Below are 72,089 nucleotides of genomic sequence, written 5' to 3' on the forward strand. Positions count from 1 at the left end.
CACACACACACACACACACACACACACACACACACACACACACACACACACACACACACACACACACACACACACACACACACACACACACATGCACACTCACACACACAAGGGCGCAGGCACATGCGAACTCAGGCGCACACACACTCGTGAACACATGCGCGCAAGCACACGAGCGCAAAAACAAGAACACACACACACACACACACACACACACACACACACACACACACACACACACACGGACGCGCACCAGCGCACACACAGGAACACGCACACATACACACGATCCCAAACACACACACACACACACACACACACACACACACACACACACACACACACACACACACACACACACACACACGGACGCGCACCAGCGCACACACAGGAACACACACACACACACACACACACACACACACACACACACACACACACACACACACACACACACACACACACACACACACACACACACACAGTTATTCAGTTCACCATCTATGTGCCTCGAGGTTTTCACTCTCCACTTGGAAATTGTTCGTGTCCCCGTAGGGTGTCGCGCTCCACAGGTGGAACCTCACTGCAGGTAGAAAAGAGAGAGAGAGAGAGAGAGAGAGAGAGAGAGAGAGAGAGAGAGAGAGAGAGAGATTTATACGAAAACGACCGAGGAGCCACGATGAACAAAAGTATGGCATTTTTTCTGTTGACAATCTTGCAACTCTAAGGCTGGTATGCTGACATTTTACTGAATAAAACTGTCTTGGCATTATATGGAGTACCGCATAGCAACTGTACGAAATATTGCAGGGTTAAATATTGGCCTCCTCCTGCATATGTTCAGTGCTTGCGATGGCCAGTGACTTCCTGGCTTTGGCTTTGTGTTGTAATTCATACCTTTGACACAGACCAAGAACAAGATGGAGGGGCAAGGTGGGGGAGTGTATGAGGGCGGTGGCGTGTTACTGATGTGAGGAGGAGTAGTTAATTAATAGGGATAGAAAGAAAAAGAGATGGTTATGGTTCGGTCTCTTTTTAGATAATATAATTGAAAGAAACAGTTATTTTTAGCAAAGGTCATCACTAGCAGGATACAAACAAGAGAGAGAGAGAGAGAGAGAGAGAGAGAGAGAGAGAGAGAGAGAGGTTACAAAGGTAACTGGTAATTACAACAACACGAAAATAAATCAGTAACAAATATATCCCATGTGGGATTATTGAAATGACAAAAAAATACTAAAATTAAAATAAACAAATGTTACGCCATTAATCGAATTCTGGTTGATAGTCATGGATCAGGACCCTGTTCCTGTCTGTCTGTGAGGTTTGTTTTTGGTTTGTTTATGTTTAATGTGTTTGTGCTAAATTGTTGTCAGGTATATGAAGATATGATACAGTGTGGTGAAGAGGGTGCAGTGAACTGTCAGTGAGTAATATGTCAAAATGCCTGGATTAATAGGACTGTACCCTTGGATTTGAGAAAGGGTGTAATATTACCTTCGTACAAGGAGTGGCAGAAGGGAGTGCTGAAGTTATTATGGAATAAGCCTGTCCAGTGTTGTAGGAAAGGTATATGGAAGAGCAGTGATAAAGATATGACAGATATTAGACTGTTTGGTGATGGATGAACCAGGTAATTTGAAAAAGTTGTTGTTGTTACAGATTTATCCACATGAATGTCAAGAGTGGAAACGGGCAAGTGAAGCCCGTCAGAGTAGTAGCGTATAGATTTGGAAAAGTGGTAACGGATGTCTATAATGCATTTCTGCAGCAGTATAGGTAATGGAGAAAGCATATACGTGTACTTCTGAATAAAGTGTGAGAAAAGAAATAGGCATGAATTATGGAAGGTGAAGTAAATATTCGATGCGAATGAACAACCTCGTGATGATGTATCTAGTAATAGTGTTTATGTGTGTAGAGTAAACTATCATCGTTCAATCAATCAATCAATCATTTCCTGTGGCACCCTCGGGGATGCATAGGGCCTCGATGAACTCACACCACCACATCCTATCTTGTGCTAACTCCTCAAGATCTCCCCAACACTCATCTCCAGCTTCCCGTCTCATTGTCCTCACCCACGTCTCTTTTGGCCTTCCTCTACCTCTCCTACCAGGTGCCACCCACCCTGGTGTACCTCGAACTATTCCCTGTCTCCTATACACATGTCCTAGCCACTTCCATCGTGAGAATCTAACATATTCATCGATCGGCTGCACTCCCGTTATTTCTCTAATTCTACTATTTGGTATCCTTTCCCACCACTTAACTCCTAATATTCTTCTAAGTGCTTTATTTTCAAACACCAAGAATTTATTTTCCATAGTCACTGTGCTGTACCAAGACTCGTGTCCATAAATTAAGATACTCCTAACCATTACCTTATAAAGTTTGATTTTTGTATGCACAGAGAAATTGTTAATATTCCAAATTTTTTAAGCATTCCCATTGCCTGATTAGCCTTCTTTAACCTTTCCTCGAATTCAAAGTTCAAAGAACCATCCTTGGCTAAATAAGTACCTAAATATTTAAACCTATCAACTTGCTTTACAACCATACCTCCAATTACACATTCCTGCGCATTTTCCATATTCATATTGATTATTTCAGTTTTTCCACAATTAATAACCAAACCCACCTTGCGACCTTCACTCACCAAACAGTCCAACACTCTCTGCATCTCTTCTGGCCCATCACAAATCAAAACTATATCATCTGCATAATCTAAATCCAAAAGTTTCCTGTTCTCTCCCCAAAGTATACCTGCACCGGTTTCTGTTCCAACACGTTTCATAATGTAATCAATGACCAATATAAATAGTAAAGGCGATAGAACACCACCTTGAATTACTCGGACTTGACTTCAAACGAATCACTCAGACAACCATCAACCATCACTTTACAAAATGTGTCCTCATGCACGTTCATAATGACCCTCACAAACTCCTCTGGTATTCCATAATGTCTCATGATCTTCCCCATAGTCTCTCTCGAAACACTATCAAAAGCCTTTTTCAAAATCAACAAAACAAAGACTTAACGGTACTCTCATTTCATTAACTTGCTGCATCAAATGCCTAACTATAAAGATCTGATCATTGCAACCACGTCCCTTTCTAAAACCAGCCTGTTCATCCCTCAGAATACCCTCAACCACCGGCTCCAACCTATTTAACAACACTCTACTAAAAACTTTCAAAGCTATCGGTGACAAAGAGATTCCCCTCCAATTACCACATTCACTCAGGTCTCCTTCTTCGGAACTTTAACAATTACACCATTCTTCCAAACTGATGGTAGTAACCCCGTCACCCATATCTTATTGAATAGCTTGGTCAAGATCATTATTAATCTATCCCCCTCCACTTTAAACATTTCCGGAAATAAACCATCCTCCCCTGGTGCCTTATTATTCTTTAACTGTTTTACTGCTTTCTCCACTTCTGCAAGCCTCAACTCTCCTGTTTCTATATTTAAATCTTCCTGAGCAGACGGTATATCCTCTTCTGGTGGTATTGGTCTATTAAGAACTGTCTCAAAATGCTCTTTCCATCTATTTTTAATATCTCCATCTTTGGTCAATAAATTTCCTTCCGTGTCTCTAATTGGTATTTCCTTGCGTTTACCTGCATTACCACTCAGTTCTCTAATCGATTCATATGCTATTCTTTGACTCTGTCCATCATTTTTGTTTATTAGGATTTCAGTCTCTGCAACCTTTTCATCCACACATCTTCTTTTATCTCTGCTAACCTTCTTACTTCTGAATTCAAACTCCAGTACGCAGCTCTTGCTAATTCAATCTCTCGTTCATCAACGCATTGCATCTCACTCCTCAATTTAGCCTCACCTCTCTTTTTTATCATATCTCACGTTTCCTCTGATATCCATTTCTTTCTCCTGAATCTATGTCTCCTTCCAATCGTACATTCAGCAGTCTCATGCAAAACTTTGTTCACATCCTCCCACATCTCATCTACACTTCTCTCCCCCTCTTCCAACGTTTCCAACACCAAAAACCTATTTCTGCATTCTAATCTAAATTCCTCCTTTTCTTCTCCTTCCCTTCTAAGTTTAACAATATCGTATCTACCAACACCAGATTTTTCCTTCTTCTGATTTTTAAGTTTAAACCTTATTTTTGCAATGCTGAGTTGATGGTCACAAACAATATCCGCTCCCCGTTTTAACATGAACATCTAGCAGAGAACTTTCTATGCCTCCTACTGATAGCGATGTGATCAATCTGATTTTTATATTTTCCACACGGCGACACCCAAGTTGTCTTGTGTATATTGCAATGCTGAAAGAGTGTGCCCCCGATGACTAAGTCATTTGCTAGACAGAAGCTTCCAAACCTCACTCCGTTTTCACTCATCCTACTACCAACTCCCATCTTACCCATACATGCCTCAAATCCCTCATTTGAACAGCCCATTACTGCATTAAAGTCTCCAACGCAGATCAAAACATCATGTCTAGGAACCCTTCCTACTCCTTGCAACTTTTCATAAAATGTGTCTTTCCTTTCATCGAGTGCATCATTAGTAGGTGCATAACACACAAACAGACTGATGTTGCCATGATTTGATTTAAACCGTGCGTATAGCAATCGCTCATCTATAGGATCCCACTCACATAAAGCCTTATTTGCTTTACAACCCAGCAACAATCCTACTCCCTGATAATGCATTCCGTCCTGTCGACCAGATATCAATAAACGTATACCATCCTCCAAATCCAACTTATCGACTCCAGTTAATCTAGTTTCTGTTAGAGCACAAATATCAAGTCCGTAATTTTGAAAAACCTTCACTAACTCATCGATTTTACCGTCATGATTTAGCGTTCTCACATTCCAGTTACCAATTTTAATTGTATTTTTTGCATTGACAAAGGAATTAGATTGTAATTGAGGCAACCATGAGATTCTTAGCACCCCCTGCCCATTTAAGGGCTGCACGGGACTGGGGGCCATTATTGTTCTTTCAGAGTCCATCAAGGTTTCTTTGGCTAACTTCCTGAACACCTCGCCATTGTGTTGCAGTCGCAGTAGGCAGCTAACTTGCCTGATTGCCCACACCCGAAAGACCCAGCTATGCTGTAGCCAGTCACGTGCCGGCATGCTTCCCAGCCATTTCACTCTCAAGGAGTTCCTCTGCCTGAGAAAGCAACCACCCCCCTGCTCCCGAGGGCTTTTGATCTGTGTAGGTAGAGGGCGATCACTCCCTCACTAGCCATATACAGTGTATATACAGTGTATAGGTTACACTCACCACAAAAAAAAACTATCATCGTTAGAAAAAAAAAATATATTAACAATCCCCATCATCAGTATTATATCAAAACTTGGCTCTCAATCACAGATCTGGTTCTTTCCTTAGAGAATTTATGTCCGGTATGGAAGGAGAATTAATGAATAATATGTGGCCCGTTTATCATGAGAAGCAATGATGTAAACTGATATGTGGTTATTTAAAGGGAAAATCTCTTCTACGAGTGGCTTTAAATCTGGTTCTCAGTCACAGATCTGGTTGCTTTCCCTGTTGGTTGTGAGGGTTCCTGTTAAAGGATTGTATTGAACATAATTAATTTTATTCCGCATACAGAGGGAAAGAGGAAACAGAAGTGTTTCCCAATCATAAGAGTATTAATGTCCTCAGTGAATTAGACAAAGTAATATTATGATAGAATACATATAGATAGAGTTTGGGTAATAATGTAGCAAGGAAAGTGTTCATATTGCTGGAGATAATAATGCTGAAGAGAAGTACTAAAGAGAGAGAGAGAGAGAGAGAGAGAGAGAGAGAGACCTTCAACACTCTTCTCACACACTCTTTCCTTTCCTCGTTTTCTCTCTTTTCCTCTCATTATCCTCACACACTTTTAGTCACTTCGTATGAAAAAGCGATTAACAAACAAACAAACAAAAAATCAAGTACCGAACATGGGATGGTAAGGAAAAAGAAGCCTGTACTTTACTCTGATTTCGATCCTGAGTCCTCACTAACCAAACCCAGTTATCCACCAGTGTTGGCTGTAGTGGCCTCTGTCAGTCATGTAGGGAAACTCTCTCTCTCTCTCTCTCTCTCTCTCTCTGTATCTTTCTTTAACTGGCCTGTTATCTTTTCAGTTTATCCATCTATGTATATATCAGTCTATTTCTATATCTACCTATCTATATGTTACTGTATCTATCCATTTATCTGCAAGTATCTATTGTCTATCTATCTGTCAATCTATCCATCTATTTATCTGTTTTTATCTGCCTGCCTATCAGTCGATTTGTGTGTCTGTTCATGTGCATGGGTCTAAGAGCCGTTTTCACAGTCGTCCCTAACCTTTTGAGCCCGAACGTGTGTCGGGCCCGAACCAAAAGCACCTTTGGATTTCACAGTCGCTCCGAATGGCTTTCGGGAGCTTACTAACGTGGGGACGTCTGCCCGTGTTGATGCGGTAGGGTTGGTAGTTCTGGGTGGCGAAAACACTTTCCATATGTAGAGAATATTTAGAAATTGGAATGTAATGAATGTGATGAATAACATGGCTGGAACATCCACTTCACACAGTTCTTACTAATATATTCAGGAGTGATGATATTCGTAAGAATGCAGCAAAAATAACGAATAGGAAACGTCATCGGAATGAAGAGCTAACTAACGTCAACCTCACCACGCTCCTACTTGAAATCGGAAGTAGGCTGAATCCATAAGTATTGTAAAAAAGGCTTAAGTAAAAATAACCATGAAGCAACATGTATAAAGTCTAATGAGTGATGGTGTGGTTTATTAACGGATATACTATTAATACATGAACATTTTCTTTTCTAAACGGGGTGTTAGCTACATCAATTTTTACATCGGGCATCAGATATTAGAATTTTCATGAAAATATGCATTGGACAACGATTCTCGTATTTCTTTCGGGTCCGTTTGTTGAGGAGCCTCCACCTGTCTGCGAAAGGGTAGTATTCGGATACGTAGTAGAAAGTCTCATAAAAATACACAAACATTTTTTTTTTTCAATATCGGGTGTGTGTTTTACACCAGAAATATTATATTGGGTATATAATATTGAAATGATATTGAAAATATGAAACATGTAATTACTCTTTTACTTTTTTACTTTCGGGACCGTCTGTTGGGGAGGCTGCAGGCCCCCCAAGAATGTTCCAGTAATTTGTTCGGGCTGTCCCGAATGCCGTCCCCAACAGAGGCCTCGGAAGGCTGGTTGGGGGGGACTGTGAAAACGAAAACGTGCGTTCAGAGGCGAGTAGGCTGTTGGGGACTGCATTGGGAACGACTGTGAAAACGGCCCTTAATGTCTGTTTATCTATCAATCAATCTATCAATCAATCACATCTTGCATCCATTTATTTATCTACTTATTCGTGAGTCTACCTATCTACATATTTCCAACTCTGTACCTCTATCTATCGACCTGTCTACTATCTGTCCATACATCTATCCATGGCAACCGCATGATCACTACTTCATCCATAAATAAAGCCTATGATAAACTGACAAGTAAAAATTAACTCTTTCATAGTTACGATACCTCTAATATATAGCTTCAGGTAAGGCAAGACGATTTTATTTAGTTGAGGTCGAGCCACAAGACCCTAAGAGTATTGATCCTGTCACCATTAAATCTCACATGGTCGGGACAACTCTAATACTTTATTACAATTTACACCAAACAAATTGACGTAGGTTACAATAACTCATAATAGCCTGAGAATGTTAGTAAAAAATCAAGTAGCTGAGCCAATAACTCGGTAATGAAAAATACTGTGAACTCAAGATCCGTCAACTCTCTGTCAGTTGAATACAATCGTCTGGCATTATCTGGAGTCAAATACTGCACTTGTTCCTACCATGTCAGGCTAAGTTTACTATACTCTTTTTACTTTAACCTACCTAAAATTGCCATCTCTCCATCGTGAATGTTTAGTAGCAACAAGAGATCAGCATTAGACTATGATGCTTGTCACGAAAAAGTGCTATGGAAAGGATGTAGAACAGTAGCATTGTGTTATTGTGGCACTGAGCTACGTGAAATAAGCTGTAAAAGGACAAAAATCTGTGCCAAGTTAAGGTAAAAAGGGTATAGTACTGATACTCAGGCTTCTGTGACATAAATTGCTCACCTGAGGTTTAAAATACTCGATCCAGGTAGTAGTACCTCCTTACCTGACTGGGTTTTCTAACAGGCTGGCACCAAAGAAAACGAGTTCTATGGGAGGGTAACTATTTCACACCACTCATAAAAGGTATTTATTTATTTACTTGGTACGAATTTATATGTAGTATGAGAGTATATTGGTTTTCAAGCAGTAATATAGGCATTATAAGCATTGTTTCACTCACTAACTCATCACCAAACCTGACCTTTTTTTGCCACATTACCTGATCATCATTTCTGACTGTTTCTTTCTCTAATGCTATGTAAAGTTTGTCCTCCACATTGTCATTGATTGGGGAATCACTCTGGCCCTGAATTTCGTACCATGGCATGACATGGCTTTACTGGCCAGGTCACTGATAACAGGTGAATTGCTGAGACAACGGCATGCAGGGGGGGGGAGGTCATGCTTGGTAAGGCATTGTCCCTGCCTGGCATCTTGTAGAGGAAGGTGTCCCGTGCATACGTACCAAAAATCACTCGCGAAAATTGAAAATTGTGCAAATTAGGGACCTTGCAATTAATTCGCGTTTATGTACGTTGACGGGATTGGCAGTGACAAAACGTGTGGACGTTAAAGAACGTCAATGGGACGCCGCGGGTTAATGGTAGTACAGTACGTTCAGGCTGTCATGCTCACTCTTACCTGAACAAGATCACTTGGCCATGCTTGATACTAGAACTGTGCCCACCATGACAGTGTTATAAATAAATCCAATATTTTCCAGGAATGGGATCGTTATCTGGTTCTCAGTCACAGTTCCAGTTCCTGTGCCCTTCAGTTGAATAAAGTTATCTGGGAGCAGCAAGAATAAAACCTGTAAAGTACAATTCAGTGTGTGATGAACGAACGAGCTCTGTGTTATCACAGTTTCCTCCCGATATAAAATTATAAGCGGAATGTGCAACATTTAATTGCTAGAAATGATGTAAAAAAAGTGTTACGATGGATTTTTTTTTTTTTTTTTTTTTTTTTGTAATTAAGGCGTTCACCAATTAGAGTCGAACACTCCCTTGGAAAAGTCGAGATACCAATGGGTTCCTGCGCTTGTATGGGTGACTTTTTAGATGATAAAATTTATTGAATGGGTGTATCCTATGCAGAAAGAATTTCAACTCTTCTTCAATAGGAGTAAAATTATTAACTTTTGCTTAGCGCAACGGTTGGGTCAGGCCAGGCCGGGTCGGGCCAGGCAGCTCATTTCCAAACTTAATTAAAAGTAGGCATCGGTTGCTCGTAGTGATATAGAAAGTAAGCGAAGTGAAGGGGTTATTACTGCCAGAGAGAGAGAGAGAGAGAGAGAGAGAGAGGATCATATTAGGCACGTGGCCAGCAAAAGTGAATTTGACCAATCGCAGTTTGATATGTGAAAAAGAAACCTGACAAAGTCTTCGATCCCGGGTCTTCACAAACCATACCCAGTTATCAACCAGTGTTGGCTGCTGTCTGTCGTATGTAAGGGAAAACTATCTACCTGTCTTTTAGTATATCAGTTCATGCCGTTCATCTGTTTACTGTCCAAGTTAATAATATTGCATCTTATTAATAAAACTGTTATTCCCTCTGTTTTACTGTCAGTCCGCCTACCCACCCATCCATCTGTCTGTTTGTCTGTGTCCATCTTGTTTTTTAGTCTGTCTTTCCATCCACCTTTCTTTTTCTTTCTTGTATTTATTTGATCTTTCATTATTCTGTCAGTCCGGTTATCTGCCCATGCATCTACTGTACAGTATGCATATATCAGTTTACAAATCTCTTTCTGTCTGTCTGTTTTTCTAAACAACTAACTATTTGTCCATCTGCTGCATTGTCTGTCTTGCATTCGGTTTCCATCAATTTACAGTACATGTTGGCCTCAACACCTACATTCCATCCATTGATAAAGCCTTGATAAATCAGTAAGAATACTCACTCTTTCTTGATCGTAACTACTATTATATTCCAGTTAACGCCAGACGATTTTATTCATCAGAGCTAGATATAACAGCCTGAAAAAAGGTAACAGAACCAACTCCCTTTTCACGATCGGAATAACTCTAGCTTTGTATTCCATCTAACACCAGACAATTTAATTAATTTAAGAACATGTATAAAGGGCCTCATACAGGCTCAGGTCAGCCTGTCCAGTCGCCTGCACAAACCGTCCTGTTCAGGCAAAACTGGCCGTGTGTGAGTTGTTGAGGCCACGGCTCTCATCCTTGGTTGAGGATGCCTGTACTTGCGATTTTCTTATGTTACTGGACCCTCCTGGTACTGAAGGGGTTAATGAAGGCTGTATCTAACCCAGCCAGTTCCAAAACTCTCTCCATACCTGAGCAAAGTCGTCTGGAGTTAGCAAAAATAAAACAAATACGTCATCAGACTGAAGGGATTAGATTAAAAGGAATCCATTGTATCTCATCAGAAACTGTGATCAAAACCATCAGTCCAGATCCCGTTGCTGTTTGTCGGTGAGGCCTTGTGTTTAGTTCAAGAACTGGTAAGTGGAGAAAGGATTCAAGAGGATGGAATGGTGACTGAATGAACGTGTGGACCATTGTATTAGGACCTTTTTCTCCCCATATCATTATTTATTGGTTCTATAGACAAATCCTCACCCGAACAAGTGCGAAATATTATCTACATGATGATGATGAAGATGATGATGATTACACAGGAACGGTCTTGCAATATGCACCAATCCATCCCTAATTAAGAGGTTTAAATGTTCCCTATGAAAATAATAATAATTGAAAATATCGTTATAATTTTTACCCACATTTTTCATTGAATGAGAGAGAGAGAGAGAGAGAGAGAGAGAGAGAGAGAGAGAGAGAGAGAGAGAGAGAGAGAGAGAGAGAGAGAGAGAGAGAGAGAGAGAGAGAGAGAATGGAAAATCATAAGAATGGAAACGGAAAAGAGATGGGAAAGAAAAGAATTAGGACGGGATGATGGAAGGATGGAGAAAAGAGGAGGAAGAAGAAGGTAATGAAAAGAGTGAAGGCGAGAAGGGTGAAGGGATAGAAAACAGAAGGGAGAGACTGAATAAGGGTAAGAAAGAAGAAACAGATAAACAGTATGGAAAGGAAGGAAAAGTTCAGCAAATAGTGAAAGTAAAAGGGAGGAGATGATGGAAAAAAAAAAAAAACTATTGGAAAGAGTACTGAGTAAAGAAAGTGTCATTAAACGGAAGGGACCCGATGGGAACGGAGGTGGATGGATGAAAGAGAGTGAGTGGGACGGAAACAGTGTTGGTCAAATGGGTTGAAAACTTGTCTACCGTTTGCAAGGCCGCAAATTATTTCCCATGCTAGGTAGGAAATATTTTGATTATTTGAATTCGTTGAAACAAACCGTATTAACCTTGTACAAGACGCAGAGACATGTTAGAAAAAACACACCCTCTAATGCCATCGCATCAGCTCTGACTGTGACAGCCCTACCACGTACTCAGTATGGACGGTGGGTATTAAGGCCAACGTGGTTACATGTGAAGAAATGTGAAATGCATGAGGACTGCTGACCCCTATGGGACGGACTAGGTTAAGTCTATAACTAGAGTTTGACACTGAAATAGTGAGGAAGTAGAAAGTATTCCGAGAGGGCACACCTCAGCCAACGCCAATATTATTTGATTTATAAAGGAACATTCATCTAACCTCGCTTGCGGATGTAGTTAAGACTATGTTCTTAGTCAGCTCTCGTTACACAATTTCCAAGAAGGCATACCTCTGCCGTTTTCAGTACAGTTTTATTATTTATTCTTGCACCCGGTTTCTGATCAGCCTTGAAATATAATCAACTCTTTCTTGGCACAGTTCCCACCAATCCACCAGAATTCACCGAAATTTGATAACACGTCTTGATATATCTTGCTCACAAACTGGCGGACAGACAGACAAAAGGGTGAATGCATAACCTCCTCCAACTTCGCTGAGGGATGTAAAAAATAAAAAAAAATGAAATCGGATTAACCGGCAAGAGGAATGCTGAACCTCAGGGAACGAGTAGGTTATGAGGTTTATACAGAGTGTTCGACACAGAAATAATGTGGAAAGAGAAGCACGTAGGCTAACTGTTACGATATCAGGAGAGAGGAAGGTGGACAGAAAAGAAAAGTGGAACGAGAAATAGAGAATTTTGCTGGAAAACTACTGTTTTTCCTCAAAGGAGAGTCCAGTTATGAGGGCTCTTGGGAGTAATTAATTCCTTTCTCTTCTAACGGAATATATTGACGCTCTACTGTTGAAATTTCAAGGAGCTGGAGGGGTAAGGACGGGTGGCAAAGAGGGAGTGAAGGAGGGACACGAAGATAGGAGGGAAAAAATGATGGACGAATGTAAGTGGAACGGAAGAGATCGTGAAAAAGGCAAGGAATGTAGAAGAGTTGAGGTACACGAAATTTTAGCTGCAAAATTACATAAACCTCGGCTTACTTATGGTGGATCAACAATAGTCGCTAGAATTAGTGAATCGGGATAGTAACACTTTGCAGAGAACAGCATGATAAACAGAGATGTATTGGTTAACACATATACTGCACCTTCCTTGCCAATGTCTGTGTATTGCGGATGCTGCTCAGTCAACGTTACCAGTATCTGCCTGAGGGGAATAAATGATAATCCATGGTATATTTATAGACGGTTGGTAAAGGTAACCTGTCACTGGCAGCGTCATCTCAACAAACACAGATAACACACTCCAACGCCCACACTAGTAGACTGAGCCGTTGCCGTAGCACTCTTGTCAGGTGTTTACAATATATTAATAATTTTCTGAACTAGGAATAATGAAAGGCGTGTATCATCGTCATCATCACATAATAAGAGCCGTAGAAAGGTAAAAGATATTTAACATGGGGAATTAGTAAGGAGTTGAAGATACGAAGGATGGAAGAAGACGAAATAAGAATAAAAAAAGAAATTTAGCAGTAGTAGAATTGTAGAAAAACTGAAGCAGCTGCTGGACGAAACGAATGTAAGTTGGTAAAGAAATAAAGATCGAATCTGGATTGGAAAAAGTAGAGGGAAAAAAGGAAAACAAAGGCAGATAAAGAGAAGGATAAGAAGAGGAGGAAATTCAGCTGTACATAAGTTTGAAATGGAGGAAAACTGAACAGAAGAGACTGAATCAGAAAATTAAGAGAGACGCAGAATGATACAAAAAGTATATAAGACCGGATGGATGTTAGAGAACTGGAATAACAGCAATAAAAATGGAAGTGGAACAGAGAAGAGGGAGAGATAGGGGCTTAAGAAAGGTAATAAGTTTAAAGGAGACAAATTGCAAGGCGGGTAAACAAGACGGAGAGGGCAGAGGGGGAAGAAGGGGAAGGGAAAGGAGGGGTGATGAGAAGGAAATGGGAAGATGTGGGATACAGAGGAAGGAAAGAACAACAGAGCTATTACTGCTTCCGAGGCTGTTTGTCTTATGTTACAAAAAAGATATTGATTTCTGTTGTGTGAGTCAAAAACAAGAGAAAAGAAGCAAGAAGGCATGTAGCGCATGGAAAGAAAGAGGGAGTGGAGGATGTCACGGGGTTTTTCAAGTATATACAATATTAAAGGATATTTATTCAATAATACTGAGAGCAGGGACAATTAACTGTCTTGTGAAAATCAAGCAATGATTACTTTATGCCAGCTTGCTTCGCCGATTCTCTAAGGACGAGAATTTATAAACTTTCTCAACAGTACACAGCAGAGACTAATTACTCACAAATGCTGTTTATTAATACTGTTGGCCTCTGGAGAAAGTGTCTCCACCCCTGACAATCAATAACTAATGCTATTAATGATAACAGATTCTTGCTGATGCATTAACTCCTGGTTGCACAATGGATTTTAAGCTTAATACAAAAGGACTGGCCTAAGTACCAGTTATGAATAGCAAAGTGTTTATGCAAACTAGGAGCTATAAGTGAAATAAGCTTAATATGGAAAATAAAACACGAGTTTACATTACATGAAGCTCGAGAAAAAGAACTGTTAAATTTATTGATTACAAAGAAATAAATTTATGTTACATTTCAAAATGAATTCAAAGTAAGGAGATCGCACTCACTCACTCACTCAAAAGCTAACTCTTAAACCTAGGAAAAAACGAAAAGAAATACTGGTCTAAGAGAGGACTGGGCGTCGTTACTGGAAGGACACTGCACACGCTAAGTCTCTCACCAATCACATTAGGTGGAAATTCAGGAACTGGACAACGGCAGCACTGCTACGCACTGGGCCCAACCTGCTTTCACGGCGCTCAAATCTTGACTGACTTCAAATCATGAGAAAGAGGCGAGTGTTGTGGCCGTATTGCTAATGGCTAGAATGAGCGAAACATGCCCATAATAAATCACTCAGCAGAAGTGCACAAAGACGATCATTTATGACACAGTGAAAAATTGTTCTGAAAACACTAACGACTGGCTGAATACGTAGCGGTTAAACTGAGCGATAAATACTGGGATTCCTCTAGAGTTCGCGGTTTCCCACCAAAGTTAATGTCACGAGCCGACTCGTGACATTACGCCCCATGAAAATCAAGAAATGTTTTTCTTCAGAATTTTTTTTTTTCAATATACATACATATAAATCCTAAGTCAGTCACACAAGATTCACACTGTGGTGTGTGCGTGTGTGCTATCCTGCTACAGGAGAAGGTCACAGTCGCCAGTTAACTAAAAAAAACTAGTATTTACGTTAATAGAAGCAAGCTTGAGGGAAAAACTCCATGACGACGGTGAAAAATCCTGTACTCAGGTCAAACTGAGCGAAAGATTTTGCTACATTTACATTAACAACTAATTGTTATGTAGCGTGATGTATGTAACACATGGTGTAGGTGTGACAGTTGTGGTGTAACTGTGCCTACATGTAAAATTCATGTAATACAAATTTATAGTAAATAATGATGATGAGGCAGAAGAGAAGGGGCGGCAGCATGCGACAGGGATGACCAGCTGATCTGCACGGCAATGCTGCACCTGCCAGCTGCACCTGTGAAAGGAATCAAGGTGGAGCATTAAAAGTGTCATTTCTCTCTCACTGCCTAGCAATCAGTACTTATGTCATTATTAACCAGGAAACGTAGTCTTAGGATTCACAAATTGCTCAGGACCCTTATAGTTTACTGGTTAACACTTATTAACTAGGAAATGTGCCAGTTCTTGAATTGCTCAAATTTCTTAGAACGGGCAGTTTACTAGTTAACCTAACATTATTAACCAGGAAATGTGCCAGTTCTTGAATTGCTCAGATCTCTTAGAACGAGCAGTTTACTGGTTAACCTAACACTACACATATGACTAATAACAGGAAGCTGAGAATCCCTCTTCAATCTCGGGCAGGTCACATTTTAACACCCACGTGTGAACACTCATGTGGATATTGTGCATTCTCCGGGAATCCTCAGAGAGGCCTCGAGACGTTCCACAAGGTAATTCATACACAACCTCGGACTGTCTCTGCGGAGTTCTCAAACTTCCCCCTTAACTTACGGTATACATGTATGTACAGGCCCTGGACATACTGTGTCCTGTGGGGCCAACGGGCGAGACGTCAGCAATTACTGGTACACTTTTAACAGGGAACCAGCCTGGTCCTTGGATTACTCAAATCTCTGAGAACGCCCGTCTTATGGAACCCAGTGTACAACAGTTGCCCGTGTTAGTCATGAGTTTGCAGGTGAGACAACGGGTCTGCATCCAAATCACCACTGCCCTGTCTCTTAAATGCTTCAGAGATTATGGGTGTGGGTTCAAACGGCACAGGTAGGACATGTCACTGATTCGTGGTACGTGGACACACATTGCAGGAATGCACAAAACTATCTATTTCTCGTCCCATCCCTGGCCAGAAAAAGTCAGCTCGGATACGGCCCTGGGTCTTCCTTTTGCCCATGTGACCTCCTGAGGCTGAACAATGACCCCATTCTAACACTGCTTGGTGGTACTTGGTGGGAACGACAAACTGCAATCGAACCTCGCCCTCGGGTGTTCGTGAATCACGGTACAGCCGTCCTTATTTGCAAAGGAACTTGGCTTGACCTCCCTGTGAATACTTTATCACTCTACCCTTTTGTTTCTTCTGCACGGCAGCAAGTGTCGGGTCAGAATGTTGTTCTTGAACAACAACTTGGCTGCACATCAGATCTTGTGGCGATTCAATGGTCACAGGGGTGACACAGTTTGGAGCCTCAACCATGGCTTGAGTTACTGCAGCTGAAGTCTGAGTAGCGTCATCTTCAGTGCAACTATCCTTGGCACCGGGAATATTGCCTATGATAAGGTTAAATAAACGTTCTGGCATGACAACTGCGAGTGTCGTACCAGTGTAAAATGGAGATGCCACCTGGATACATGCCCCAGGGAACAATCTCACTGATCCATCAATAAGGTTAGCACAGATCTGTCGACCTGTATACTGCTCAGGCCGAACTAGACACTGCCTGACAGAGCAACCTGAGGAACCATTGTCTCTCAGGACCTTCACAGGGATGTCTCCCACAAACCCTGGCTGAACATGGAAGGCATTGTCACCTGTGGGAGGGCCTGTGGAGGAAGTAGCCAGCCACTGATTAGGGTGCTGAATAAATGATGCAGCAAACATGGTGCCCTGAGAATTTGATACTTGAAGGGTTGTACTCACTGCCTGGGGAGATGGAACATTGGCCATCTGTGGAGGGGGGTTAACTGTCGCAGTGAGACTAATGAACTGTGGGGAAGTACCCGTACTGCTAGGGACGACACCACCGTGCTGCTGCTGAGGAATGAAGGCTGCGTTCGCCTTCTGCCTCCAATACACTGGGGCTGGTGCTGAAAAGGACAGTCCCGAAGGTTGGTTGCGTGGCTGATACTGCTGCTGGTTAGGGTACCTGTTGTACCTCTTCCACTCAGGCTTCTGAGTGTTTTGCCCCTGGTCCTTCCTCTGTGGTTTTGGACCTCGGCCATTATTCTGAGAACGGCCCTGTTGCTGGGATTCAGTCTGAGACGGTTTCCCAGATTTATCAGGTTTCCTGTTCCAGGTATGCTGCTTGCAAGTTTGATACCCGTATGCAGTGAAGAATGCGTCAGCCTTCTTCACCATTTGGCTGGCATCTCTTACCTGGCAGATCTTAAGCTGAGCCATAAGTTCAGTAGGCCACGACTTTTCTAGCTGCGTGCACAGTTTAAGGTCAATTATCCCCTCACACGTGGAAGGAGTTTCATCCTTCTCCATCCACTCATCTAAGTAAGCAGTAAGCCGGTCAAGAAACTGAATGGCAGTCTCTTTATCCTGTAAATGCACCCTCATGAACTGACTCTTGGGGTCGTCAACTGTGAGACCATACGCTTTGACGAGTGTGGCCTTCATCATCTCATACGTGAGATTGTCTGCACGAATTCTGTGAAGAATATCGAGGGCAGGGCCCGCAAACAGGCTAAGAAACTGAAGCCGCTTAGCTGCATCATCCAGCTGGTAAAGTTGAGCCATGTCTTCAAAACGAGCTATGTATGGCTCGATTCACTCACCTTCCTTGTATGGGGGAAGCTAGATGTGTGGGGTCGCCAGAACATGTGCAGGGAGAGCGCTTGTGGAGCTTGGGCCAGCTGCACCAGATGTGTCTGAAGCCAAGGAATCTCGCTGAGCTTCAGCACTTCAAGTTCATGTTTTTCGAATGCTTCTCACTCGGCACGTTCATGTTCTCGTTGTTCTCGCTCGTATTCACGTTCTCTCTCTTGTTGTTCTAACTCGAGTTGACGTTCTCTCTCACCTTGTTCTTGCTTGTATTCGTGTTGTTCTCGCTCTTGTTCTTACTCGAGTTGACGTTCTCTCTCACGTTGTTCTCGCTTGTATTCGTGTTGTTCTCGCTCTTGTTCTAACTCGAGTTCGTGTTGTTTTCGCTCATGTTCACGTTCTCTCTCACGTTCCTCGCATTGTTTTCGCTCGTCTTCACGTTCTCTTTCGCGTTCTTCACGAGCATCTTTCTCACGTTGTTGCTCGTAATTAAACCGTGAGGGGACGTAGCTTTGGATTTTTTCTGGGTCAGTAAGGCCCATATCTTTAGTTTCCTGTACATAGACGTTGGCAGCCATGATACTAACTCACTCTAAATAAACTAGCGACTCAGTACTGACTGCGATTTTTGCAAAGAAAGATGTCAATAATCAAGAATAAAGAATATAGGCACAGGTTAGTGGTGACCAGTTTTTATCTAATTAAACTGGTAAAGAAAATTAAACAAACAACTGACTGTGAAAACTATTATGTAAATTAATTAAAATGAATTAATAATCACCAGTAAGATAGTGCCTATAGACTTTAATGATAAATACCTAAGTATGAGTAAGTGAGTATTATCTCGTGAATAGCTTTAGAGCTAGGAGTTAATATCCTGGAATGAGGTCGCCAATTGTCACGGGGTTTTTCAAGTATATACAATATTAAAGGATATTTATTCAATAATACTGAGAGCAGGGACAATAAATTGTCTTGTGAAAATCAAGCAATGATTACTTTATGCCGGCTTGCTTCGCCGATTCTCTAAGGATGAGAATTTATAAACTTTCTCAACAGTACACAGCAGAGACTAATTACTCACAAATGCTGTTTATTAATAATGTTGGCCTCTGGAGAAAGTGTCTCCACCCCTGACAATCAATAACTAATGCTATTAATGATAACAGATTCTTGCTGATACATTAACTCCTGGTTGCACAACGGATTTTAAGCTTAATACAAAAGGACTGGCCTAAGTACCAGTTATGAATAGCAATGCGTTTATGCAAACTAGGAGCTATAAGTGAAATAAGCTTAATGTGGAAAATAAAACACGAGTTTACATTACATTAAGCTCGAGAAAAAGAACTGTTAAATTTATTGATTACAAAGAAATAAATTTATGTTACATTTCAAAATGAATTCAAAATAAGGAGATCGCACTCACTCGCTCACTCAAAAGCTAACTCTTAAACCTAGGAAAAAACGAAAAGAAATACTGATCAAAGAGTGGACTAAGCGGATGACTGGGCATCGTTACTGGAAGGACACTGCACACACTAAGTCTCTCTCCAATCACACTAGGTGGAAATTCAGGAACTGGACAACGGCAGCACTGCTACGCACTGGGCCCAACCTGCTTTCACGGTGCTCAAATCTTGACTGACTTCAAATCATGAGAAAGAGGCGAGTGTCGCGGCCGCATTGCTAACAGCTAGAATGAGCGAAACAAGCCCATAATAAATCGCTCAGCGGAAGTCCTAATGTCTCGCACAAAGACGATCATTTATGACACAGTGAAAAATTGTTCTGAAAACACTCCCGACTGGGTGAATATGTAGCGGTTAAACTGAGCGATAAATAGTGGGATTCCACTAGAGTTCGCAGTTTCCCACCAAAGTTAATGTCAGGAGCCGACTTGTGACAGAGGAAATGAGGGTGGATGGGGAAGAGATATTGTACAATGAATGGAAAGGAGAGGGACTGAAAGGGGAGAGGAGAACTGGGCGAGCAAGGTGGAAGAGGAGTTAAATATAGGAAGAAGAATAAGACGAAAAGAGGAGAGGTGGCTTAAATAGGAAATGGAATGAAAAGGAAGGAGAGGGGAAGAGGAAAGGGAAAGGAAAAGTGGCTAAAAGGAAGGAGGGAGAGGGATGGGAGAAATGAGGAAGGAAGAAAGGAGAGGTGTTGGTCTTATGAGAGAGTCGAGGAGTCCCATTGCACTTAACCCTAATTACTGTTCCTGCCTCCATAAACTTCTTTCCTTCTAGCTTTTGCTTAGTTTCATCAGCTTTTGCTCGCGCGCGCGTGCGCGCCTGTGTGTGTGTGTGTGTGTGTGTGTGTGTGTGTGTGTGTGTGTGTGTGTGTGTGTGTGTGTGTGTGTGTGTGTGTGTGTTCTTACCTAATTGTTCTTACCTAATCGTATCTTTACAGGAATGAGTCAAGCTCGTAATGTCCCATGACTTAAACAATATTTATCTTACATATCCTTAAATTTGTGAATTGTTTTGGCACACACTATTTCATTCGGTAGTGCATTCCACTGATCAATTGCTCTATTTGGGAAACTAGATTTCCTTACGTCTTTTCTTTCTTTTTATGCAGTTTTTTGGAGTGTCCTCTTGCTGATGCTTCCCCATACGTTAAGTAATCATTTATGTCTATTTTCTCCTTCCCTGATATGTATTTATATAGCATAATCATGTCACCTCTTTTCCTTCTCTCTTGTAGTGTTGGTAGATTCAGTTTATTTAGTCTTTCTTCATAGCTTAGATCTCTTAAGCTTGGTACCCATCTTGTAGCGGTCCTTTAAACTTTTTCAATATTGTCTATGTGTTTTTTGAGATGAGGACTCCAGACTACTGATGCAGTACTCCAGGGTTGGTCTGAAGAATGATGTTATTATCTTTCTTAGCATGTTTTCATTTATGTATGTAAATGCTATTCTCATATTGGCAAGCAGTGTATACATGTTCCATACCTTCTCACTGATGTGGTCAGCCAGATATAGTCTGTTGTTGACAATCACACCTAGGTCCTTCTCTCTTTCTGATGTGTGTAGGGTTTTATTTCCTAATGTATGATCCCAATCAGGTCTTTTTCCACTTCTACCAAACTTGATTACATGACACTTGTCCACATTGAATTCCATTTGCCACGTATTACTCCATTCATGAAGTTTATTTAATTCTTCTTGTAGCTCTTTACAAGAATCTATGTTAGTAATTCTCCTTTGTATTTTTCCATCATCTGCAAACATAGTTAGAGAGCTTTCATTTCCAGTGTTACTGTCTATATTATTTATATACACTAAAAACATGATTGGTGCCAGCACTGAGCCTTGTGGTACTCCACTAGCCACTTCTTTTTATGATGAGTAATTTCCCCTTAGTACTGTTCTCATTTTTCTTTTCATGAGAAAATCTTGCATCCAACAATACAGTTTGCCTCGAATTCCTTCTTGATGGTACAGTTTCCATAAAAGTCTTTGGTGTGGTACTGTGTCAAATGCTTTCTTGAAATCTATATAGATACTGTCCACTCATCCTTCTCTTTCCTGTAATGTGTCTGTTATTCTTTCACAGTAGCTCAACAGATTAGTAACACATGATTTTCCTTTTCTGAAACCAAACTGTCTTTCTGTTATCCTACTGTGTTCTTCCAGGTGATTTACCCAAGCTTTTCTTATAAGCTTTTCTAATACCTTGCTTACAACACTTGTTAGTGATACTGGTCGGTAGTTAAGTGTATTTTGTCTATTCCCTTTCTTGAATAAGGGAACAATGTTTGCTTTCTTCCAAATATCAGGTAGTTTACCTTGACCCAAGGATTTCTTGAAAACTAAAAATAATGGTTTACTTAACTCCTTTGCACATTCACGTAGCACCAAATATGAAATTTCATCAGGACCATTTGCTTTTCCTTTGTCTAATTTACTTAGCTTCTGTATTTCTTTTTCTGATGTTTGTATATCTGGTAGTATGAATAGGTATGCATGTTCCACATAATCCCTCTCAAAACTGTTTTCCTCTGTAAAAACTGATTGGAAATTCTTGTCTAGTGCTTCACAAATATCATTCTTTTGTGTATAGGTGATTCCATCGTCCGTAATGGATTGTATTTTATCTTTTACTTTGGTTATGCTTCTGATGTAGCTGTGTGTGTGTGTGTGTGTGTGTGTGTGTGTGTGTGTGTGTGTGTGTGTGTGTGTGTGTGTGTGTAGAATTCTGTGTGTCTTCTTTTGTGTGTGAACACTGTGCCTCAGAGATCTGAGCCGATTCCACTCAGAATTGGAGGAAGGATTGAGAGTTAATAAAGGTTTAAGTGACTCGGTATTTATAACACTAGGTCAAAGGGAAAAGCCAACTTAAACAGTTGTGATACAATTTAGACCAAATTTGACGGTAGGGTTTAGGTTCAGGCAAAGACAATATTTTTCGATATCGCGAACATTCGGCCAAAGGTACAAGACATGGCAAGGTGAAATATGTAATCTCTGTGTGCTCGTTGTTTATTATTATTATTATTATTATTATTATTATTATTATTATTATTATTATAGTGAGGGCGCTCACCTTCCACTCACTCCATATAATACTGTTCTCTGGTGACTGCTCTTTCCAATCTTCCTTCCCTAATTCCTTCCTTCTTCTGTCTTTCTTTCCATCATTCTTTCCTTTTCCTTCTGTCTACGGGCGACTCTGCACTGAGTGACAAGCCAAACTTTTTCCTGTTCACCAGGAAACAACTCCGCTGGGTGGTAACCATATACCCAAATTATGGCGCCTGGTGGTTTAGTGAGTAATTAAGGCACTCCAATAGGACTGAGCCTGGGCAGGTTTATATCCAAGGGATAGCTGGGGTTTACTCCTCAAGCAATGCCGCTCAGGGATGAATGAGGCTGGCTACTCTCATCTTTCGTACCAACTTGCCTAGGCCAGGGCTCCTATACTCCTCATGAGGCAACAATTATTAATTCTCTGAATCATGTGACAGAGGTCAACAAGCCGAGAGAATGTCGACTTGTTTAAAACTTACATAAAGCGAAAATTGTCAACTTAATAAGGGCTTGTCTTCAATACGGTGTTCATATTACCCTCTGAATAGTCTTACCAATTTTAGCTCCGCTTTTATCATTCATTCTGTCTTTCAGTTTTTATTCCTCCGCCCACCTATGGTGGAGAAGACATCAAGTAATTGGTCTGTTTGTCCATGAGTGCATGCGTGCGTGGGTCCTTGCGTCCCTAACACTACTGTGGGCGTGATATCTGCTAAACCCATTGACGGATTTCTACCAAACTTTTGTCAGTGATGCAGTATGAGATGATGAACTAATCAGATCAACTAGGTCAAGGGGTCAAAGGGAAATGATCATATGGAGTCAACTAAGTTTTTCTTTGTGGGGACGAATCCTGTTTACGGATTTCGACCAAACTTTTCTCTGTGATACAGTATGAAGGGACGATGAGAAGGTTAGATCACCAAGATCAAGGAGTCAAAAGCCAAGGTCATATGGGTGTGGGTATGATATCTCATGAACCTACCAATGAATTTCAGTCAATCTTTTGTCAGTGATACAGTATGATGGGACGATGGACTGATTAGGTCAGCAAGGTCAAGGAAGCAAAGGTCAACGTCATATGGGGTCGATTTAGTTTACCCTTAGTTTCCTTTCCACCCAAAACAAATCATGTCATGGAGGGTGTATGGTGAACCCGTTTGCAAGGCTTCCTTGAGGCATACCTAGCGATGCTTTGCGTCGACAGCTCAAGGTCAGAGTTCTCTGTGTTTCATTTGGTTTACACACAGGTGCATGGGTTGAACCTTGACACTACTGTGTGACCATGACATTTTACTAATGGATCTCAAAACTGAACCCTTCCTTCTTCCTTGACCCGTAACCCTTCCACACAGTTAGGGTTAATCAGGTCAAAACTGTATGAGTTGACTTTACCCTTTCACACTGTTATTTGACCTTTCCCTGTGACCTTGACCTTTGAATGATTGTTCGTAAAATTAAACATTTTATTCTTGCCTCATTCTCAACGCTTCACCTACGTTTGGTATCTGTCAGATAATAGTCACTGAAGTTGTCCTTGCCTTTGGAACATGACTTTTGAACTGCTGTGCTTGAAAACAAACCTTTTCCCCTTGGCGGACTAGTAATCTTTCCACAGTGTTTAGTTAAAATCAATTCAAGACTGTTAAGGATATTATGTTGATATCCAAACAGGCACATCGAAATTTAACCTTGCTCTGTGACCTTGTCGTTTGACTGAATGTTTTCAAATCTCAGTAACTTCATTTTTGCTTTATTCAAAGCCCTTATCCCAAGTTTGGTCCAAACCAGTGATTCTTAAACTTTTTCGGCCCCAACAACCCCAGGTTCAACTCAGAGTCACCCTGATACCCCATCTCTAACAGCATCACTCCTTTCACTTTATTTTACAAAGAGTACAGGGAATGAATATGAACAAACAGCTGAATTATATGGATTCTTTTACTTTTGTTTTCAACAAAATTGCTCAAATGTTCAATACATGAAGTTGTTCACTATTATTACGATGCATTTCTTGACCACAAAGGATCCATTTTGATGCTCCACCCCCCCTCCCCCCAGGGTAACAAGGCACTACTTTAAGAACAGCAGGTCCAAACTGGAAAAAAAAAAAATGATTTCCCTACGTCAGCGTTTGACCTAGCCTTGTGGCCTTGAGCTTTTTCTCTTTGTTCTAACAAACAAACAAAAAGTTGGTTTCAATACGAGTTATTCATCAACCCTTCGGCCAAATTTGGTTAAAATCGAAAAAAAAAGTTATTTTTTAAACACACACGCACACACACACACACACACACACACACACACACACACACACACACACACACACACACACACACACACACACACATACATACATACACACCGCTGAAAGCATATCACCTGCTTTCACTCCGCAAGAGGTGTACAATGTCATCGGACTGAGGGGGTTAATAAGTAGTGGATGTAGGGCAACGCTGTAAGGAGTACACGTAATTGAAAGTCCAACCATTGATTCTTCCTCCGTTGGTTCTTTGCCCCGTCAGGAGCATTAGGGCCAGCATTTACGGCACCAACGACAAATTAAAACCTGAGCGGCACTAAATGAGCAGCACACCCCAGCTACTCCTGCCATATAAACCATTAAGACATTAAGTGAGCAGCACACCCCAGCTACTCCTGCCATATAAACCATTAAGGCATTAAGTGAGCAGCACACCCCAGCTACTCCTGCCATATAAACCATAAGGCATTAAGTGAGCAGCACACCCAAGCTACTCCTGCCATATAAACCATTAAGGCATTAAGTGAGCAGCACATCCCAGCTACTCCTGCCATATAAACCATTAAGGCATTAAGTGAGCAGCACACCCAAGCTACTCCTGCCATATAAACCATTAAGGCATTAAGTGAGCAGCACACCCAAGCTACTCCTGCCATATAAACCATTAAGGCATTAAGTGAGCAGCACACCCAAGCTACTCCTGCCATATAAACCATTAAGGCATTAAATGAGCAGCACACCCCAGCTACTCCTGCCATATAAACCATTAAGGGTTACATCTGGGTTTCCATTATGGGTTACTAGACTTCCATTTGTCAACTCTTTGGTTACCACCCACCGTAGTTTTATATGTACCAGGAAGCTGTTTGGCTTGTGACTTAGTTACCTGACACTGTCACTGCATTTTATGAGTGGGTACAGCTACCTACATTAAATGAAAATGAAAGACTGAATATATATATATATATATATATATATATATATATATATATATATATATATATATATATATATATATATATATATATATAAAATGTGTGTGTGTGTGTGTGTGTGTGTGTGTGTGTGTGTGTGTGTGTGTGTGTGTGTGAGTATATGGTTACTTTTTTTCGTCGCCTTTCCAGTCAGTACTAGAACATACTGGCGTATCCCGGAATTTCAGGGATACATCACCGGGTCTTGCTATTACCTCCAGCTGTCCCATTAGCCTCAATAAATGTTCTGCAATCCAATACTCTGACCCTTCCTACTACTACAAAAAAAAAAAAAGTGTTTTCATGAAAACTCTTATAAGCTTTGGTAATAATCGGTATGCACTAGATATTATCAACGCAGTTCACATGTCCACAGAAACAGACTGCAAGCTTGTTATATAAAAATAATCTAACCTGAATTTCGGCAAAGGTTACGATATCTGTATCTTCATCATATCACTGTTACGTCCACTGCAGGACCAGGTCTCCTCGACGGAAGAGTTATAGCCAGATTGACCCTTCTTATTGCTGGTGAAGTACCAATAGGGAAGAGGTATCTAAAGGAAGAATGATGCATGTGAAAGTAGCTGTGTTGTTACGGTTATGTCTGTTTGTGTTAGAATTTGAAAATGTTAACGGTAAACCGACACAGTGGACACATGTGAAAATATATAGAAGGACATAATACAGCCACTCACTTTAAATGTACCGACTGAACCACTATAGCCTCAAAGTTTGTACTACGACACCATAATTCTCAAATACTCAGACCAGCGATGCACTTCGTCGACACACTTAGCAGTTTTATACTGGTTAAAAATATATATATAAAATTTCAAAGAGCCCAAAGTTGAAACGAGACGGTTTGAGTCTCTTTGATTACGCGGAGTTCCCAGCCTCACAGTTACCATGAGCAGCCTGAGTCAAATACCTTTATGCATTTATAGAAGGCCAAGAGCTTAAATGTTTTCTTTGTTGGTTTATTTGTTTGTTTCTCTAACACTCATGAGACGATGAAATCAAATTTGTAGAAAGAGAAGTTGGTTAGAGTTTATTAGGCGTAATCATATTCCACAAGCTGCCTTATCCCATTAAGTCAGCTAGGCCTAGTGTTAGAAACTGGAACACATTCATAACTCTTTGGCCGTGAACTTAAAGTTTGGTAATTTATTCAGGATAATATCACATGGTATTTTTGCGCCCCATACATCTCTTCATCGCACTCCACCTGTCCCTCAATTTCCTTTTCTACCTTGTCCTCTTTACCTTTTTTCTTAAACGTCCTTATAAAGTTCTGCTTGTATCACCATCATAAAAACACAAGGCACAAAAACATTTAGTTTCTTATGGTGGGAACAAGTATGGTGTTATAGTCCAGCTAACTTTAGACGTATTTTATCCCCCCTGGGGAAGGGGGGATATAATACTTCCCCAGTATTCCCTGCTTGTCGTAAGAAGCGACTAAAAGGGACACTTTTATCTACATTCTTTTTGCTGTCTCTCTCTCCCCTGCACTTTGTCTGTCCAAACCCTCTGCATTTTACTTTCATTTAGTTAATTTCCTCTCTCCACTGTCTGACTCCTGCGAGCCACTGGCATTGGCTCCAGGGTAAAAGATTGTTCTGCCTAAGAAATCTTGATGAACTCTAGTTATGAAGCAATGGCCGTCAGTTCCGTGCAGCCCTTAAGTGGGCAGGGGGTGCTAAGAATCCCACGGTGTAGGAATAAGTTTATACATCCAAAAAGAACCGTAAGAATAGGAAATTGGAATGTTCGAACTCTCAGTCAGGCTGGTAAAATGGAAGAACTTGTTTCAGTGTTCAAGGAATGCAATATAGATATTTGTGCTCTTACAGAAACGAGGTTGCTTGAAGTTAATAAAATGAATTTGGAAGATGGTATTACTTTGATGGTTTCTGGTAGAAGTGATGGAAATCATTACCAAGGAGTAGGCTTACTGCTGAGTAAAGATGCTTGCAAGGCACTATGTGAGTTTGAGCCAATTAATGAGCACTTACTTTATGTTCACTTAAAATCTGACCATGGTAATATCAGCATGGTGGTAGGGTACGCTCTGACAAAGGAGGCTGCTGATGAAATGAAGGATGACTTTTATGAGAATCTGCGAGATGTAGTGAATAGAGTGGCAAGACATGTGTTAGTTTGCATTGGTGATTTTAATATGGTTGTAGGTAGTAGTAGGGATGGCTTTGAAGATTGTATGGATAAGGAGAGTGTTGGTATAAGAAACGAAAATGGGGTGCGATTTGGAAGTTTTTGTTTGGCAAATGACCTTATAATTCGTGGAACTATCTTTGAGCATAGAAAAATACATAAAAGTACTTGGATTTCACCATGTGGTAAATATTGTAACCAGATTGACCACATTGCGGTTAGCAGAAGGCATAGGAATTATTTGCAAGATGTTTGTGTAAGGAGGGGGGCAGATATAGGTAGTGACCATCAACTTGTTGTGTCAAAGATTAAAATTAAAACTTAAGAGAAACATTAATGGTAATTGTACAGGAGGTGGTAAATATGATTTTGATGAGCTGAGGATTGATGAAAGCACCAAGGAAAAGTTTCGGTGGGAATGTAGGAACAGGTTTCTAATCCTGCAGACGTTGATGGAATCTGAAGACAATGATATTAATCAAATGTGGAGAGATGTAAAAGAGGTTTTGCATGGGAGGGCTAAGGTTACTATTAAGAAAACGGGAAAAGCAAGATGGAAAAAGTGGATGTCAGATGAAACATGGAATGCAATTCAGAAAAGGAAAGAGGCGAATTTATGAAGTGAAGAACAACATGATGATGGCCAGGTAGTTGAATTACTTAGAGCAAAGTACTGGAGCTTACATTCTTAAGTAATTTTTTTTTTTATGTGTCCGACTCTGGGCATAGGCTTCACAGCCTGCTCTCAAGGCCCAGTAGTCCTCCTACATATCATATACCTCTCTACATGTCACCACTTCGGCGCTAACACCCACCGTCCATATTGAATACATGCTAGGGCTGTCTCATACAGGACTGGTGTATTGGTATTAGCGGGGGGTACTTTTATGACATGTCCGCGGGTCATCTGGTAGATCAGGAAAGTCTGCGTTTATGAAATTCAAATCTTTAAATTGTTCCCTGCCCTAGCCGGGATTCGAACCTGGGTCCATCAGGACTGCAGGCCGCCTCTCTACCGATTCAGCCACCGCCTCCCCAAACAGACTCATCAGAGGTGATAAGAGAAGGCTATATGATGAAAAGACAACAGACACAGAAATTAAGTAAAAATGACGGTCAGAGCACAGGAGCAGCGTACCAGGCAATAAAGGAGTTAACTGGGACTGAAAAGAGAATGAAGGAAATACCTGTACGAGATAAAATGGTAACTTGTTGACTAAAGATTTGGATAAAAAAGGAAGGTGGAAAGAGCATTTTGAATCTGGTCTAAACAGACCAATCCCAGCTGAAGAGAACATTTTGCCAGGCAAGAGAGATTTGCAGATAGAAACAGGGGATATAACCTTGGAAGAGGTAACAAAATATATAAAGGAGTTAAAGAATTTTCAGGCCCCAGGAGAGGATGGAACATTTCCTGAAATGCTTAAGGTAAAATGATGAGTTGATGAATGCACTTTTAAAACTTTTTAATGTGGTTTGGAATAATGGAGGAATTCCAGAAGATTGGAAAAATGGAGTTATTATAAAAATACCAAAAAAAGAAGATTTAAGTGTGTATGGCAATTGAAGGGGGATAACTTTGACTCCTGTAGTTGCAAAAGTCTTTTCCAAAATCTTTAACAGAATAAAACCACTGATAAAATTTTAAGAGAAGAACAAACGGGATTTAGAAAGGGTCGAGGTTGTAATGATCAGATTTTTATTGTAAGGCATCTAATGCAACAAGCTAATGTGATGAAAATGCCCCTTAGTATGTGTTTTGTGGATTTTGAAAAGGCGTTTGATATAGTTTTACGTGGAGCTACGTCGAAAATTATGAGATTCTATGGTATACCAGAAAAGTTTGTAAATTTATTAGAAGCCTGCATGAAGGTACTTTTTGTAAAGTAAAGGTGGGTGATTCTTTGAGTGATCCATTTGAAGTTAGGTCAGGAGTGATTCAAGGAGGAGTTCTTTCGCCAATGCTGTTTGTTTTGGTTATGGATTATGTTATGAGAAATGTTGTAAGGAGAACAGGTGCAGGAATTAACTGGAAAGAAAATGAGATGCTGATGGATTTGGACTATGCTGATGATATTGTACTGATTTGCGGAAGTATTTGTGAGATGCAGAGGGTGCTTGATTATCTGGTGGAGGAAGGAGAAAAGTGGGATTGGTATTAAATTGTGGAAAGACTGAAATTATTAATATGAACGTGGAGAATCAAATGGATTGTGTAATTGGGAATAATGTGGTGAAGAGTGTAGAAAATTTTAAATATCTGGGAACGATTGTATCATCTAATGGATCATTAAATAATGAAATTGAGGAGAGGATTAGACTGGCTTAGCGAGCTGTTGGAATGTTGAAATCTGTTTGGAATAATAATATGCTTTCGGTACATACTAAAGTAAAAATTTACAAGTCCATTGTTAGACCAATTTTAATTTATGAGCATGAGTCATGGTACTGTACAATTGCAACAGATCAGAAAGTAGTAGGATGTGAGAATAAAATACTGAGAAGGATGCTTGGGGTAAAGTGGCAAGACAGAATTACAAATAAAAGAGTAAGGGATATTACAAGAGAGGAACCAGTTGATGAATATGTGAGACTCACTGGAAATGGCTGGGGCACATATATAGAAAAGAAAACATTTTAATACAGGATGTGCCAGAGTGGACTGCTAGAGGAAGAAGAGGCCGAGGTAGGCCGAGGGAAACCTGGTTGAGGACAATGCAAAAAGAAGCAGGAGAGAAGTGTTGGTGGGACCTGAAGGAGATGGCAAGACACAAATATTGGTGGAGAGAGTTCATCGACGCCCTATGCATCCCGTGGGGTGCCACAGGAAATGATTGATTGATTGATTGATTGATAGTGAGCCTTAAGAGCCTGAGAGTGTTAATGCTGACAATATTTACTTGTATGATAGGAATAATTCTACTGTTATATTTCACCTTACAGCAGACAATTTCATTTTGCTGAAAACTAGTCATAAAGCCTGAGAGCTAAGCAATAAATCACGCTGATGTCTCACCCATAAAAAAGACAGACATATTTCATATTTCCCTAGTGTTTACTTCGATCATTTTTTTTTTTCACGCGGTTAAAATAATAATACAGTATTCAGTGTACTATGTCTGGTATTTAGTCAGCCTGTGATGCGAGTCCCACCACAGTGATAGCCACGCGACCAGCGGCCCAGGATGGTTTTCCGATATTAAATAAACCTCTAATGACCACGACATTAATGTTATTCAGGGTGTAATGGGTCAGAGGAGCTGCTGATAAAGGTAGTTACCAGTAACCTTCTCCTGGTCGGCACATGTCTAGTATTCTGTTCTAACACTACAAGTTTTTAATTCATCTGAGTCACAAGAGTCCCAGAGTGTTAATATGTTACAGCACAGTAACTTATTGTCACATTTGCTTAATGTTTCTGCTCTAATGATGATGACATTCACTTCCAGTGTTGTAAAAAAAAAAAAAAAAAAGGCCCATTGTTCTTATCTGAAATAATCTACAGAAACTAGAAAGGTATCATCATCATCATCATCATCATCATCATCATGAATCAGTCCCCTGCGGGACAGATCCCTCTCTTATCTTATTCCACACCGACATATTGGTTTTTAGCCTGGTCCATTCAATCCCAGAAAATCTCCGGATCTCATTTCGCGTGCTTGCTCCCTGGCTAACTGTTCCTACCGCTCTATCTCTTGGCTGCCTCTCATTTAACCTGGTTGTCAATGTATTACAAATTTTACGAACGACGTGATCTGCTGACATCAATACTTTCTGTTTTATGGGTTAGATATGGCCTTCATTAACTCCTGTACCACCAGGGTGCTCTCCTAAGGTGAACAAAATCGCCTGGCAGCACCAAGAATACTGTATAACTAATGTCCGTGTGTTGTAAGGGTTAATACATCTTTAATCATACGAACGTTGCTATATCAGTGATTTTTATGACAATTGTAGAAAATCTATGGACAAAAAACTATTAAAGTTAATCGTAAAAACAATAGTTATTCCTGCATTCGGTGCTGGACTCGGACGCCTTAATATGGTGCTGCTGATATAACTGGACGGCTCATCAGTACAAAGGTTCTCATCTACAACACTTCCCTATCCCTGAATAAAACAGTGGACCGCAGAAGGGCAGCTTAAACCTTCAGTCCACAGGGTTGACATTGCACGTGTGCATGGGGCCACAATAACAACAACAGCAGCATAAACATCATTCTTATAATCGTAGTAATATTGGCTGACATCAACACTTTGCACATACTAATCTGCTGTAAGGACTAATGGTGTGTCATGGGAGAAGTCGTTAATAAACAGGTACAAAAAAGCCTGGATGTCCTTTTGTCGTGGACACACCTTAAAGAATGCGGGGTAAGGTAATAGAAAGATCGCAAGAAAGATTTACAGATAGATTAGATAAACAGATCGACAGAAAGATACATAGAATAATAGGCTACAGCAGTAACATTAATATTCTCTGCCCTATCTCTTCTTAGTATTCAATCTTTTCTTCAGGCGGCTGACATAACAGATTTTCTTTTTAATAAACGAAATTAATTTTATTCTGGGTAAGTTGAAACAGGAATTTTATGGTGATGGAAGCCGCTCGGCAGCATAGGAGAAATATCAGGAAATCTTTTCGCGGTCTAAGTCAATGTAAATCACAATACATACATATATATATATATATATATATATATATATATATATATATATATATATATATATATATATATATATATATATATATGTGTGTGTGTGTGTGTGTGTGTGTGTGTGTGTGTGTGTGTGTGTGTGTGTGTTTAATTACGTCGTTCTTGAAAATGGAATCCAATAAAGAAACTTTGAAGGATGTTGAGACATTCTAGGGGCTATTTTTATCAAGGGTCTGAGCCAAGTTAGTAGTTTACTGCTATTGAAATTAATTATACCCTTCGTATAATTCGATTAAATTCTTTCAGTTTTAGGATAGTTTCAATATTCTACTTCATGCTGCAACAGGCGGTTTATTTCACCTGAGACTAAGTATAGGAGTTTGAAGTCGTTGGTACTGCTACCAGTAACGCTCTTATGGTCGGTATTCTATTCCAGCATATTCAGCTGAGTGATTCGTAGGAGCCAAGTTGTTAACCCTGGTACCGATAACAGACTCAATGTTCGAAACAAATCTATCAGCGTATTTTCAGTCTTTGCTGAGATTAAGTTCATGAACCTGACAGTGTTCATATTCACTCTGAATTGCTTGAAAATTGTACGGTAGTGAAAACAAAACAGACATACAAACAATATTAAACTCAAGTTAACCCCACTCACTCTGGTGGCGTGTCATATCAGTCTTGCTTCTGCTGCAATATTTTTTGTTTAGGTGAGGCGTCTTGCAGTGAAGGAGTAAGTGGAGACAGTGTATGACACGCCCAGTTTGAAAGCTTTCTGCCAAGACATGTAAATCCTTCTATGAGTAGGGAGAATAAAAGAATGACGTCATCTACTTGAAGGGGTTAATCCCACGACGTACTTTTATTATATTCTTGCTATTATGTGGGGATAGTATTGAGTTTAAGAGATATTTTAGTATTGGCCAGGTTTGATGAAAGGGTCCTTTAATAAATCGTTAACGCTAAGTGATATCCCTTAAGCTGAAAAAGGATATTATTGAGTTTAGGAGATATTGTTAGTATTAGCGAAGTTAGATACATTGCCTTCAGTAACCCCTGTACTACAAACAGCCCCCTTATGCTGAATAAAGTAGTCTGTTGGTTAAGCTGAAAAAGGTAATATCGACGCAAAGGGGTGAAGGCCAACAATGTTTGATAATATGGATGCAGGACACAAGAAGAAGGCTTAGAATTAATGCCTACTGACTGCACGAGTGTTATTAAGACAATCAATTTGTAAAAAGTCACATTCTTACCCAAGAACACGACACAACAACAGAATATTTACCCACTTTCCTAAATGTACTAGCAAGTGAACACTGACATAAGAAAAACAAACTTTGCCCCTGAGTCTGACAGACCCGGGAACCGATCTCGGGTTATTCCAGCTACGATTTAGATGTGTCAACCAATGCACCACATTACACAGTATGTGAGAAAAAACATTTGCCACAATCCCAGGCCATAAAAGACAGGATTTTAAATTTATTTATTCTCGCATCAGGTGTGACCCAATGTGGTAACAATTCTCCTGTACGGTTGATGTAGGTTGATGCTTTCTCTCTCTCTCTCTCTCTCTCTCTCTCTCTCTCTCTCTCCCATAAATTCGTTTTAACTCTTTCAGTCAGAAAATGTACTTGATTTACTTTTCCTGTCTCAAAACTATTCTGTTAAAGTTAAGAAACACTTTTTTGACTGAAGGATTACAGACAACCTTCATTAACATCTTCGTCATCAGGTATCTCACTATAAGCACATTAATATCGTATGAAAAGAGCACGAACAACCTGTCAACATAAGAAAAAACACTGTACCTTAGGGGAAACACTGCGAAATCTCTAAGCTTTACCAGCTCAAAAAAATTCCCTACATCCCCACAACCCAAGCCCCTACAATATCTTTCTCCATCAACGCCGCAAGTTCCGTGTCATTTGATCCTTGCTTCACGCAATAGGTTTTTTTAATATCAATATTCTTGAAATTATAAATGCTAATTTGTTTCTGTATTATCTCTTTGTAACGTGGAGTCCAACTGTCCTTGAAAAAAGATAATAATTTTAAGCTAGTGAAGATAACTAAAAAATAAAAAATTGTAATGAATGAACTAAAATCCACAACTCTCCTGCAGTCACCAACGTTTCTTAATTTCTCCACACATCTAACATTCCATCCTATCACAGTACTGTATATTCCACGATATTCATCACAGTATCTTTCTTCAGTCTTTACCTAACACCCTTGCTTAAGGTGACATATTTTTGTTTAACAATCCCCCTTTGTAACCAAAAGACAATTTTCCCAGGGTTTGGCGAGATTATAACAACTGGTGGGATTTGATTATCCATTTACAGATACTCAAAATGAGGCTTTTTTCCTGTGTTGAATATAACCCTTGGGAGGAAACAAGAACTGGTTTAAACACTAAGTCGTAAGGCTCCAGCGTTCAGCAACTCTTCCTAATGTTTTTATATATTTAATACCTTCTATCCAGTGTTTTTTAACAATTTACTTTTACTATCTCCAGACAGGACTATTAAGAGCAGAAGAGGATATTCGAGCTGGACGGGTGTTATATAGACTTAGTTAACTACTCTTCCATTAAAAATCCACCTAAGTTATATTAAATCGTCTGCAGGAAAAAAGAATAAGCTGAAAAGTTCCTGGTAGAAGGGGTTAAATCATTAGGAACTAGCCAGAATGACATTAGTAGCCTTACACAAAATCCTTTATTGTTTTCCATGTATTATTATTATTTTTAAATAACAGAACGGAGGAAGGAAAAGCAAATGAATAAAAAAAAATCCATACACCAGATTACTGGTGTCCTCTGTAACAGTCAGACTTGAACAGCTGTAAGTTGAAGTTTGGAGGGAAACAACGCTGGGGAAGCGAGTTCCAAAGAGATGCAGTTCGGGGAATGAAAGAATTCTGACAGGCAGAAGTTCTGCAATATGGATGAGTGACATTCCAGTCGTGAGTGCTACCAGATGCCCGTGTAGCACGAGGGAAGGCATGGAGAGGTGGCACCATGGACGCAACTTCGTCTGAGCATTTGCCAAAAAAATATATGTATAATAATGCAAGGGAGGCAACATTCCTTCTTACTTGCAGGGGAGGTTGTTTATTTGTAAGGGAAGGGTTGTTAATAATTCTAACAGCTTTGTTCTTAATTTTGTCTAGTTGTTTTAATGTAACCTCTCCACATCCATTCCACAAGGGTGAGCAATATTCAAGCTGTGAGCGCACATGACTCTTATAAATTATAGCTAACTACTCATCAGCGAAGAAGTTACGGACTCTGTACAATAATCCAAGTTTCTTTGAGGCGGTTTTATCAAGTGACCTGACATGAGAGGTCCAGCTGAGGGCATTGTTAAGTGAGACGCCAAGAATTTCAATACTTTTGGAGATGGGAATATTAGTAGCACTGAGGGTAATGTACGAATCTGGCAATATCTGTCTATTAGTAAACTTTATATATTTAGTTTTACTAGCATTAAAAGAGAAAGGTTGTTTTGTCCCCATTCGCTGATTGTAGTTAGGTCTTGATTTATGGAGATGGCTGTACTGAGTTGAGAGGCAGAGATATTAGACTTTGTAAAAGGGTGTCTGAGTGTGAATGAACTATATAGTGTTGAGTCATCTGCGTATGAGTGGATGGGATTGTGGGTGACAGTTAAGAGATCATTAATATGAACCAGGAATAGGAAAAAAAAATACAAGAATTGGCGTTACTCATCTCTTAGCATGCTTCAGTTTACAAACAGCATCACAACTAGACAGACATTTACACCTTCATTTACATATATACTAATGAGATGTCAGCTTCTGTAATGGTATATGCATTTCAGGCATGCAACACCAACACTGTGCATCACACCTTCCTACATATTCCTTTAGTGTACTGGACGCTTGTGTTACGTTCATACATCACACTACACCGCACCACATCACACCACACCTCACTAGGTCACACTATTCTTTTCATCTCCATCCTAAGCCACAGCACAGCACTGCACCCCACAACTCTCGTTCGCGAATTACACCAAACCTTAACACATCACACCACAGTATACCACAGTCTCTTGCAACACCCACACACCCACCCACCCACCCACCCACCCACACACACACACAATATCCTACCTTTTATTACAACCATACACCAAACGTTAACTATCATAGCCACAAGCCACATCGTACATCTTATCAAAACCATACACAACACTCTACTGCTCATTATAACTACACATCACCCCTACCATTCAGCACAGCTCAACGCTACCGATCCCTTGCAAGCCTCGTCTTTACCCGACCCCACAAACCTTCCCACACTTTTCTTCGTCCCTCACTAAGAGTTTGTATATATATATATATATATATATATATATATATATATATATATATATATATATATATATATATATATATATATATATATATATATATATATATATATATATATATATATATATATATATATATATATATATATATATATATATATATATATATATATATATATATATATATATATATATATATATATATATATATATATATATATATATATATATATATATATATATTTATATATATATATATATATATATATATATATTGTTACGTGTGAGAGATGTCCTTTAACAACCCTACACAGTAACACTTAATACCCAGGTTCAAGGTTAACAAAAAGTAAACTAACAAAAAGATTCAGTGCGTGTAATTATGACTAAATAAAATAAAATAAACAATTAAAGAACAACACACAAATTAACTCAAGATCGTCCCGATTATAACTGCATAATTTATCACCAACAACACTCCAAAATATAACAAAGATCACAAATGCAAATTATCCACAAAGTTAAAACCCTAACTTAGTTTCCAATACAAGGGTTAACAACAACTGGCACTCTCTGGTGGATGATTAAAAACCCAGCTCCTCACTCTGCCCCGTCCAAAATCACTCTCCCGATCAATCTGCCGGCTTGTGTGAAGCCACCACCGGTAGGACTTTACGTCACCCTGGTAAATGGTGCCTCGTCCAATCACACGTGAGATCCTTCAACCAATCATCACGTTCTAGAGTTGACGGTTGTATGAAAGTAAGAAAGGAATCTCAGAGTGCCACAGGCTCTGAACTGACGTCCCACTCCGATTAACTGAAGCCTCAGGTGAGCGTAGGTGATGAATGAAGCAGAAGTTGAGGTAGCTGATGCTTCAGGTGAATTAGTATTGGCAATTCACGTCACACCTCCACCGCTAAAAGAGAATACGACAGTGGAGTATTCATTCACTTCTTAAGCTCGCGACAAACAGTCAGCAAGTACATTTTGGATGCCTTTGATATGTCTTATTTCAAAGCTATATTCTTGCAGTAGTAAGCTCCACCTAGTTAACCTCTGGTTTTTATATCTGAACTTACTTAGGAATTTAAGTGGGTAGTGGTCAGTAAAAATGGCAATGGGGCCCTGGACAGATTGCAAGTATACCTCAAAATGCTGCAGGGCTAAAATCAACGCCAATAACTCCTTCTCCACAACAGAATAGTTACATTGGGCATTATTAAACTTTTTACTAAAATAGCACACGGGGTGGTGAATACCATGATGGTCCTGCAGTAAAACTGCACCTGCCCCAGTATTACTGGCGTCCACTGCCAAGGAAAAGGATTTCTCAAAATCAGGAGCCCTGAGCAGAGGGTAAGTGGACAAGATATCTTTAGTATGCCTGAAGGAAGTTGCACACTCACTAGACCAAGCAAATTTCTTACCCTTCTTTAAGAGGTCCGTTAAAGGAGCTGTTAAATGGGAAAAGTTACGGATAAACCTACGGTAGTAGCCGATCATGCCCAAGTACCTCTGGACATCTCGTTTACCTGTGGGAGTAGGGAAATCTAAAATAGCATTGACTTTAGCTGTAGGAGGTGCCACCTGTCCATGTCCAACCATATACCCCAAATACTGTACCTGAGATTTTATAAATTCACACTTTGAGAGATTGACAACAAGATTAGCTTCATTAAGTCTAGTAAATAACATGGCAATTTGTTGGAGATGGTCAGCCCAAGTATGACTAAATAAAATAACGTCATCAATGTACACAACACAATCAGGAATATCTCTGATGACAGAATTCATTAAGCGCTGAAAGGTGGCAGGAGCATTCTTTAACCCATAGGGCATTACCTCACAGCAGAAAGTTTGATCATTTGCTACAAAACATGATATTTCTTTAGCTCTTGGAGTGAGAGGCACCTGCCAATAGCCTTTCATCAAATCAAATTTGCTAATAAACTTTGCTGTACCAACCTGATCAATGCAGTCATCCACACGGGGTAATGGATATGTGTCAGTCTTCGTTACTAAATTAACTCTTCTATAATCAACACAGAACCTATATTCACCATTAGGTTTGGGGACAAGAGTGACAGGACTGCTCCATGGACTGATTCCACGAGAAATTAAGTTAAGGTCTATCATATAATCCAGTTCCACCTGCAAGATGCTACGCCGTTGGGGGGAAACACGATAAGCAGGCAGTTTAATTGGTGAAGCATCACCAGCATCAATATCATGGGTAATTAATGACGTAAGTCCTGGAGAATCCTGAAACACATTTGGGCTCTGTGAAAGAATTGTGATTAACTGGGTAATTTGATCAGGTAAGAGGTGGGACAACTTAGTAGGTAATTCTCTCCAGGCTGTAGAATTCTCTCCAAAAATTCTAATACCACCAAGAGTGAATGGACAGAGTTTGTCATCACCCTCAGATGGAAGACTGACACATACAGGACTAGGAGCAGTCTGCTGCAGAGTACCAGTCCCACTGTAGGCATCTCTCACAGTAGAACACTCCAAGTCGCTCATTCCCTCTGGAGACACCACTGCAACTGTGGGAGGATCAGGAAGAGATGAGTTAGGGGCCCTGTAATATGGTTTTAACATGTTAATGTGACACAGCTGATGGGGCTTTTTACGATCAGGAGTGACAATGAGGTAATCAGTCTCGCCTACTCTTTTGGCTACCATGTAAGGACCTCTATACTTAGCAGTAAATGGCTGGCCAGGCAAGGGAAGCAAAACTAGCACCTCATCCCCAGGGTGGAACTCCCGAGCGCGTGCTCGTTTATCATACCAAGATTTCATGTTACCCTGAGCAACCTTCAGATTACTATTAGCAAACTCCCAAGTGGAGTGAAGACGCTCCTTGAACTCCATACAGTACTTGAGAAGATTGGTTTGACACTCCTTATCAACCCACTTCTCCTTCAGCAGTTGTAATGGTCCACGAACATGATGGCCAAACACTAACTCGTTGGGTGAGAATCCTAAGGATTCTGTTGGAACCTCTCTAGTTGCGAATAATACAAAGGGTACCCCTTTATCCCAGTCTCTTCCCGTCTCTTCACAATATTTCCTCAACATAGATTTCAGTGTTTGATGGTAGCGTTCAAGGGCCCCTTGACTCTCAGGATGATATGCACTGGAGGTTATATGCTTTACTCCAAACCCCTTAAGGGATTGTTCAAAAAGATTTGAAGTAAAATTACTACCCCGATCACTTTGGACTTCTCTTGGAAACCCCATCCTGGTAAAGAATTTTAAAAGTTCTTGTGTAATCACCTTGGAAGATGGATTCCTGATAGGGATTGCTTCAGGGTACCTAGATGCCATATCCAGAATCGTGAGAAGGTAACTGTGTCCATGAGAAGTCTTTGGTAGAGGGCCAACAATGTCTATCACAACCCTAGTGAAAGGGACCTCAAACACCGGTAAGGGCACTAAAGGGGCCACAGGCACCTTTTGGTTGGGTTTGCCGGAGATCTGACAAACATGACATGTACGACAAAATTGTGATACATCTGCACACATTCCCGGCCAGTAGAAATGAGAGCGTATGCGATCTAAGGTCTTTCGGACACCAAGGTGCCCTGCTAAAGGTAAATTATGTGCAGTTTCTAAAATTAACTTACGGCAAAGTTTGGGTACAACCACCTGATGGACATCCCACACACCATGGTCAACAGGCAGGTGTGAGGGACGCCATCGTCGCCACAATATCCCATTTTTGAGATAGAAGCATTCACCTAATTCATTCTCAAGGCTATCTGCACTCACAGCCTTAGCAGCCAAGTTTTTACAGTCAGCGTCCTCCTGCTGCAATGTTACTAAACCACTAGGACAACCTGGAGGTAAATCAGGTGGCGTAACTTCATCCACTGCGCGGTACATAAATGTATCGGAAAGATTAATATCGTTGCTATTTTCAGCACCACACACCACATCCTCACTTTCAGTCACAGTTCTACTAGAGGAAACAGGATCTTTGTGCTCAAAAGGGGTTGCCACACTTGCCATTGATCTAGTGACAGCACATACTGGAAAGGCCTCAGGAATCTCTCTCTCGAGCTCACAGGTCAGTTGCTCATACACAGGGACCACAGACAGGATAGGATCCACTTTAACCCTATCCCCAGCCAAATCGTTCCCTATCAAGAGATCAATCCCAGGCATAGGTAGCTCCTCTACCAGGCCAACACTAGCTCTGCCCTTAAAGAGACCACAATCTAGTTCAATCTCCGCCAAAGGTACAGAGAAAGGCCCACCAGCACCCCTCAACACAATGTGGTGGATAGCTTGACATTTATCTGGGTTAGGATTAAGCAATAGGGACCGAGATGCTCCAGTATCTCGCAACACTTTCACCTCGTACATTCTACCAGCGATCTTAATAGTGCCCTCAGAAATAAAAGGCTTGTAGGTGTCCAAGGACTTAAACATAACACTGTTCACCGATTTGGCCTCAGAGCGCTGAGCTACACAAGCAACCACATCGCTATCCTGGCCTGATCCTTGGCTAGACTCCTCAGCTCTATTGTCAGCTACCACAGCAATTGCTTTCATTCTTCTTTCATCCCTTTCCTTAGCCCAACATTTCTCTGCCGAATGTCCCACTCTACCACAATATGTGCAATTTCTTTTGTTAGAACTACTCTTACCTCGACCCTGGAGAGTGATTCTGGCATGGGGTGGAGTCTGGGTACCGAAAGGTTTAAGAGGATTACCATCAGTAGAGTCAGGTTTATCATAGGGTATTTTACTACGAAGTTTTAAGTTAAGAACATAATCATCCGCCAGAGTAGCTGCCTCAGAGAGTTCACTGACCCCTTTGTCTCTCAAATGATTTGCTACATGAGGTTCTGTTTTCCACAAAAAGTTTTCCATTAACATTAATTCTTTAAGAGAATCAAAGTCATTAACAGCCTTACTTTTCAACCAATACTGGAAAGTAGTAATCATGTCACTAAGAAACTCCACATGAGTCTGATCAGCCCGTTTGTGTGTTTTGCGAAATTTCTGTCTATAAGCTTCAGGCCGTAACTGGTATGCGGTTAACACTGCTGACTTTAAGCGATCATAATCCCGCCTCACAGCAGGCTCCACAGACACGTAGGTAGTGCGAGCACGACCAACCAGAGCAGTTTGAAGCAAAACAGGCCACTGCACTTTCGGCCAACCCATGCCATTAGCAACCTCCTCAAATAAGAGGAAGAAATCATCCACTTTGTCTTCTGTGAATCGTGGAATTAGATTACTAGTGGTGATGGACATGGAAGATGCAGCAGTGGTAACAGGTTGGTTAAGTTGAGCCATTCGATATTCATGGTCAAGCTCAAGACGCCGTTGCTCGAGTTCACGATCTAGGTGACGTTGCTCTAGTTGGAAATTGAGCCTTTCTTGATCAAGGTCCTTGTCAGAAAGAATAGGATTCACCTCAGTGAAGTCTCGACCAGTAGCCCCCTCGCCGAGTCCTTCATTTCCTTGACGTCCATCTTGTTCCATTTGCTCCACTTCTCTCACGTTACCACCGCTGCATGTGTTTCCTATCCCCAAGACTTCCTTTTTCACCATGTTAACTAGAGCGGTTTTACTCATTGTCGAGAGTGCAGGCAAATTTAAGTAGGATGCAATCACAAGCAGTTCATGAGCAGTTAAATTGTCAAAATCAGATTTAGTTGGGTCACTGTCGATAAAACTTTTCGCATCTTCATTGTTTATAATATGCATAGTTACCAAATTAAGCAGCTACATACACGAGACGATCCTGGTCACGGCACCACTCTGTTACGTGTGAGAGATGTCCTTTAACAACCCTACACAGTAACACTTAATACCCAGGTTCAAGGTTAACAAAAAGTAAACTAACAAAAAGATTCAGTGCGTGTAATTATGACTAAATAAAATAAAATAAACAATTAAAGAACAACACACAAATTAACTCAAGATCGTCCCGATTATAACTGCATAATTTATCACCAACAACACTCCAAAATATAACAAAGATCACAAATGCAAATTATCCACAAAGTTAAAACCCTAACTTAGTTTCCAATACAAGGGTTAACAACAACTGGCACTCTCTGGTGGATGATTAAAAACCCAGCTCCTCACTCTGCCCCGTCCAAAATCACTCTCCCGATCAATCTGCCGGCTTGTGTGAAGCCACCACCGGTAGGACTTTACGTCACCCTGGTAAATGGTGCCTCGTCCAATCACACGTGAGATCCTTCAACCAATCATCACGTTCTAGAGTTGACGGTTGTATGAAAGTAAGAAAGGAATCTCAGAGTGCCACAGGCTCTGAACTGACGTCCCACTCCGATTAACTGAAGCCTCAGGTGAGCGTAGGTGATGAATGACGCAGAAGTTGAGGTAGCTGATGCTTCAGGTGAATTAGTATTGGCAATTCACGTCACAATATATATATATATATATATATATATATATATATATATATATATATATATATACAAACTCTTACTGCATCGTATACTTCTCCCCACACACCTCACGCAGCACCAGTCCATCACCACCTCACTTTCTCCTCCTCACCAGCAAATTCCTCACACCACGTGAACTAGTTATTCAGTTATTTTCCTTGATGTCTGGGGTGTGGTCTATTACTTCTACAGCCCGTGACTGTAAATTTTACTCTATTCCTACTTCTAACAAACACTTTCCATCCCGATTATGATGGGAATTCAGGTGACATTTAAACGATTTATTCTTACGGCCTCCAAATGATCACATTATCTAAGAGAATCAGTCAGATCAGTACCTCTATATAACTCCCTAACCGAAATGTTTTAGAAATTTTCTAAACCATGTGCAGACATTTAGATCAAAATATAATGGCACATCGTATTGCAGGGAATAAGAGAATTTTCCAGTAGTGGTCAATAAGGCTGTATACACGGTGGTGTATTTGTTGTTGTTGTTGCTGATGTTATGTCAACCCAGTCTGTCTCATCGTGCAGACCCAACAACGGCAGGTAAGCAACCGCCACTGCAAATCCGTCCCATGCAGTGAACCGATGTTCCCATGCTGCTGACAGCGCCTCGCCACAGCAAGGCACGGGGATTTGTGGAGGTTTGGTTCCTGGGTGCGCCCCTCCACGCAGTTAACAGTGACAGCATAGTAGGCTCCATATGAACCCATTATTTGATTATGTATTTAACATCCAGCTTTGTGGATGGTTTCCTGAGTAACGGGAAACCATTTGGAATATCACTCAGTGTAAAGCCACCTGAAGTGGAAGGAATAATAAAGTAACAGGAAGAATGGGCAAAATATATAGAGAGAAGGACATACATGTATTTGCTGTAACCAGAAGCAATGCCTCTTTCTCTTACCATCTTCTGTGTGTGTGTGTGTGTGTGTGTGTGTGTGTGTGTGTGTGTGTGTGTGTGTGTGTGTGTGTGTGTGTGTGTGTGTATCTATCTATCTATCTAATCTGTCTAACTCTCTCTCTCCCTATCTATCTACATCTATGTATCTATCTAATATATATATATATATATATATATATATATATATACACGGTATATGGCATTAATGAGCTTGTGGTGGATGGGGGTGCCCATCATCCACTCACTCAGTGTGGAGATGCTGTATGATCTCTACACTGAGTGACAAGCCAAATGTTTTTCTGTACTCTGGAAACCACTCACTACGCTGGGTGGTAACCATATAACCGGGGTTTTTGGCAGGGTTAAGTGTCCCCCAGATTCCCCTATCCAAAATCACTCAATCATGGCAGTTGTTTCAGAGAGCTTCGGAGGGCCCAATACCTGCCCAGGGCCACATCCAAATAGTTTCGCAAGACCATGTGGAATGTGAGAGATGTGAATGAGGAGAGCAAGAGGATGGAAGTGGTGAATGTGTTCAAGAGTGGGAGATATGCCTTGATGGCACTGTGTGAAACAAAGATGAAAGAGTGTGAGGTGGAGGAGTGAGAAGGTATCAAATGTGTAAGATCAGGCAAGAATGAGCGAGAAAGATGCGAGGAAGGAGTTGCTTTGTTGATGAAAGAGGTGTGGCAGAGTGAAATGAGAGACTACAAATGTGTCACCTCGAGGTGTATGTATGTCAAGTTCAAGTTTGGGAAGGTGAAAGTGGCAGTGACTAGCATATGCACCGTGTGAGTACAGGAGTGAGAGAGAGAAAGACAGGTTTTCGGATGAGCTGGATGAAGTAGTGGTAGAAATGCCCAGGGGCTATGAAGTGATCGTAATGGGTGATATGAATGGAAAAGTAGGCACTGGTCCTGAGGACAACGTAATGGGTTGTAAAGGAGTACCAGGAGAAAATGATAATGGTAATCGACTGAATGATATGTGTCAGGAGAGAAGGTTGTGTATTTGTAACTAGTATTTCAAACAGAAAGATGCACATAAATATACATGGTATAGAGGGAACGGGGATCGTGTTGAAAGAAGCCTGATTGATTACGTGCTCATAGAGAGGTCAATGCTGGGAATGGTTGCTGGTACGAGGGTCGTGAGAGGACGATGTGGAGGTCTGTCTGATCATATGACTGTGGTATGCAAGATCAAGCTGAGAGGAGTGAGGTGGATCAGGAGGGAGAGGAGCAGTCACGGCGAAAGACTGAAGTTGAGAAATTGAGAATCAAAGAAATGGCAGATGAATACAGGACCAAAGTAGGGGAGGAGTTAGAATCGGTGAATTGGAATGAAATGGATCTGGGGAGCCTGTGGAATGCATAGAGGGATTACTTAGTTAGAAATGCTAAAGCAGTGTGTGGTGTGTCAAGAGTAACAACAAAAAAGAAAAGTACGGCATGGTGGGATGATGAGGTTAAGAAAAAAGGAAGAAGTGGCTAAAGTGGTTACAGGACAGGGATTCAGTGGAAATAGGAACTGAATAAGTTGAGAGCAACCAGCACGTAAAGAAACTAGTGAAGAAGCAAAAGAACGGGGTAAATGATGATCTAGGAAGAGGAATGAATGCAAACTACTCTGAAAGTTGCAAGTTATTCTGGAAAGAGGTGCGGAAAAGTAGAAGTGAAAGCAGAAAAAAATGTGATGATGTGATGGATGTAGGTGGTAGATTGGTAAACCATGGGGATGAAGTAAGGACCAGATGGAAAGAATATTTTGAAAGCCTGATGAATGGGAATAGAGATAGCAGAGCGACTGTAAACATGATTGGTTTTGGAGGTGTGCAGAGAAGGAATGCAGTGCCAGGAGAGTGACACTGGCACAGGTGAAGAGTGCTGTGAAGCGGCTGAAAAATGGGAAAGCAGCTGGGGTTGATGAGATCTATGCAGAGATAATTAAGTGTAGTGGAGAGAGTGGAATGAAGTGCTTGTTGGAGATATGTGAGAAGGCATGGATGAGTGAAGCTGTGCCAGCAGTGTGGAAAAAGAATGTGATTGTACCCCTGTACAAAAATAAAGGTGAGCGATGTGAATGCAAGAATTATCGTGGCATAAGTTTATTGTGTGTGGTAGGTAAGGTATATGAAAGAATTATTATAAAGTAAGAGAGATATCAGAAGTTCTAGTGAGTAATGAACAGGGTTGCTTTAGGAGTGGCAGAGGATGTGTGGATCAAATATTTACAGTGAGATAGATAGCAAAGAAGGCTTGTAAGAACGACCATAAGGTGTTTATGGCATTCATGGATCTGGAAAAAGCATACGACAAAGTGGACAGAGAAGGATCGTGGAAAATTTTGCACATGTATGGTGTAGATGGTAAGCTGCTAGATGGCGTCAAGAGTTTTTATCAGGTGTTTATGGCATTCATGGATCTGGAAAAAGCATACGACAAAGTGGACAGAGAAGGATCGTGGAAAATTTTCCACATGTATGGTGTAGATGGTAGGCTGCTAGATGGCGTCAAGAGTTTTTATGATGGTAGCGAAGCATGTGTAAGGGTTAATGGGCATCTAAGTGAATGGTTCACAATCTGTGTAGGGGTGCGACAAGGTTGTGTTATGTTCCCATGGTTGTTCAATATATATATGGATTAGGTGACAAGAGAAGTAAAAACACGAGTAATGGAGAGGGGGATGGCGTTGGTAATGAATGGTGACAGATGAAATATCTCAAATTTGTTTTACGTTAATGATGCAGTACTACTTGCAAATACTGGACAAGAACTTGGTGGGCTACTGCAGAGTTTTTCTAATGTCCTGCCTTGAGAGTAAATGTAGAAAAGAGTAAAGTGATGGTTATTAAGAGAGAAGATGATTCCCAGTGTGATGTTACAGTGAATGGAGAGAGACTGGAATTGGTGAGAGAGCACAAATACCTGGGTAAAGAGATAGAAAACAGAAGAAAATGTGCAAAAGAAGTGGAAAGTAGAGTGACACAAGAAAGAAAAGTACTTGGTACAATGAAGGGTTTGATAAGAAACAGAGGCTTGAGTGTTGCAGCAGCACGAGGCTTACATGAAGAAGTGTTAGTGAGAACTTTAACATATGGATATGAGACTACGGTGTGGCATGAAAATGAAAGAAAGAGTAAGAGCAGCGGAGATGGGACCGCTAAGGAATGTACGTGGAGTACAGAGGGTGGATTGGATACAAAATATTATGATTCGTGAAAGATGTGGAATGAGGAAGTCTGTGGACACCATAATCGAAGAGAGTGTACTGAGATGGTATGGTCATGTGGAGAGAATGGATAACAATAGAGTGGATAACTGAGCGAATCTGATCGAGGGAGGAGACGAGGTAGGCCAAGGAGAAGGTGGGGAGATAATTATGGTGGAGGAGTGTGTGAGGAGAGGTTTGGAAATTGGTGAGGCTCTGGAACTGACAAGAGATCGAGCTGGCTGGATGAATGCTGTGAGGAGAAGTGCATGATCAGCGATTTGGCACCCCTTTATAACGTGGCAGTCTCCGGATTAACTCTATCGGATACGTTTATGTGAAGCAACAGAACGTTGTGAATGTTTTTGGCATATCCGATGGAGCCAAGAAATGGGGGGCTTGAATGGTGAGTAAATGGAAACATGGCCCATTGGACTGGGCAGATTTTGGCTGTCTGGACATTGCTACTCCTCACCCTGCCCTTGGGTGGGAAAGGAGGTCCAGATGATGATGGTGTTGAATTCTGAAGAGAACTGTTCTTCCCTGACTGGTTAGGAATGTTACTTCCATTGTTATTGTTTTTTTTTTAATTCTGGCTATTGCCTATTGATTTTGTTTAGATATACTGTAGATCATCGATGTTTCCACTGCAATGTTTGGCATATTGGGTAAACATGTAGTGAGAACCTCAATAGGGACTCACAGAAAGCCATATATGTACATTACTTTCTCGTGGCTTCACAATGCACGGGTTTGAAGGTCTAAAGGGGTCGGCCATGCCTGACCAATAAGGACGTGCCACAGTTAAATGGATTTGTTTATGTGCCAATTAACGCTGAGCTCAGGCAACCAGACAAACTTTAAACCACTTGCAGGGAACAGTATAAGTTTCTAAGGGAACCTGGATATTTTGTGGAGGCAGCAGAAGGTTGGAATACCTAATTTTAACAGTACCACACTGATCACTTTCTTTCTGAGTCGTTCTTGCTGCCACTAGACGGTTTTATCGTTGTGTCCATCTCTAAATACCTAGAGAGGATTGTATAGCAGCCTACTGGTAACTTTTCCTTACAACAAATCCTTCTGGACCTGGAGCAGTGGCGTCCTCGCCTTTGGTCTACCTCCCAGAGGCTGTCAAAGCAGAAGAGGAGGACAGCATGGAGGCCAAACCACCGCAAACCCCCCCGGCCCCTCACAGGGCCTGAGAACCTGGGAGTGGCTTTGGTCGCCCGGGCAAGTACCACATCTCTCAACAGAACACACACAACAAAACCGTTTTTTCTACACCGAGAAATGACTCCCCGGTGGTCATTGCTCAAAGACTTCTAGTCTGTGACATTGAGAGCAATCCAGGACCCACCAACAAATACACATGTCCAACATGCTCATAACCTATCACTTCAAGCCAACAGACAAAGGGCTCACTTCAGTGAAATTCCTGCAAGAACTGGACCCATTACACCTGCACAACACTTGCGTCCAGAAAATATTACAAAAACACCTGGACCTGCTCCTTAAGCTCCCTTTCTCCATTCACTAACCTCCTCACCAACCCACTCCTTCTTTCTCCACACCTCCTCAGCCTAACCCACCGATCCTTCCCAAACCATTCAATCCCCGAACCCCTCCCTTTCCACCCCAGTCTATTTCACCCCACCCCTTACCTCCATCACAACCTTCTCCTACCCCTTACCCTCCACCCACACCCTCACCTCCCCCCCGTGCTGCAGCACCCAACACACACTGTACACAAAACATTAAAAAAATCTTCAAATAAACATTGATGGGATAAACATAAAAAAAAAAAAAAAATCACACAATTCGTCAAGCAACAAAATCTACAAACTGCCATCTTATAAGAAACAAAACCATGCAGAACACAAAAACACCTACATTTCATGATTTCACCTCCATTAGACAAGACCAGGCCAACGGTGGTGGCGGTGGACTCATCACTTTGGTACACAAATCCATCAAATATTCAGATACTATTGCACACACAAAGTCACTTCTCCCCCTACATGACATCACAACAGAAATACAATCAATTATACAATATACTATCATTTACTTATGTAATATAATATAAATTATATAATATAATTATAACAGAGCCAACTGTGAGGCTTTCACAACTGAAACAGAACAAAACTTCGAAACATTATACAGTACATCCATAAGAAACATATCATTGCTGTGCACACTTTCAATACAATTATTCAAAATGCAGATAAAAGACACTTCCCTAGGGGCAACAGAAAGAAACACAGCCCCAACTTCACACCAGAAATTCAAGGCCTTATCTGTCAACGAGACACACAACGACACTCCCCAACTCCCCACACACAAGACACCGTACAACAAATACAAGAACTCAACACTCAAATAAATAATAAAAAATCAGAACAGCAAACACTAAACTGGAATAATTATCTCCAAACACCTGATCACAAAATAAACACTAACAAACTCTACAAAATGCTAAACAGCATCACACTCTCCAACAGCAACACCACACAATCACATGCTGCCATCACAACAACAGACACCATACCTTCAAACAAACAACAAGCAAACACTCTCATCAATCACTCTTCACATGTCAGCAATCTCAACCCCCACTGCGACGACCGACGTGTCATGCGACGCAAGAGACTGTTCCCCACAGACCCAGACTTCGCACCTATTACCTACAACCAGACGAAGCACATCATTAGCAGCCTTAGGCACTCATCTGCCTGTGGACCAGGCAACACAAGCAACGTACACCTTAAACTCTTTGGACCACAAGGCATACAAGCACTCACCAACATATCAAACTACAGCTACTCACGCAACATAACACCCAATATCTGGAAGCATGGCACTGTCATCACTATCCCCAGACCCAACAAGGACCCAATGTTACCTTCCTCACACTTCCCCATCACACCCGTCTGCATCCCCTCCAAAGTCACTGAACGACTGGTACTACAACTAGTTACACCTCACACTCCCCTAGCCCGATTACAACATGGTTTTAGGCCACTACACTCCACAAACACTCTTCTTACAGACCTTACACAGAGGTTTTGATGGCATGAATTCAGTTAGGCCACCACACAGAACACTTCTAGTCACACTTTCACAAACAAAATATTCAACACAAACATGTAAAATTACACAAAAAGATGGCTTGTAAAGTATTTAGCAGGCAGATGTGCACATGCAACATTTGCCGGTCAGTCTTCGAACATCAGAAACTTCACAAGGATTTGTTTTGTCCCCTACTCCCTTTACTCTATACATGCACGACATGTCCACACCCCATACACCACAAATACACATAGCTTCCTATGTAGACGACATAACATTTACATGTACACACCAGAATGCAAACACAGCCACACACATCCTCAAACATTACCTCAACACACTACACGAATGGTTCACCACAATTTATCTATATACCTAGGCTGCTTCCCCCAAGGAATGGGAGGTAGCTGAGACAGGATGACACACTCCCAATTTGTCATCCACTCAAACACATTCGTTCGCATCTTATCCCCAAGAGCAGAAGGGACAGATCCTCACCACACCACACCGCACGAGGGTCAACTGCACAGTGCAATCAGTGACAACCACAGCAGGGCCCGACAGCAGAGCTGGTTTACCCCTGGCACATCATAATAGACCCATCCCCTTAGTCATGCCTAACCTGATCAGTTGATCAGACCAAATTCGGGAGAATATCCCCTCAGGGCTGCGTCATCACTTATTCATTCACAGTTTCTCTCCAGTCATTTCCATCACGCACAGCCATTCTTCCTTGCTCAACAGACATCCCTCTCGCATCCAGTGCTCTTTTCATACTGTCCATCCATCCTATTCGTGGTCTTCCTCTGAGCCCTACACCTCTCACATCAGATCAAGTTCTTTTTCACCATTCGCTCATTACCCATTCTCTCCTTATGCCCAAACCATCGCAACATCCTCTGCTCAACTTTATCAGTGCAACTCCAGTTCTCTTTTGCACTTCATCATTCCTCACTTGATCCATATTCATCGCTCCACACATACTCCTCAGACACCTCATCTCCATTACATTCAAACCTTTTCCTCTCTGCTACAACCATATTCCATGTTTCAGCCCCATGCAATCGGTACCACACCACCCTCATACAGCCTCAAAATAGTCCCAGCCAAATCAATAGTGACCCTTCTCACAAACAGGACAGTAGAACACAGCCACATTCCACACCTCACCATAAACAACTCTTCCCTACCACCCACACACACACACACACACACACACACACACACACACACACACACACACACACACACACACACACACACACACACACACACACACAAACTCCTTGGTGTAACATTCAATACATCAGTGTCATTTAAACAACACATCACAAACATTAAAGATATATTAACATCAAGACTCAACGCCTTGAGGTCGCCTTGAGGTCACTTGCTCATACAACATTTGGACACAATAAAGAAACCACCACCACAGTATACAGACAAGATATACATTCAGTGATGAATTTTGCAAGCCCTGCTTGGGCATGTAACCTCAGTAAAACACACTACAACACTCTATGGACTATAGAGAACAAGGTCCTAAAAATAATCACAGGCTGCACAGCTACTACACCCACAGATCACATACACCAAGAAACCAAAGTCCTCAAAGACAAGGATCATCCACAGTAGACATGAGAGGCACCCAAATTATCACCGCAGCCTCCACAAACCCACACCATCCAATACACTACATGGCAGCACATCCACACACACACCAAGGAACATCAAAACAACACCCTGCACACGATATGATACACAGTTACTGTAATTTCTTCCCCCTCGCCCGCCTCAGACCAGATTCCATGCTCAAATCATTCGCCGCTCCATTCAGTCACTTAAAGACAACACACAGCTGCATGCACTTCACTCCTCGTTAGCCTCTCACTCTCCATCTTCTCCACGTGGCCAAACCACCTCTATGTATTTCTCCTAACGCTTTTTATCACTTTCACCTCCACACGACAACACTCCTTCACTTTCTTATTTGTCAGTCTGTCTCTTTAAGTAACTCCACATGCACCGCTCAATTAACTCACTTCCACTGCTCTCACTCTTGACGCCTGTCCTTCCAACAAGGCCCAAACTTCACTTCCATATGTTTTTGGTATCACAACACTATAATGCAGCAACTTTTCCATGCTCACTTCCCTATTTCTTATCACTGCTTTCAAAGAACCAGCAAGTTTTTCATCCTATTTATTCCCTATCATAAACTTCATCCTCTAAACTTCTATCCTTATTCATCACACAACCCAAGTACAGAAATGCCCTCACATTTTTCATTTCCTCACCATCCAGCATTACTGTGAATTCAGTTACTTTGTTTCAGTCGAAGACCACTGTTAGGACTCCATATTATAATTACAAATCATAATAGATAGATAGATAGAGAGACAGATAGAAGCAGGGAGTCAGATGATGAGAAGGTATTGTGTCTACGAGAATCGAGCAATGCTAAACATGCTTACACACTCTTAACTCAAGGAATGCTTTATAGGCACACGACAGCGCCTAGTGACCATACACACACATACACACATACTCACACACAGGCTTCTAGAACTTTCCACTCACAAGGAACACACGTGACACAACCCCTGCTACACCAGAATTTAGGAAAGAGAGCTCAGAAGGAGACAGGCCATAGAACAGGCAGGTAGTAGGGAGAAGGGTTTAGCAACTTGAGAGAGAGAGAGAGGGAGCGACAGCGAGACAGAAAGAAGGTAGCCATAGAACAGACAGGTCGCAGGGAGAAGGGCTTAGCAACTTGAGAGAGAGACAGAGAGAGCGAGACAGAGAGATAGCTAGCGGGACTCTACTTTATACTTCGCTCTGTGTGAGAGACTTGTTAATATTTCCAAGACAAATAAAAATAGTCCCATACTATTCTTTACCTCTCCTGTCACTACATGACAAATGGGAAAGAAGATTAGCTACTCACGAAGCTACTCAAGTATAACAACCGCTCGTCCACAAGTCTAATATATATATAACTCAACTACAAGTAACCACAAAGGAGTTACAAAGTCATTATGACATTTGGTAGCAGCGAACGTATACGAACCTCGTCTACGAATCAACATTGAATTCCTACAACCCCCCCTCCGTCTCCCCGATCATCATGCTGATGCAGAGGTGAAGAGGTCACAGGACGCCTTGCAAGTAGTTTAACAATATATTGATACACACAATCTTGCAACTTCTACGACGAACCAGCAAACTACAACCATCTACAATCAACTACAAGGAACAACTCCACGAGTCGTCTGTATAATCTTCTACACGCACCTACAAGTAGCAGCAGTCTTCATCCCACAACGAGTAAATCACAAGAGAAAAGGACCGAGAAAACATCGACAAAGAAAAACAAAACAAATAAAAACGAAGAATGAGACACGACTTATAACTCACAGCTACCAGACCTCACCCTTTTCTCTCTGCTACATCCACCCAACCTCCACCGCTGACGCAGGAGTGAAGAGGTCAAGACGACACAGCAAATACCAAGTCCATATTCACAACTCATCTTACTCATTCGTCTTCACTCAAGTTACTCATTGCTACTCATTCACTCCAAAATATCAAGATTGAAAACAAAAAAAATACCTCTCACAACGAACAACTTACAACCAGCTCCTGACAGTTCTCTCCAACCCCCCCTCCGTCTCCCCGATCATCACGCTGATGTAGAGGTGAAGAGGTCACAGGACGCCTTGCAAGTAGTTTAACAAAGTACTGATACAAACAATCTTGAAATTTCTACGACGAACCAGCGAACTACAATCATCTACAATCAACTACAAGTAACAACTCTACGAGTCGTCTGTATAATCTTCTACACGCACCTACACGCAGGTGTGAAGAGGTCAAGACGACGAAGCAAATACCAAGTCCATATTCACAACTCATCTTACTCACTCATCTTCACTCAAGTTACTCATCGCTACTCATTCACTCACCACAGCTACCAGTGTGGGAAGTTGAGGTCATCATGCGTGCTTGCTGAAAAGACGCCACATCAGTCAACTCACCACCTGCACCACCACTCACACCATTCCCACCACGGTAAAAATTAGTGAGTTGCATAGTTACTTCATTTATACAATACACAGTGATAGACAATAAGCTTCTGCACAAACATATAAAACGTGCTGTATAGTTACAGCTTAGATACACATACTTACTTCAGTTATCTGCATAACTCAAACACTAAATAATCACCAACAATAAATATTTTACACTGTATATATTCATTCATTTATTATAACATTTATTTACTACCAACGAGTGTTACCATTTATACCAACATAAAATACGTGTTTCATACATACAGCTATACATTATTATATCTACAAAGTGATAAAGAAAATATACCATCACAGTTACTCAGTGAGCGATTAAAAGAACTGTATTAAACATTTATTAATTAAAGCTACCTTGTGGAAACATATAAATTAAGTTACAAGGTAAACTCGAGAAAAAAAAAAATGGCCAACAGAAATGACGTTAGCAAGAGTGAACATCTTCAACACAATCGTGAAGACAATGATTTCCACACAGTGCTGACACACATATTACCCACGATAGGTACAAGTGAACAACAAGTCAGTGTATATAGTTAATACTGTATATAGTGTATATATATATTTTTTTATATAAAATAACAAAATATGGGACTATATAATATCATTTTCAATAATATCTGTGCAATATAAACTAAACTTTAAAAAAGTATCCCAAGGAAATTAGCCAGTAATTATGGAACCATGAACAACATAGAAAAAGCGTACACAAGCGAAGAAAAACAAACCATAGAAAATCAATACATACAAAAAAAATGGAAGAAAGAAAGAAAGAAAAAGTAAGAAAGAAAAACGAGAGAAATAGAGTAAGATCACATAACAAACAAATGAAAATAATTGTAAGTGTTACTACATATGTCAAAATACCACATAAACTCCTTCTATAAGTGAAACAAAAAAATTTTTGTCTCCACAAGCAAGTGGCATGGCACGTCATCACATAAACTCCTTCTATAAGTGAAACAAAAAGCAGATTGTTGTCTCCACGAGCCAGTGGCATGTCACATCATCACTATCATCGACCGCAGCATGACCGGATTCATATGTCAGGACTGCAATTATTACAATTATGTAACGACAAACGATTGCATTATGTTACACTTGCTACAATTATGTAACTACAAACGATATGTAACAATTATGTAACTCCCTATTATAAATATGTAATGACAAACGATTCCATTATGTTACACTTATTACAATTATGTAACTACAAACGATATGTAACAATTATGTAACGACAAACGATTGCATTATGTTACGCTTATTACAATTATGTAACTACAAACGATATGTAACAATTATGTAACGACAAACGATTGCATTATGTTACACTTGCTACAATTATGTAACTACAAACAATATGTACCATTTATGTAACAGTTGCATTAACAAGATGTAACTTTTATGTAACTTTAACTACAATTATGTAACTACAAACGATATGTAACAATTATGTAACGACAAACGATTGCATTATGTTACACTTTGCCAATTAACAGTTGCATTAACAAGATGTAACTTTTATGTAACTTTAACTACAATTATGTACCTACAAACGATATGTAACAATTATGTAACGACAAACGATCGTATTGTGTTACACTTTGCCAATTATGTAACAGTTACATTAACAAGATGTAACTTTTATGTAACTTTAACTACAATATAAGGCCAAGACACTTATGTAACAGTTGCATTAACAAAATGTAACTACAATTATAAGGCCAACACAGTTATGCATTTCACTACAATAACCCAAGTACATACTGTATTACAGTTAAATAATTTACTTTTAATGCATTTATTCAAATATGTATACAACTTGTTTTAAATGTAATATTACTGAATAATCACTATTTACTATAAATATTATATGTATACAATATTTATACAATTATGTTACTTTTCCAATATTATGTATTTCACTTAATTAGCTTAAAAGTTCATTATAATGTGTATATAATATGTATTAATATGTTATGACTATTAACTGTCGATGGTACGCCATTTTCGCGTGACCGAGCAATATGTTAGGACTCCATATTATAATCACAAATCATAATAGATAGATAGATAGAGAGACAGATAGAAGCAGGGAGTCAGATGATGAGAAGGTATTGTGTCTACGAGAATCAAGCAATGCTAAACATGCTTACATACTCTTAACTCAAGGAATGCTTTATAGGCACACGACAGCACCTAGTGACCATACACACACATACATACATACTCACACACAGGCTTCTAGAACTTTCCACTCACAAGGAACACACGTGACACAACCCCTGCTACACCAGAATTTAGGAAAGAGAGCTCAGAAGGAGACAGGCCATAGAACAGGCAGGTAGTAGGGAGAAGGGTTTAGCAACTTGAGAGAGAGAGAGAGAGGGAGCGACAGCGAGACAGAAAGAAGGTAGCCATAGAACAGACAGGTCGCAGGGAGAAGGGCTTAGCAACTTGAGAGAGAGACAGAGAGAGCGAGACAGAGAGATAGCTAGCGGGACTCTACTTTATACTTCGCTCTGTGTGAGAGACTTGTTAATATTTCCAAGACAAATAAAAATAGTCCCATACTATTCTTTACCTCTCCTGTCACTACATGACAAATGGGAAAGAAGATTAGCTACTCACGAAGCTACTCAAGTATAACAACCGCTCGTCCACAAGTCTAATATATATATAACTCAACTACAAGTAACCACAAAGGAGTTACAAAGTTATTATGACACCACAACTTTACATTCACCTTTAGATTCCGTTTCTTACACACTCTCCAATACTCATTCACCAATTCACCAAACCTTGCAGTTCTCCTTTGTCTTCACTTAATAAATGTCATCTGCAAAAAACAAAACAGAAAGTTCCAAATGCTGCCCTGTCTCATTAGGGAAGCTTCAACATCCACTGCCCTACTTGGTATCTCTTTTATGACTCCATGTACAGACTGAAAAACCATAGTGACATGACACATCCATTATTCAATCCGATACTCAGATACGAAAATTTACTCAGATGACATTTCACAGGCTATTCAATAAGTTCCCATTTACTCCATATATTCTTAATATTTTCCACATTCCTTGTCTATCCACTCTGTCATATGGTTTCTCCAAATCCGGGAAGGCCGCATATGACTTCTTCCCCTTCTCTTGAATTTTTTCCACTAAACACCCTACGATAAATATCTGATCTACACAACCTCTTCTCTTCCTAAAACCTTCCTGTTATTCTCCAACTAATTCTACTCCTACTTCATTATGTCTGTCAATAAGAATCCTACCATATACTTTTTCTTTTACATTAAGAAGACAAATGCGTCTGTGATTACCACACTTTTTAGGATTTTCCTTTGTACAGGGGAATAATTATACGTGACCTCCAATTCTCAGGAACTCTTCCTTCCTCCCAGGCCAATCTACATATCTTCCATATCCATTCTACCAAAATCTCTCTCACGTGCATCAGCATTTCATCACACACTCCATCAAGTCCTAGAGCTTTCCCCATTTTGACTTTCTTCACTGCTTCCACTACTTCAATTCCACTGGTCTCATCCTCTCTTCTCATCTCCCTCCTTCCTCCAGCCATTTCCTAGCCACTTGTAGTTGGGTTACTTTGTTTCTCTTTGTTTATCAATGCCTTGAAGTGTTCTCTCCATCTACCCACTTTTTTTTTTCCCTTCTCTACTAGTCATCTGTCATTTTTATCTTTCACTCCTCTACTAGGTTTTTTATCACCCTGTCTAACTCTCTTTACCTCCTTCCAAAACATTTTCTTACATACCCTCCACTTTTCATTCAGTTTCCTTCCAAACTCCTCATCCACTCTCTTTTTACTCTCTCTTACTGATCTTTTCATCTCTCTCTTCTTCTATACATATAACTATGTTCTTTCTCTCAACTTGTTCTATGCCGATGCTTCTCATCCACTCACTATATGCTTTCTCCTTTTGTGCCAAAGCTTGTCACATCTTCATTCTACCATGCTGTTCCTTGCACTCCCTTTAGTCTTCTCTTCGCCCCACACACCACCTCACATGCTGCACACATTTCCTTGGTGAATACCTTGCATGCAACTCTCCCATCTGCACCAGATCATACTTACCCAATTGCTCTGCCAATTCTTTCTTATATTCTGTCTTTTATTCATCCTCTTGCGACCTTTCTGCCGTCTTTGTATGAACTGCTTCCTCCTGGCCTTTTGTCCCTCTATTTATCCTTCGGGTTTGTACCTTGACTTTCACCACCACCAAGTGGTGGTCAGAGAGCCTACTTCTCCAACCTTTGTATGCTCTCGCATCCAGCGTGCAATTCTCATTCTCTCATCCAGAGACACATAATCAATCTTTGTCTTCCGTTCATTTATTACATCACCCATCCTTCTCATCACACTCCATGTATACCTGTCGATCATGTGCCAGAAGAGTGTATTGGCTATCGCCAATCCCCTCCCCACACAAATGTCCACCAGAGCACTGCCATTTTCATCCACTTCTGCAGGCACACCTTACTCACCAACTACTCCATCCACTTTCACACTCCCTACTTCTCCATTTATGTCTCCAATCAAAAACACTCTCTCACTTCTCTCTAATCTTTCTGTGCATGCTTCCACATTAGCCCAGTGCTCTCGTTTCATTCTGTTTGCACAGTCTTCTATTGGCGCATATACACACAATCGCCAATGATTGTATTCCTTTCATTCTTACCCAAACAATCCTTGAACCAATTGATCCATCTTCTTTTATATTCTCTCTCCATCTCTTGCACGTAACAATACAAACACCCTCATTTGCCCTCTCATTCTCATCTACTCTCACACATTGACCCAGTCCATTTTCCCACTCTCACACTCTCACATCACATTTGGTCTCAGTCACTCTGCATTTTTCCACTTTTGCATCCTCAAGCATCTGGAAAATGTATCTCTCTTTCACGTCATTATTCGCACCCCTCACATTCCACATTGAAAACCAAAGAATGTCCTTTATACTATCCTTGTTCATCATCTGTTCGTCATTCCTGATCCGAGGCAGTTTGACTTTTTAGTTAGTTGTTTTCGGAGAGGGGCATTAACCATTCGCCAACCCACTTGGTGACACGTAAGGAACATGCATTGGTTGGGTATAAAGTTACCACCCAACGAATTCAATGATTTACCGGCGTACAGGAAATCATTTGGCTTGTCATTCAGTGTTGAGTCTCCCTACAGTAGAATAGCACTACACTGAGTGAGTGAATGATGGGCACCATCAGTTTGTAAAAGCACCCTACTTTTCTTGCATCTACCACACAGTGAAATAGGGTTAAAAACACACCACTACGAGCTCGCTGAGTGTGTACCAGTGGTTTTTTGCCACGTTCAAGGGCGGCCAAACCAATTCTGTGTCACGAACCGTGTCACTGAGTCACTATATTAATTAGAAGGATGAGATCTGGCAAGTTAAAACCATAGATATTCCTGAGAATTACATTTATAGGAGGGGAGATATTAAGGAATGGGGAGTGCTGGTGGCAAATCTAGTGTATCTGGGATGTTTCTGAGGTGTGGCTGAGTTAAGTGTGGTATGCATATTGGGTGTACCTGGGGTGGGTATGATGGGTGTGTCCAAAGACAAAAGACACTTTTAGGGATACAGTAAGTTGGCATGATGAATACCGGGGATACAGCAGTGACAATCTTCACATTTACTTGCCAGCAGGGTCAGTATTAAATATCCGCAAATCTGAATTATCTGTCCTAACTCATTCAGTCTCACAGCATCTGTTCTGATTGTTTTTCGTTTTTTGCTTTTCATGTAGTTTTGTAAGATTCATGCAGTGCCCTAGTAGAGGAAAGGTTAAACAATCCTATATATGAATTATCTAGTTCAAAAAGACTCATGCTAAAAAAAAAAAATAACCGAATATCTTTCTAGAATAGCAACATTACAATGAAAAGACTGACTGTAGTGGAGAGCTCACCGCACGCCCTAAGCCACTCAAATCCTCAGTTTTTTTTTACTGCTGTCCGCAGATATTTATATTAACCTATGATAATCCCTCACCAACGAAGGGTTAAGCATTAACCAACCTGACCTTTTCATTGCTTATGAAGCTGCAGCGTGTAACCGGCTCTGGAAAGATGGACTTACCTACCCTGCATAGTCCCCGGCCACCTTGGGCAAGGCGTGGCACTCATTAGCCCACCAAAATAAGGTAGTTGGATGTTTATCATCGTCCGGGGAGATGCTTCAATGGGAATGGCGTGAGGCCGTGACCCGATAAATGGCCTTGCACAAAACTCCCAGGAGGGGAACTCAACTTTTTTTTTTTTTTATGTGTCTGACTCTGGGCATAGGCTTCACAGCCTGCTCCCAAGGCCCAGTAGTCCTCCCACATACCATACATCTCTACATGTCACCACTTCGGCGCTAACACCCACCGTCCATATTGAATACATGTTAGGGCTGTCTCCTACAGGACTGGTGTATTGGTATTAGCGGGGGTATTTTTAACATGTCGGCGGGTCTTCTGGTAGATCAGTAAAATCTGCTTTTATGAAATTCAGATCCTTAAATTGTTCCCTGCCCCAGCGGGGATTTGAACCTGGGTCCGTTAGGCTGAAGGCCACCTCTCTACCGTCTGAAATGCATGTACCATGTTGTCACGAATCAAATTTGCGGCATTTCCCTTTTGTGAGAAACCACGAACTATTAGTGGAAAACTCACTGTGTATCGCTCAGTTAACCGTTTCTCTCTCCATTTCGGTGGTATACTTTTCAAAACATCCGACACTGTTTCAAAAGTGACCGATCTAATGCACGTCATTGAGTGCTCTACTGAGCGATATTATTGTTTCTTTATTGTTCGCCCCTGCTTGCCTAAACCGTTGGCCACGCTTCTGGGCTGGCCTGTGCGTTCTACCACACGCATCGTTTGAATAGTCAGTCAAGTGTTTGCTGTGACGGAGTGAGGTTCTGTGCTCCAGAAGTGAGAGGTCAGCCCAGGCTCCACTAGACTACAGTTCTCCAGACTCCCACCCTTCGTTGGTGATACACCATATTCATTGACCAGTATTTCTTTTCGTTTTCCTAGACTTAAGAGCTTAGTTAAAGAGTTTTTCCTAGGCGTAAGAATTTAGCTCTTGAGTGAGTGCGATCTCATTAATTTGATTTTGAAATGTAATGTTAAATTTATTTTGTAATCAATAAATTTAACAGTTCTTTTTCTTGAGCTTAATGTAAAGTCGTGTTTCACTCTCCATAATTAAGCTTATTTCCCATATAGCTCCTAGCTTGCATAAACGTTTTGCCATTCATAACTGGTACTTAGGCCAGTCTTGTGTATTAAGCTTAAAATCCGTTGTGCCTCCTAGGAGTTCAGCATCAGCAAGAACCTGATACTATTATTAGTATTAGTTATTTATTGTCAGGGGTGAAGTAACTTTCTCCAGAGGCTAACAGTACTAATAAACAGCAATTGAGTAATTAGTCTCTGCTGTGTACTGTTGAGAAAGTTTATAAATTCTCGTTCTTAGAGAATCGTGTGAAGCAAGCCAGCGTAAAGTAATCGTTGCTTGATTTAGTAAGACAATCATTGTCCCTGTTGTTCAATATTATTGAATATTATTATACTTTAATATTAGCATTTGTTTTAAAAACCCCGTGACAATTGGCGACCTCATTCCAGGATATTAACTCCTAGCTCTAAAGCTGTTCACAAGATAATGCTCACTCGTTCATATTTAGGTATTTATCATTAAAGTTTATAGGCACAAGTTTACTGGTGGTTACCGTTAATTTAGTAAGTGAATTTTTGCTTTATTAATCAAAAGAGTACTTAACTCTATTTAGTTCTTTATTCTCGGTAACGCCAGACGATTTTATTCGCTCCTGGATACCTGCCGTACCCATTGTGTTAATTATTGAGTCTTCTCAGTTATTTGCATTTTTGCTTTATTCTTTTCCAGTTAACTAGATAAGACTGGTCACCACTAGCTTGTGTCTGTATTCTTTACTTGTGTTATTAGCATTCGTTTGCGAAGCAGTCAGTACTCAGTTTCGGCTTGCTCAGTAAATTAGCGACATGGCTACCACTGTATTTTTACAGGAAGCCAAAGATATGGGTCTTACAGACCCAACTGAAATTAAAGAGTACATACTCTCACGGCATAATATCGACCAGCAGCACGAGAATGATGCCCGTGAAGATCGTAAGATTCAACGCGAACACGAGCGAGAACAGCGCCAATACGAGCGAGAACAACGGGAATACGAGCGTGAACAACGAGACAGAGAACGAGAACACGAACGTGCCGAGCGAGAAGCACGCGAAAAACATGAACTTGAAGTGCTGAAGCTCAAGCGAGATTCCTTGGCTTCAGATACATCTGGTGCAGTTGGTCAAAGCTCCACGAGCGTTCTCCCTGCACATGTCCTGGCGACCCCACGCATCAAGCTTCCTTCATACAAGGAAGGCGAGCAAATCGAGCCATACATAGCTCGTTTTGAGGACATGGCAGATATGTATCAACTGGATGAGGCAGCTAAGCGGCTCCAATTTCTTAGTTTATTTGAGGGCCCTGCCCTCGATATTCTCCACAGAATTCGTGGAGACAATCTCACATATGAGATGATGAAAACTGCATTCATTAAGGTGTATGGTCTCACAGTAGATGACGCCAAAGTTCAGTTCACGTGAGCTCGTCTCCAAGACAAGGAGACAGCTGTTCAGTTCCTCGACCGTCTCACTGCTTACTTAGGTGAGTGGATGGAGAAAGATGAAACTCCTTCCATGCGTGAGGGGATAATTGACCTTATGCTGCGTACACAGCTAGAGAGGTCGTGGCCTGCTGAGCTCATAGCACAGCTTAAGATCTGCCAGGTGGAAGATGCCAGCCAAATGGCAGAAAAGGCTGATGCATTCTTTACTGCATACGGTTATCAAACTCGTAAGCAAAACACCTGGAACAGAAAACCTGATAAGTCTGGGAAACCATCTCAGACTAAACCCCAGCAACAAGGCCATTCTCAGAATAATGGCCAAGGTCCAAAACCGCAGTGGAAGGACCAGGGGCAAAACACTCGGAAACCTGAGTGGAAGAGGTACAACAAGTACCCTAACCAGCAGCAGTATCAGCCACGCAACCGACCGTTGGGACAAACTTTTTCACCACCAGCTCAAAAGAGGCAGGAAGCGAACGCAGCCTTCATTCCTCAGCAGCAGCACGGTGGTCACGTCCCTACCAATATGGGTACTTCCCCACAGTTCACTAGTCCCACAGTGACAGTGAACCCCATCCACAGATGGCCAATGTTCCATCTCCACAAGCAGTGAGTACGACCCCTCAAGTATATAATTCTCAAGGCACAATGTTTGCTGCATCAATTCAGCAGCCTCATGAGTGGCTAGCTGAAGACGGCTCTACCGTGAGTCACGAACACCCGAGGGCGAGGTTCGACTGCAGTTTGTCGTTCCCGCCAAGTACTGCCTAGCGGTGTTACAATGGGGTCATTGTTCAGCCTCAGGAGGTCACATGGGCAAAAGGAAGACCCAGGGCCATATCCGAGCTGACTTTTTCTGGCCAGGGATGGGACGAGACATAGATAGTTTTGTGCATTCCTGCTGTGTGTGTCAAAGTAACACCACTAATCAGGGACATGACCTTCCTGTGCCGTTTGTAACCACACCCGTAATCTCTGAGTCAGTGAGATACATCAAGGGAAGTGATAACATAGGTGCAGACCTGATGTCTCGCCTGCTAACTGCTGACTAACATGGGCAGTTGTTGCATGCTGGGTTCTGTGATAGGCATCCTCAGAGATTTGAGTAATCCAAGAACCAGCCTGGTTCCCAGTCAAAAGTGTAGACCTGACGTCTCACTTGTTGGCCCCACAGGACACAGTATGTCCAGGGCCTGTACATACACGTGTTCCGTAGTTTAAGGGAGAAGTTCGAGAGAGAATTCCGCAGAGGCGACTCGAGGCTATGGAAGCCCTAGTTTGCACCAGGATTCTCAGGTCCCCGATATTAATATAAGTACTGTAGTTTAAGGGGGAAGTTCGAGAGAGAATTCCGCAGAGGCGACTCGAGGCTATGGAAGCCCAAGTTTGCACTAGGATTCTCAGCTCCCCGATATTAATATAAGTACTGTAAGTTAAGGGGGAAGTTCGAGAGAGAACTCCGCAGAGGTGACTCGAGGCTATGGAAGCCCGAGTTTGCACAAGAATTCTCAGCTCCACGATATTAATATAGGCACTAGGTTAAGGCACAGGTTGAGGACCCGTGTGCAGTTCGATTCTAAGCAAGCCCGAGTTTGCATAGGGATTCTCAACTTCCCGACACTGATCGTGTGCTGTAATTAATGGCGACCTCGAATGTACGAAGCTTAGGTTGTCACTCGTATTTTTCAGCTAGAGCGTACTTTTCATAGCATGTACTGATTGCTAGGCAGAGAGAGTAATTGTAACATAATAAAAATTTTGTCTCATTGACATTTTTGATGCTCCACCTCAACTGATTTTGCAGGTACAACAATGGGTGTAGCAGTTTTGCTGTGCAGGCCAGCTGATCGTCTGCCGCACGCTGCCGCCTCTTCTCCCCTGCCTTCGTCGTCGCCATATTATTGATATTACTGTGTCATTTTACATGTAGGTACAGTTACACTACAACTGTCACACCTACACCGTGTATTACATTTACCACGCTACACAACAATTAGTTGTCAGTGTAAATGTAGCGAATTTTCGCTCAGTTTGACCTGAGTACAGGATTTTCACTGTCGTCACGGTGTTTTTTCCCTCAAGCTTGCCTCTATTAATGTAAATACGAGGTTTTTACGCTCATTGTCGATAGTGATTTTCTCCTGTAGCAGGATAGCACACACACCACAGTGTGAATCTTGTGTGACTGAGTTAGGATGTGTACATATATATATATATATATATATATATATATATATATATATATATATATATATATATATATATGTATATATATCCACAAATTTTTTCCCATAAGGAAAAAATTCATTTTGTAGGGGCGTAATGTCACGAATCAAATTCGCGACATTTCCCTTTTCTGAGAAACCACTAACTATTAGTGGAAAACTCACTGTGTATCACTCAGTTAACCGTTTCTCTCTCCATTTCGGTGGTATACTTTTCAAAACATCCGTCACTGTTTCAAAAGTGACCGATCTAATGCACGTCATTGAGTGCTCTACTGAGCGATATTATTGTTTCTTTATTGTTCGCCCCTGCTTGCCTAAACCGTTGGCCACGCTTCTGGGCTGGCCTGTGCGTTCTACCACACGCATCGTTTGAATAGTCAGTCAAGTGTTTGCTGTGACGGAGTGAGGTTCTGTGCTCCAGAAGTGAGAAGTCAACCCAGGCTCCACTAGACTACAGTTCTCCAGACTCCCACCCTTCGTTGGTGATACACCGCGTTCATTGACCAGTATTTCTCTTCGTTTTCATAGACTTAAGAGCTTAGTTAAGGTGTTTTTCCTAGGCGTAAGAATTTAGCTCTTGAGTGAGTGCGATCTCATTAATTTGATTTTGAAATGTAACGTTAAATTTATTTTGTAATAAATAAATTTAACAGTTCTTTTTCTTGAGCTTAATGTAAAGTCGTGTTTCATTCTCCATAATTAAGCTTATTTCCCATATAGCTCCTAGCTTGCATAAACGTTTTGCCATTCATAACTGGTACTTAGGCCAGTCTTGTGTATTAAGCTTAAAATCCGTTGTGCCTCCTAGGAGTTAAGCATCAGCAAAAACCTGATACTATTATTAGTATTAGTTATTTATTGTCAGGGGTGAAGTAACTTTCTCCAGAGGCTAACAGTACTAATAAACAGCAATTGAGTAATTAGTCTCTGCTGTGTACTGTTGAGAAAGTTTATAAATTCTCGTTCTTAGAGAATCGTGCGAAGCAAGCCAGCGTAAAGTAATCGTTGCTTGATTTAGTAAGACAATCATTGTCCCTGTTGTTCAATATTATTGAATATTAGCTTTATACTTTAATATTAGCATTTATTTTAAAAACCCTGTGACACATATAGTCAAACTCCAAGCTGACGCTACTAATCATACATACCTCCCATATACAGATCGTCCTCCATATCTCCATTTTACGTAAATTTTAGCTGCCAACATAATATTATATTGCGCTCCAGGCCAAGAAGGGAAGAAAGTTAAAAGGGAAAAACACGAATTAAGAAAAAATTAAGAAGTGAAGTACGAAATGAAAACACTAGTTCGATAAAAAGAAAAATGAAAATATTAACTGAGATTAGAACTAAGTAACGATTGCTGTTTCTACTGCACTGTTATTAAGTACCGGTCGATAATATTCCCTTGTCGGCAAATAAAGCTTTGGACTCATTATTTAAGAGAGAGAGAGAGAGAGAGAGAGAGAGAGAGAGAGAGAGAGAGAGAGAGAGAGAGAGAGAGAGAGAGAGAGAGAGCTGGGAGACAGGAAAGATGCTAGGAAGGGAAGGAGAGAGATGGCTGAGGGTATATGAGGAAGGAAGGAGGGAAGAAGAGAAAGGATGGAAAGAGGGGAGAAGGGAGGAAGGGAAGGAGAAATGGGGGAGAAAATGAGATGGTGAAAAGGAGGAATGAGAATGAAGGGTGAGGGGGAGAAAGAGATATGAAGAAAATGTACTGGTAGGAAGAAGGGAAGAAGCATATGAGGAAAAAGGTGAGAATGAGTGACGGAATGGAGGCAAGAAAAAGAGAAGGGAAAGATGGAAGAGAAGGTAGGATGGGAGGGAGGTTGGGATGAAATAGAAAGAGAGAGAGAGAGAGAGAGAGAGAGAGAGAGAGAGAGAGAGAGAGAGAGAGAGAGAGAGAGGCTAATACTGACATTAACGTCACAAAGCAACAAGGTGATGACAGGAGGAAGATTAAAAGGAGTGAGGTGAGACAACTAGTCATCGAAGACTGGACACAAAATTGGAATGTATAAATAAAACAAGAAGATCAAAGAAATATCTGCACATTATTAAAAGGACAGGACAAATTTAAGAGAAGAAAAACCAGAGGAAAGAGAAAGAATGGAAAAGAAAATTTAAGAAGACAGATTACAAGAATACTTTGGAGGGAAAGAAAGATAAGAAAAAACAAGATAAAATGAACTATTAGGCAGTGAAAAACGAAGAAGGCGCAGGAGAGAGAGAGAGAGAGAGAGAGAATCATTGACAGGTGGACGTAGCCCTGTGTAATATTACAGAGGAGGGCGAGAAGGGAGGTTAGTCTTACTCCTCCCCTTTTCCCGTCATTTTCCTTTCCTCCTCACTTCTCATCCTCTTGTTCTCTTCTCCCTTCCTCTCTTTATTATATACACCGTTCTGCCCCCTCTCTTCTGTTCTCCCTCTCCACTTACTCACTTCTTGCTTCTTTACTCAGTTATCATAGTCTCTCTTCTACACTTTTCTCGACTTCTTTTTATCAGTGCACATTCCCCTTCGCTTTCTTGGTACGTAGCCTTGAATTCTGTCAACATAGCTTTTCCTTAACAGGGCAGCCTTTACTTCAGTATTTTACTAGCCTGTGTTAGCTCTTTTATGGTTAAGCCTCTTTTTAACTTAATGAATTCGGAGACACTTTAATTATTTCATATTTGTTTCATACCAGACTGTATTCTTTATCTCAGTAGTGAAGGAGTTACTGGAAGTTCTATGCATTGCAGCTCGAAACTTCTTGTCTCTGTTGAATTAAATGGTCCGAGGATTTTAAAAAATCTTGTCAAAATGATATATATATATATATATATATATATATATATATATAACGATGGTGGTAAGAAGGGAGCCAGCAGTGAGACCGCTGAGAGGAAGGTATCCATGAGGAATGTGTGGAGGGGGAGTAGGTGTCAACTCTGTGATGTTTAGGTTGCTCAAAGTGGTGTCATGACAGATGCTCTGGACTCAGAAATGTAGGGAAAGCGGAGAGAACTTCAGGTGCCCAGCATGTGTTAGAGGGCCAGTAGTGAGACCACAGGAGGTAGCAGTGGAGGGTTGTGTGTTGGAGGTGGTAGACCAGTCTGATATCTTGGTGACACCATGAGCTGTCAGGGCGGGACAGAGGGATCACAAGCGGCTGGAGAAAGTGGAAAGAGTTGGCCAGTCTGTTAGTGAACCACGGGATACCGCTGGTTCACCGTGTAAGGATCTACTGTGCCTGCATCAGACCTGTGCTGGTGTATGCTGCAGAGACATGGGCACTGACAGCAAATTTGTAGAGGCTCCTGTTGGCTTGTGATCACAGGATGCTGAGCTACATGGCGAGAGTTAAGTGGAGAGACAGAGTGTCAAATGAGGAGTGAGATGTGGAGTGGAGAGCAAAGAGGATAGGATTCGGATAATGAGATTGAGATGGTTCGGTCATGTGCACAGAAGAGAGCAAGATAACATTCTGAGAAGGGCTATAGAGCTGGAAGTAGAAGGGAGGAGACCAGAGGGAAGACCAAAGAGAACTTAAGAGACAAGTGGTTACGGAAGATACGAGATGTTCAAATATAAGAGGAGACGCGGAGGACAGAGATAGATGGAGACGAATCATACGCCCGTAGTCTTGAAACTGAGGGCAGGGGTTACCCTTCCCGCACCTCACTCGAGGTGGAAGCTCACACCTTCAACGTAAGTGGTAATCTTGAAAGCGGGAGAGAGCACCCCTTCGTGTGGGTAGGCGCGGCAAAACAGTTGGTAACACTGATTAATTTTAAATTTCAAATTCTTAAAATAAAAACAATACATATGACAGTTTCTAAGATTCACACACAATATAATCTATTAATGATTGCAAGTCTTACCTCTTCACTTATTAAAGACTGGCATTGTTCTTAAATACTCTGTATAGGAGTGTGCATATAGGATTTGGAGATCCTGTGCCGCAGGAAAAATTCGGTGTCAGACATAGCTTCAAAGGAGTTCATGCGGTCAGCAATAACCTTACGAAAACGCCTTGGCTGGTCATACCGATTTTGACTATATTTCTGCCCCAAATGCTTGATTTTGCCATTCTTCTGACCCAGAACCCCGAAATTCCACCCCCCAAAACACTGGGTGGGGGTGGGGTTAATTTGAAAACCAGTCATGAACACCGAAAATAAAAGCCAAATTCGTTCAGATCACACCAAAATACACCAGAAAAATATATTGCCAAACCAAAACAAAACAGTGCGGATTTGTAAAAGCTCACCGAACGCAAACATGAGACTTCGTAATTCAAACCAACTGGCTGTGCACTAGTCATCTATTTAGGTGGTACTCGGCCAATATTTACTGTAGGAATTATTTCACGTACTAATGAAACTAATTATAAAAGTATCATGCACCATATCTGATAAACCGCTTGGTAGAAATATTGAGAAATAAAATGAAGTGGATACAGTATCTCATCTTTGTTTTCGTCTTGTCGTAAATGAACAATCCCCGGAGAAGTGGTGAAGTCTTTTAAAATTATAAAAATATTAAACGCTTAATTTTTCTTTACACGATGTTTTTTATCTTTAAATTAAAATTCCTATCACACACACCATAGGGTCCTTCAAATTCTACATAGCTTTCTTTGCAAAAGGCTGCTATAATATGATGAAGGGGCATGCGAAGGTGTGCTGTGAGAACCCCCCGCGGATTCCAGTACTACGCTTTGGTAATCCTCTCCCGTTCACCAGGGAACGCTCTCCCTTTCGTGCTTTAAGACTAGGAAAAGATGCGGATAGGGCAAGGTGAATGCTTTCCCACAGTTTAAGAATACGGCCGATAGTACTTTCAACCCCGGCACTTGGAAGAGAAGGACGCTAAACGAAGATTTTATATATATATATATATATATATATATATATATATATATATATATATATATATATATATATATATATATATATATATATATATATATATACCTTTTATTTTAATGTATTCATATGTGATAAATAAAATAAACACTTTTTACAGGTAAAAAAATAAGTTTTAGAGGAGTAATATGATCTCCTAATATAACAGTATAATAATAATAATAATAATACTAATAATAATAATAATAATAATGATGAGTGATAACATAAAATAACAAAATATTTCAGACTTCTTGTAAGTATCTGCGATATACTAACTGTTCAGATATAATTACCACTGTAAAATTAGAGCATTATAATAATAAGTAAATTTTAAGATATAAAAGATTTTGTATAATGCCAGTCAGTATTATTATGGCAGGATATTTTCTTTAATATGCGTTTCAGTGCGCAAAGTGAGGTTGACAGAGTTCTTAAGAAAATTATGCTGGTGATCAATGGCATCAACAGTTTGTGAACGCTCCTGTTAAAACACGTGGTACAACAGTTGTTCTCAAACCATGGCGCAAGCAACAAGGGCTCAAATAGTTGCAAAATTGCCCAAGTTGTTTGACTTGTTGGGAAATGGTCCAGAACTATGCCATTCAGAGATCCCAAACTGAGATAGTGTTTGAGCTATGGACTGCTATTGCGTAAAATATCATTGGACGATTTGACAATAAGAGAAATGTGTAGACTTGTTTTAACTGAGGTGAAAACTATTTGGAATGCAGCAAATACCAGAATACTTTTGGTTAGTGAAAAATATGCTTTGGATAAACTGGTAAAGGAATGGAAAAATCCCAAAGACTGTTCCAAAGAAACTGAAAAGTCTGCTTTAGTCTTTCAGTTCAATGACAGACTGGATAAACTGTTTAACCTTTTCAAGTGAAATGTAAAATTTATGAATGTGCTGAGCAATCCTGTGACGGCTGTGCATATCAATCTCATGTGATTTGTACCTGTCCAAGAGATGAGAAGATCCCCTTAATGGAGCTGAAATTCATGAAATCCCAAAGAAACGAAGGTGGGAATAAAAGTGGTATGCAGATAGCTTCTTTGGAAGCCCCTGAATCAGGAAGACAAACCAGACTGTAGGAAAGAAAAGAATGAGAATCTAATCCCAAGAGAGCTAGGAGCAACGGTGATGAAGTTTTGCTTGAGTTAGATCAGGAAAATTTAGAAGAAATGGACTTCCAGGATGAACATGATAACAACGATGAACCAGATGTTACGTTTGACAGACCAAGTTCACATAACTACTTAGATGTTTCAAGATTAAGTTCAGATGCAGTGAGGTACAGTGTTTCAAATAGAGCCGCAGCAGCTAGCCTATCAGTACTCCAACCCTTGCTGCTGCCAGAGATGCTGGATTGCTCAAGGAAGAGTGTGATATTGTAATTGATCAGAACAAAATCAGAAGATCCAAATCTAAAGTAATGAGGGAAAAACAAGTGGAGTATGAATTGAAGTTGGAAGAATCTAATATTCAGGGGATATTGCTTGACGGAATGAAGGATTTGACAAAGTTCATGAAGGAAGGTGAGGACGGTAAACTCCATCCATCTGAGAAGAAGGAAGATCACTATTCAGTATGTTCAAAGCCAGGGGGCAACTATGTGTTCCATATTACAGTTGATCCTAAGGAGAGAACAGGAACTGCTGCAGAACAAATAGCTGTTTTGCTGTATGAATGGATTGTGGACCATGGCTTGGAGGAATCTTTACTTGCTATAGGAGGTGACTCCACCATTGTAAATACTGGATGGAAGAGAGGCAACATACACTTTCTTGAGAAGAAACTAGGAAGGAAACTTATTTGGCTCATTTGTGCTCTACACACAAACGAATTGCCCCTGAGACATCTGATGATTGACCTAGATGGTAAGATCATTTTCAGACAACAAGTTCTCGGGTTCAAT

General features: G+C 40.8%; 1 protein-coding gene across 1 annotated transcript; it reads right to left on the reverse strand.

The window, feature by feature from the left end:
* Positions 1 to 8,843: 8,843 nt before the first annotated feature.
* On the reverse strand, positions 8,844 to 42,188 carry LOC145418273 (uncharacterized). The gene is made up of 4 exons (XM_080286716.1): positions 39,060 to 42,188; positions 38,586 to 38,882; positions 38,108 to 38,243; positions 8,844 to 8,983 (listed from the first exon to the last, which is right to left on the reverse strand). Exons 1-4 carry the CDS (start codon positions 42,186 to 42,188, stop codon positions 8,844 to 8,846), a joined length of 3,702 nt encoding a protein of 1,233 aa, XP_080142842.1.
* Positions 42,189 to 72,089: the final 29,901 nt, after the last annotated feature.

Source organism: Coenobita brevimanus, chromosome 113, assembly GCF_032717465.1.
Source record: "Coenobita brevimanus isolate Jiangsu-jjx chromosome 113, ASM3271746v2, whole genome shotgun sequence".
Lineage (NCBI taxonomy): Eukaryota > Metazoa > Arthropoda > Malacostraca > Decapoda > Coenobitidae > Coenobita > Coenobita brevimanus.

Bases quoted from the DNA above. Each gene is read 5' to 3' on its own strand.
- LOC145418273 (XM_080286716.1), bottom strand. From the start codon at position 42,188: ATGGTGAAAAAGGAAGTCTTGGGGATAGGAAACACATGCAGCGGTGGT. The intron at 38,883-39,059 runs GTCAGTCTTCCA...AATGTGTTTCAG, and splicing joins CTGCTCCTAGTCCTGTATGT to GATTCTCCAGGACTTACGTC. The intron at 38,244-38,585 runs GTTGGTACAGCA...ATAAAATCTCAG, and splicing joins TGGATGACTGCATTGATCAG to GTACAGTATTTGGGGTATAT.